The sequence below is a fragment of the Harpia harpyja genome, chromosome 5, assembly GCF_026419915.1.
Source record: "Harpia harpyja isolate bHarHar1 chromosome 5, bHarHar1 primary haplotype, whole genome shotgun sequence".
Classification (NCBI taxonomy): Eukaryota; Metazoa; Chordata; class Aves; order Accipitriformes; family Accipitridae; genus Harpia; species Harpia harpyja.
Window position 1 is genome coordinate 43,953,574 of NC_068944.1, and position 72,089 is coordinate 44,025,662.

A 72,089-nucleotide genomic window follows, 5' to 3' on the forward strand; every position below is an offset into this window, starting at 1 on the left:
GGTGACACTGACTGGCCTGTAGTTCTGCGGGCCTTCCTTTTTCCCCTTTTTAAAAATGTGGGCTATGTTTCCCCTTTTTCAATCAGTGGGAACCTCCCCAGACTGCCATGACTCCTCAAATATGATGGATAGTGTCTTAGCCTCTTCATCTGCCAGTTCCCTCAGGACCCATGGATGCATCCCATCAAGTCCCATGGACTTGTGCGCCTTCAAGTTCCTTAGATGGTCTCGAACCTGATCTTCTCCCACAGTGGGCAGTTCTTCATTCTGCCAGTCCCTACCTTTGCCTTCTGCAACTTGAGCGGTGTGGCAGGAGCACTTGCCAGTGAAGACTGAGGCAAAAAAGTTGTTGAGTACCTCAGCAGTCTCCAAGTCCTGGGAAACCAGGTCTCCTGTTTCCTTCCAGAAAGGGCCCACATTTTCCCTGGTCTTCCTTTTATCACTGACATACCTATAGAAGCTTTTCTTGTTGCCCTTGACATCCCTGGCCAGATTTAATTCTTTCAGGGCTTTAGCTTTCCTAACCTGATCCCTGGCTGCTTGGACAATTTCTCTGTATTCCTCCCAGGCTACCTGTCCTTGCTTCCACCCTCTGTAGGCATCCTTTTTGTGTTTGAGTTTGTCCAGGAGCTCCTTGTTCGTCCGTGCAGGCCTCCTGGCATTCTTGCCTGACTTCCTCCTTGTTGGGATGCATTGCTCCTGAGCTCGGAGGAGGTGATCCTGAAATATTAACCAGCTTTCTTGGGCCCCTCTTCCCTCCAGGGCTGTCTCCCATGGTACTCTACCAAGCAGATCCCTGAAGAGGCCAAAGTCTGCTCTCCTGAAGTCCACGGTAGCGAGCTTGCTGTGCACCCTCCTCGCTGCCCTAAGGATCTTGAACTCCACCATTTCATTGTCACTGCAGCCAAGGCTACCCCTGATCTTCACATTCCCCACCAGCCCCTCCTTGTTGGTGAGAACAAGGTCCAGCATAGCACCTCTCTTCGTTGGCTCCTCCATCACTTAGAGGAAATGCTTTTCCTCTGTAACCCATCATGTCTCCCACCCCTCAGCAGCACCCAAAAGGTGATCCGAAAAGCTGCTCCCGATGACTGATGGTGATGGTTTTCACGCTTGGACACGGGGCGGGGAGGGGCCTGGGGCTCTCCTGGGGCAACCCTGGGAGGGGCCTGGATACAGTGTTCATTCTCACCAGTCTGCAGTTTGGGTTCCTGCCTGCTGTGGTGTCCTGTGCTCCTCTGGGCTTGTGGAGATGGGCCTGTGATGGGACTTTGAGTATCCAGGGCAGGGGATTATTTGGGCTTTCCCTGCCCCATTACTGTCTGTCAGTGTTCCTTTGTGGGTGTGCAAAACAACAGAAGGGCACAGGCTGCAAGAAGGAGTTTGAAAATTACATTAAATTTGTACTTTCCTAGATGAAAAGTTAATTGCATTAGAAGCATCTTCACACATTGTTTTCAGATTGAAGAGACAGTTTTAAAACACTGTCCTCTGCTGCTGCTCACAAGGCAGGCAGAAATGTACTGTTTTAAGGTGCACAAGTATCTTGGACTTTCCAGGTGTTAGGGGTGGAGATAATTTAGATAGATACACAAATTCACCCATAAAGAAATATGATAACTAAAGGAAAGTCAGACAAAACTGAAGTGTTTGTCACAGAACGTAGTGTAGAAATACTGCACTGGTTTGGGGATATTTGCTGAGGCTTAACAGGTCAAAGCAACTACTGTGGCTTTCCAAAGTACATTTTCTATCAAGTCTCCCTCCATTTGAACCATTGCAGTCAGAATCTGCTGGAGGCAAAGAGGACCTGAACAGAATTAATGCCAAAAAAATCAAGTTTGCAGGTTTGTTCCTGCTGTTGTTTCATCACGGTAATTTCGAGCTTTGATATACCTTCCTGCCACCGTTTCTACTGCAAAACCCCACAAACGCATGCTCAATTAAAGATTAATGCATAATGATCTCATTTTTTATGTCTAACTGGTTCATGTCATCACTTATACTAACTCTAACACTTTGAGAATTTTGATTGCTGAGATTGTCAGCAGCCTGATAAAGCTTGTCACAGTTTCGGGCTTGCCGTTATCCTGAAGTACTATCAAGCAATATAGCAAATAACAGCAAATATGCCCAGTCTAAAGAATTCATGTCCTTGAAGTTGTTATTGTAGATACACGTGCAAACATGCATCTGTAAGCTTACTACAACATCAGCTTACAACTATTGCCAAACATTAAGTCTTTTCCAAAGTGCAAATTTAAATCTTACCTTCTACTAATAGAGATGTCCAAATAGATGATCTTTTTTATCTTAAATTATGTATTTTCTTCTCTGTTTGACCTCAGCAAGACTGCCGCAGGTGCATTTAACGTGACCACAGGAGTCAAAGGCAGGAAAGGCCTACCAGTTCATTCATTCTGCTCTTTGATATCATACTGTTCATCCCAGAAGTAAAGTTAAGCTCAAGTTAAAGCCTTTCACCCTTCCGCCATACCTACCAAAAGACTATTTCACCCTCTGTCAAGCCTCAGACAAGAAAACTGTTCTGCCCTTCAGCATTTGCCTTAAATTCATCTCATCGTTGACTACCTACTTTCTCCTTAACATTTTAAAACGTACAGAGGATTGCCTTCTCAGATAGACGCACTCCACACCCCAATTAATTCAGTCACTCTTCATGTTTCATCTTGGGCTTCACTGCCAAGTTGACGCTTCCACTTGTCAGTTTCCAGGTTCTGCAACACTGACATCTTCTCCTTCCCTCCTCCAGCAGCCTTCTCTCTCCAGAATCCATGTGACAACATGCTTCTTACAGGAAGCCCTTCACCTCACACATGCACAAACACCTGTGGTTTGCATTTTAGTCTCGCAGAAACTGGCAGCTCTCACGGCCACCTGCCCCGGGGCAGGACTGTCCTTCAACTTCTCAGCCTCTAACACCAAAAGATATCTGTATTCGCATTGCTACACCAAAGTTTCTCAGGACAGAGCGACAGCAGGGGAAAGCTCTCAAATCACCAGTGGCCAGCGGGGGCACAGCCCAGACCTTCCAGAACATTCCTGTCAGGGGACAGGGTGCCATGGGCCGCTTACACCACGTGGGCCGCGTCACGTCGTTTACTCAGTTCGAGGCAAAGGGGATGCCCTGCAGAAGGACTCCTGCAAGCCGACGAGACAGTGCCAGACACGCTCCTGCCTACGGCCCGCCGTCCCGGGGCCTACCGGCACCAGGCGGGCGCACAACCTCCCCGCTACCCGCCCTCCGGCCGGGCGGCGCATGACGTCACCGCCGCGCCCAGCCCGGGCCCCGCCTATCCCCTTCCTCAGAGGACTGATTGGCGCGGCCCCGCCCACCGGCGGAGGTGACGGCGGCCAGGGCCGGGAGGAGGCGGCCGCGCTGAGTGGCTGCCTTGCGGCAAGGGGCGGGGCTGGGAGAGCGCGAGGCGGGCCGTTGGCGGAGCAGCGCCAGCCAGCAGCCGTTGGCGCGCGGGTTGAAGATGGCCGGAGTGGCCGGCAGCTCTCCGGCAGAGGCAGGTGGCGGCGGCTCCTCCTCCTCCGCCGCCGCTGCCGCCCCACCGGCTGAGGCAGAAGCTGTGGCCGCGGACTGGATGCTGGAGTTCGCCTGCTACTGCCTGTGCCGGCACTTCGGGGAGGGGCGCGCGGCGCCGTTCCGGCGGTGGAGGGCCGTGGCGCAGGGTGAGGGGCGGCGGTTGCCGGGGTTCCGAGGGCGGGGGCGCGCGTGGCTCTCGGCCGCACCGAAGGCAGCGAGCGTGTCCCCGCAGGGCGCGAGGGGCAGCTCTCTCCCGCACGCTGGGGAGGGTGCTAACGCACTCACAGCCCTTCTGCACGCACTTCTTGTTCCCTGCGAGCGCGCTTTAGGCGCGCGTGTTGCCTTCTACCGACCCCGTTTGGGGGGCAGCGTGGTCGCGAGCGTCGAGGAGGTTGTCGGCCCTTTTGAGGACGTCGGGAGATTCCCAGAACACAGGGTGGTCTGTCGGGGCGATCTAATCTTATCGGCAACATTTGCTCACGGTGGAAGTAAAACCGCGCAGGCTGAGTTTTTGTTTGCTTGCTTAACCCACCGGTGTTTGAGTTTAGCATGCAACAGTAGCTCTGCTGGACTATTGTGAGATAATTACAATTTCGGGGAATTTCAATTTTTTGGTTGAAAGAGACCAGGGAGGGAAGCAAGCTGAACTGTTCCAAGAAAACAGTGGTTACTGAGGGGTCGGGCGTGAGGACTTCTAGATGATTCGGTGAATATGAGCATTGCTGTTAACTTATCATCTTGATTCTGTGAAGCTTGAATGTATAACATGGTTGTCTATATACCCTGAGCAGTCACTGAAGTTGAGGCCTCAGATGCTGAGAGTTCAAGGCTACTAAAAAGTTGAAGAGGATTTTGTGAAGAGATGCAAACATGGTAAAAACCAGAGTAGAATTACTTAAATACACTGAGTTCCTTGACTTTATATTCAGGGTTATGGTAGAAGAACTAGAAGTATTTCAAGGAACTATAGTCTAGCAGACAAAGGTGGAGAAGTCTGGTGACTGGATTTTGAATGGAAAAAAATTGTATTTAAAATGAGAAATACTTGAGAATGAGAGTAGTTAACAGCTGGAAGCAAATGTCTTGGTCTCAGATAAATTTGTTGGATTTATGGTGGTTTTTCTGTTAGAAATAATTTTCCTGAACATACCAGGTTAGAGATTTTGGGGATTATTTTTTTGTGTGTGTGTGTTCTTGACTGAGTAAATGTGATTGCGAAAGTTTTAAACAAGTCATACTAAGAACGGAAAGCAACGGCATGCAGAATGATTAGTAAGGAGATTGATATGAGAAATTGTAAGAGGTAAGAAATCTAAAGATAACATAATGAAGTAGAGTGAATGGGGGGCTGCTAGATAAAATTATTAATGGTGCTTCTCTGTGTTTGGCCTTGGGACCGTGGCTCAGTGGGAGAATCGTACTGAAATTTCATGAAGACATAGGTGGGAAGCAGAGACACTGTCAACACAGAAGCAGGTTGGAATATCTCCTGATAAGAACAGGAAAACTTTTGAGGCCTGTATTAGTAGAAACAATTAATTAAAACATACAGAATGTGAGATCACGTGGCACTTTAATAGCAAATTTGGAATTTGCTCCTGCTCTGCTCAGCAACAGAGGAAAGAGTTGGTCATATTGGTGCTGTAAGATTAGAGTCAGAAGCGTAAAAGTCTATGGAAAAAGCTAAGCACAGTCATAAGACTGCATTAGAAAAGCAGGTGTGTTTTTTGTCATAGAAATACAGAACTATTACTCTTGCATATTTCAAAGTGAGACCCTACTGAAATAATGATTGGCTGTCAACAAGGTCGATTTAAACTGAAGCAAGTACAGAAAGGTAGGAAGGCTAAGGGAACAAGACAAGCTATTTTATTAGGAGATAAATAATATTTCTGTATAGCTTGGTACACTGCCAAGTAGAAATAGCTAGGCTACATGGAATTAAGGATTTAAAGACAGCATGGCAAGGTTACATGCCTTGCCTACCTTATCCTGCCTTGACGGGTTATTATGGTCTATATACCTGAACTAGCTTGTGTAAGTGTCTACATGGCAAGGAACTGGATTTCTAGAGTTTCTAATGAAAGGCTGAGAAATACATTTGAGTGGCCATAGGAAGGAAAGCAATTTATGATTGAGGGAGCTATTAACAAACAAATTAATAGAGAAACTGCCTTGGGAGCAGGGAGGGAGAACAGTCTATAAAAGATTACTAAGGCTGTGTCTCTTTCTGTTTGTCCACATTACTTGTGAGTAATTGCTGCTAAGGACCTGGTGTCCACACAGTAAACGTTTCAAAGTTTCTTCTTTTTCAGAATAGTTCTAAAGGAATTCAATTTGTGTACTCAAGACTGCTCCATTGTACAAACCAAGCACAGGAAGTTTGCTTCAAAAACTTAAAGCACTAATGTAAGTGCACCTTAAAAGAATAGAGAAAGCTGAAAGATCTTAAGCTACTTGCCAGGATGACCCCTTTTGTTCTGTGGAAGTGTTCAGCTACAGTATTCTGCCTACTTCCAAAATTTCCAAGCTCTGGCTCCATCTTCAGGGCACGATGATGGTGCTTATCTCTATCATTGAGCTCATCCAAACTTTCTGAAATTGAACTCTGTCTGCTATGGAAGATGTGTGAATTTGTGATTATAATGAGTGGCACTTTACTGCTCTTCTAAGCAATGTTGTCTTTTTTTTTTTTTTTATTTCCTATTTTGGCTATAGGAATTAAAAGCTCTTGTATCACCTGTCCTCACTGAAGCAGCTGTAAATGTGTTCTTCCAAGCCCAAATGACAATATCCTGCTTGATATTGTCTTAGGTAATCATTCAGGGCTATTTAATTACTTTGTAATTTCATGCTTATCCATTGTTCATAGGAGATGATCATACACTAATAAGCAAGTAGGCTGAGTACTTCCCAGTAAAACAACGTGTTATGTGCTCTAGTTGTGTCACTGCAAAACTTGGGGGTCCCATGCCCCAGAATCCTGGCTCTTGCTAGGCTGACACCAAAATGTGTATATAAACACTTCTCAACTAGGGTGTTCAGTCTGCAGCTTCAACAAGTCACTTGCCACATTCTTCACTTTTCATTTTGAATGTTTCTGTATTACGCTGTGAAGACGAATGACTATATTCAGCACATTAAAATATGAAGTTCCCGGTAACCAGCATGATGGAGATAATCTCATGATAGCTCCCATTCTAAAATGTATAATAATCCTTGTGACCTTCCAACCTTGCGAGGAGGATTTCCCTTGTAGATTTACATTTCTGACAAAGCTCTCCTCATAGCTTTTACTGCTTTTGGTCTGTCGGTTGTTGTAGCAATGTGTAAGTGTTACCAGTCTGCATGTGGCTCATATTTTGTGGGCATTCCACTGAAAGACAACTGTCTGCTCCAGAGAACATTTCTTAATAAGCTACTGAGCCAAACAAAACTTCATTATTTATGTAAGATACTGTGGTCTTCTAATTTGATGAAATAAGCCTGTGATGCATCTTACAACTTCTAGGTTATTGTTGTGAACTGCAAGAGGGATAGGTTTTTCTGGTCAAATTCTTAAATATGATTTAAGTTCTTTTAACATGGAAGAATATGAACTAAATGTGCTTCATCAGTTTCCTGATGAATTAGAAATTTAGTAATTATTAAAGTCTGATAACACACTGTCTAGTATATTTCTAGCCACACTGTGGCAGTGCTGGAGCAAGACTGACTTAACATTTCTTTTCCAGCTCTTATTGATGGCCTCTCCAGAATACCTACACATCAGAAAAAAACGGTGTATCTCTGTCAGCTTTTGATAAGAATTGCAGAAGGAAAAAACCTTGGTAAGTACTCTGATTCTTTTTTTTCACTTGTTGTTTAAATAGATTTGTGTGAACTTGCACAAAGATGTATTAGGTATGCTTTCATGTAGCCTTTACTGTATGTGTGTGTATATATATATAAATAAAATGACTAAACTCTTAAATTTTGGTCTCTCTAAATTCCGCATGTGACTGAGCTGTATGCAGGACCAGTGTTATTCTGTGCTAACTAATTTAGCTGCTTTGATTTTGAATGACTATATGCTTCTTAAATTATAGGTCTTTTTTTGTCAGAGTAGTATCAACAAAAGAAATATACTGGAAAAGATTGACTAGCTCTTAGTGAGCAATATTTGCAAGTTTAAAGCACAGAATGTGTGTTTCTTTCTGCATGTGTAATTCTAGAGGATGAAGTAGAACAGACAGTAGGAATAAGAATACAGATGAAAAGTATAACTGCCCTTGTTCCTTACAGAAGGCTGTAAGACTTTCAGCTGGCAGCAGGTCCTTGGGACTCTTATTCGCTACCATGTCTCCTGTTTGGCAGTATTCACAACTTACTGGTTTAGCCAAGCTGATTTTGCTTCCACACTCAAGTTTCTGGAAGACTTAACTTTTTTTGCTGCAAGCTTATCACTGCTTGATAAAACTCATTGGAATTTAAGGACTTCAGAAGCTGCCTTGCTAGCATGAGTATGGAAGAAAAAAGTGCATTCTAGCCTAGCAGTGCCACAAAGGCTTGTTTCTATAAAATGAAATTTCTTGTGTTGCTTGTCGGGTAATAACACTCTTCTTGTTTTAGTTCAACTTGAGAATCACATTCTAATATTTAAAATAGTTCATATAAAAAATTATGAAAATTTTCTGATAATGCTTTAAAACTGTGTTCTTATATATAACACTTGGGAATATGACTTCAACATGTGTTTTTATCCATCAGTGTAGAGAATGACCTGTGTGGTGAGGAAGATTTCATGTGCTTAGTAGGCTTTACATCAGATGTAGTTGCACAATGTACATGGAAGGCTAATATATTGTATGGTAGCTTTCCTAATTCTTTTCCAATTATTAAAATATTTAATCTGTACTGAGCCTTAAAACAGAGTAGGCTGTTTCAGACGCCAGCTCTTCAAGAGCTAAACACTTTGTTTTTACAATATTAAAATAAACTTAATATGAAGTGTCATATTACTTGATTGAAACAATAATTAGAGAAACACAGAAATGTTATTTTTTTTAATGTCTATATATACATATAATACTATTTAAATTTTCAGTGTTTGTCTTTTGCTGTAGTGGGTAGCAAATATTTTTTTTTTTTCAGTATTGCTTAAGTTGTTTACCTTCTGTCTGAAAAATACTTACTGTAAGGAATAAGAAGATATTGAGAGAGATTCTGCTATGATGTCATATAAAATGAAGGAATAAGTGAGACTGTAGTTCAATGAACATCTTGAGCTAAGCTGGCAGTGCCATGGGAGAAAAAAGCAGTCTTGTGCACCTGCCAGGTCCTACTGCATCTGTTCTGTTGTCACACTCACCTGTGCAGATGTGCAGTGGTCAGACTGGGAAACTGTTACTAGAGTAAGTGGATGGTTATGTGGCTCGGCTACATTTCTACCAGAACCGATCACTGGTCCTGCTTGCTGGGAGTTAGCACAAACCTTGGTGTTGGCACAGCGGTACAATGACATGGGAGGTTGCTTTTGCTTTTTCGGTGACACTCCTGTGTTAAGCTGTTTGAATTTCCCTCTCAGTTTAAGCCCTTCAAATATAACAAAAAGTTAAGACATGGGAATAGAGAGATAGACTGAGAAGAAAAACTTAGGATAGTGGTTATATTACAAAATTAACAGTATCAATACCAAATGTTTTGATATCTGATGCCAAGCTTAATGTAAGAGTATTATTAATGCCAGCCCAAATACATGATGCTAAATTAGCACTATTACAAGTGGCATTTTAAGTTAACAATAATTAGCAGATGCATAATCTCCCTTAAAAATGCAACAGTAATGTTATTAGCAAGAGTAGGAAGAAGCAGTCTCTCTGAAAAGAAGACAGTTACTTCAGGTCTCTTAAACACACCTGAAGAGAAAGACTAAAATTTATTTGAGGAAAAAGGAGTTGAAATTAAATATAGTACATATTACTTTATTGTGTATAAATAATGTAATATATTTAGCTTTATCCTTTACATTTTTTTAAATACCACCCCACCCCTTCCCCCAGAATGCCATTTTGAAAATCATGAAAGAATGTCACCTTTGGAATCTGCTCTGTCTTTCTGGACTTTACTTGAAAGGGAAGAAATTAAACTGGAAAAGCTTCATGGAGATATTCGCCGCTTGATTCAAATTCAGGTCTGTGTGACTTACTCAAAATGCTTCAGGATGCTACCTATTCCTTCTGCTAAAACAAGGGTCCTCTTACAAAAAGCTTGGGCTATTAGCAGGCTGAACTGAATCTTTTAAGTTTGTTGTATTTTCAAATACAGAGTAAATAGATCTGTACAGGGGACCTTTTCCTATCTAAATTGGTTCCTGTTTGTCCCAGTTCAAAACTGTTTCAAAAGCTGCCAATCTGAAAAAAATGAGATATCAATTGAGAGATCAATTTAAAAACACTAGTATCTTAAGCTTTAAAATGTATTATAAATAGCTTTTTTTTCTTTTTTCTTAAAATGCTTCTTTGTATTAGAAAACTTTTCATTTCAAAGAGAAATGTAAAACCATGTTGACAGCTACTGGGACAAAGTCTGTCAGGGAAAGATGAAAGCAATACTTAGTAGGTAAGTATGGGATGTTTTGCATCAACGAGGGTCCTTTTAATACCTGATGGAGAGGTTTTAGGCCTTTATACATGAGGTTTAATATTACTTCAGAACTAACTTTTATAACTAGATAACGTGGTGACCCTTAAATATATAATCCTGGATTTTGGAAGTGTTACAAAACTGTAGAAGTGTGACTTCACTTGTTTTTTCTGAATCTCAGGTGAAATGTATTTCAGCACATCTTGTAATTATATTTGTTGTAGATTGTAGCAGTCCATATGGAAAACGGATATTTCAAGGAGGCTGCTGAAGTTCTCGAAAGGCTATTTACAGACTCAGAATCAGATAAGGTAGTAACTTGCTTAACCTGCATTAAGCACTCTCATTTTCAGAGGAGAAGAGGGGAATGGGTTTCCAAAGCTAGCATATGCTACCTGCATAGCTTCATTGTAATTACTGCCTATGCATATCTCTTTTTAAAATAATGGCTAGTGCACACACCTGAGTTTGCTGGGGTGGAGAAAAGAGCAAAAGGAGGACTGCAGGCAGAAAGACAAAGGCAAAAATGCTGCCTCTTATCTTCTTCTGTATATTAGAACACATGTTCTTTGTAAATAGTAGCATGTGTATAATTTATTCTTCAGGTACACTCTTCATTCAGAGGATTCAGGTGTTTGGAAAGTGTAGGCTGTGGTAATAGTATCCAAATTCATAAATAAAAATGCAACCTGCACACAGAAGTTAATTCTGGGCTATATGGGTCTCTGTAAGATTCAGAGTGGTTGGTAGACAAAACGTGAAGTTGCGATTATCAGGATCAATGTGTCCTTAATGCTACTCTACTAAATAGTCCTTTTCCTGAACACTGTAAATGCCTTTCAATGGCAGTCTTCCTGAGGCAGCAAATGAGAAAAGAGACCCCAGTAATGACTGGCCTTTTCTGGGTTTTTTTGCTCCATTGACAGCCCTGCTTTCAGTGTTATTCATAAAGGGAATGAAAATGAGGATCACTGTAAAGTTACACTTAACCATTTCATGAGCACATAAACACCTGGTACTATGCCTAGTTAACTTTAGAACCCTTTCAAACTGTAGCATGAAGTTGTATAGGCATATTCAGAAAACTATATAATCATTGTGTTTAGCTTTGTGTATGTCCTGTTTAGCATAGACACCAAGTTTACAGCTGGATATATTTTTTGTGTTGTATAAAGCTGTGCTTTTCTTAGCCTTTAAGGGTGAAGCTGGCAAGCATAATTAAAAGCAAGGATCCATATGTTCCCCTTCTCCAAACCTTCAGTTACGATCTTTTGACAAGTAAAATCAAGTCTTACATTGAACCTTTCATGAAAAGAACTGAAACTAACTTCTTAATACAGGTATGTCAAAACTATTTTCAAAACTTATTTCAGAAGAGGTACCTGATAAGATTAAATAGGTTTATACTTTCAAGGGAGTTTAGACAATATTCAGTTACTGTATTAGATGCTTTACCTTCCTTTGGATTGTCTTATTAATTAAAAAAAAAAGTTGTATATAACTTTAGGAGAAAGTTAGTAGGAGTAAGGCTCTTCTAAAATATCTTCTGTGAATGTTTTTTTCCACAACTGTTTTAATTAGAAAAGTAGTTAGGAAAAGAGCATAATTAAAATGAGGTCTGTCATTTAGTGTATGTTTAAGAGAAGCAGTTTTGATCTGAGACTCCTTAAAAGATAATGTAATTATATATTAAATATTAATTTTGTTTAAGTCTATATGACTCATATTAAAACTGAAAGATCAACACATGTTAATTTGGCTAAAAGCTTTAGGCATGTCAGAGGAGTTAGGAGATAGGAAAACAACAGTTTTCTGTAAATAAAAAAGCTCCTTATAAACTATCTTGCTCAAAAGTGATTTAAAATTGGCAAGGACAACATTCCTCCTGCAGCTCATCTTCAGGAGGATTGTAAAGAATTTCTCTTATGTTTACTTCCTATAAAAGAATATTGAATTACTCAATTACAAAAGCACAAACATCTAAAGGTAATAAGAAGCGAACTTTAAATAAACAAACCTGAAGTTCCTCTGAGGTTTTCATTTTCTTACTAGAAAGAGAGACCAGAGAACTTATTAAATGCATTCAAAGTATAATACAAGGAATACCTTCTAATGGTTTCACTCGGCTGTCAATTTTCAAGTTTATTTTTCAAGGCTATTTCTTTGAGTCTAAGAGGAGATGGAGGTTTGAAGGTGGTAGAGAAGGCCTGGAACTCCATACTAGCATACCTAGGCCCTCTGTGCTGCACCCCCACTGCCTGCACATCAGTCCTACTCTCTGTACCAGTGCTGCAAATCTTACTTCTGAAATCTTTACTTTGGACTGAGTTACTGTGGGACATGGAGGAGACAACTTTGTAAAGAGTTTGCACTTCTGCCATGCAATACACATAACTGTTTCCCAGCAGTGTACCCTGTGTTCTCTACTGAAAAACGCTCTAGCTGTAACTGTTAAACTCTCTTCTTTTTCTTCTGGTGCTATATGTAGAAATAAAATCGTAGAATCATAGAATAGTTTGGGTTGGAAGGGATCTTTAAAGGTCATGTAGTCCAACCTTCCTGCAATAAGCAGGGACATCTTCAACTAGATCAGGTTGCTCAGAGCCCCGTCCAGCCTGACCTTGAACATTTCCGATGATGGGGCATCTACAGCCTCTCTGGGCAACCTGTTCCAGTGTTTCACCACCCTCACTGTAAAAATTTTCTTCCTTATATCTACTCTGCATCTACCCCCTTCTAGTTTAAAACCATTACGCCTTGTCCTATCACAACAGGCTCTGCTAAAAAGTTTGTCTCCAGCTTTCTTATAGGTCCCCTTTAAGTACTGAAAGGCCACAATAAGGTCTCCCCGGAGCCTTCTCTTCTCCAGGCTGAACAACCCCAACTCTCTCAGCCTGTCCTCATAGGAGAGGTGTTCCAGCCCTCTGATCATTTTTGTGGCCCTCCTCTGGACCCGCTCCAACAGTTTGTCTTTCCTGTGCTGAGGGCTCCAGAGCTGGATGGAGTACTCCAGGTGGGGTCTCGCCACAGCAGAGTAGAGGGGCAGAACCACACTCCTCGACCTGCTGGCCACGCTTCTTTTGATGCAGCCCAGGATACAGCTGGCTTTCTGGGCTGCGAGCACCCATTGCCAGCTCATGTCCAGCTTTTCATCCACCATAAGGTGGTCTACATTGCTAGACTGTTTTGTAGGCTGCTTTTTCTAGATTATTGTCAAGCTTGGAATCTAGAAGATTGCAGCTCCCACTGTTGATGAAGTTCTTGCGCTTCAAGAAACTTATAGATTAGCTGCCCTAAGAACAGTCTGCAGATAATGCATTACAAGGAAAAAAGACCTATACCAAGAAGGCATTGATCTGAATACTTTGTAATTTTTCTTTATAACTTTTATTTCTTTCAAAAGAATTATTTTTGGGGACAAGTACAATTTGAAAGCTACTGTTAACTTTTAAAATACAATATAGTGGATTTAAACTTTTTTTTTTTTAGCTAAATCCTTTCTACCCATTTATCTTCATGGATATGTCCTCACTTTCGCTTGTTTTGCTACTATCAACCACTGTAAAAGAGTCAGTATTTTGAAAACTTGCAGCTGAAAAATGTGCTAGTTTGGGTAGCTGTAAAATTTCTGACATTGAAACATTTTCTTCTCTGATGGAAGTATTCTGTGACCAGAATACCTTCCAGTATTTTCATGGATGAATGAGTGAAATTGAGGGTGGTTTTATATTATCTGACTCCTATAAATGTTGAGAGATTCTGCAAACTACTGTGAAGGACAGGTTAAGGTTTCAAGAAGACTAAAAATTGGATGGGTGAAAGAAAATTAACAGGAGGCAAAAGCAAGCCCTGAAGGAAGAAACAAATGAAAAGTGGGAGCAACTGGCTAAGCAGAAAAAGAATATTGGGCCTGTAGTGACTCTGTCAACTTTGAATCATTTTGATATTTGAGTGTTGCAAAACGGATCACCTCTTGGGATGTATAGACAGTGTCGGATGGAAGATGGTTGGCTGTGCTTAGTAATGATGGTGCACAGCCAGGATTTTTTTTATGGTTTGGGCAGTAACTATACCTTAAGATGCTAGAGAAGAAAGTTGATAGCCAAGTGGCAAGAATGACTTCATGTGGACTAAGTGATTTTTTTTTAAGTTGTTATTTATTATAGCAAGTAAGTGGGAGCAATCTATGGAAAAGTACAAATCTTGCAATCCTCTCGACATTCTATAAAGAATAATGAACTATTCCTTCCTCCTCTTGAGAATGGAGGAGAAATAATCTTAGTTTGTGGCTAAAAGTTTAGGCAGGATGTTACAAAATTCTTTTGCTAATACAGGAACGGTTACATTACAAGCCTAAAGTCTGATTAGACATGTGTCTTTTGCAAGTGTTATAGGTATGCTTGATCCTGCCGTGTGCTACAGAACTGGATGAACTTGTAAGGCCTGCCAGTTTTCAGTTTCTAATCTAGTTATAAAAAACAGACTTTGGAGTACTTTGACAGTATTTGCAGTCTTAGTTAATTTCTGCAATGTATTTCACACATCTATATGTTCTCTTATTATGCAAGTATTCATTGTATTTTTTTGTGTCCATATAAATATCACTTGTGGCTATAACTAAAATTTCTCTGAGTTATTAGCTGATAAAGATTTTGATGGATTTCAACTTGACATGCTACAGTTGTTTTGAAACTACGTATTTTAATAGTAATATCTCTGAAGGGTCTGTGAAATAAGCACTGTTAGTCCTAAAAGAGAGTACATGTATTAATCTTAGTTTAAACTGCTATCTAGGTATTGGCTGGCTTTAATTTTAAAGCATCAATTAAATTTCTTGCAGGCAGCCACAAAACACGTGGAGTCTAAAGGATTGGGAGCAACAGCATTGCAAAACAAAACTGTGAATGAAAACGACAAAAGGAATTTGGAAACAAATCAAAGGTTTGTAGTAAGCATTATACTGCTGAGGGACATGCTTGGACAGTAACTTGAAACTTGTAGAACTAAGTGTAGGTAGAAGGAAGGATGTTAAATTCCAAACTGCTGTCCAATAGAAATTTAACTACAAGCACATTCTCTATTTTTAAGTTTTGGCTTTTCTGTGGTTGTTACCTTTGGCATTTACATCAAATAGCTTGGCATTAAGTTTAAGTACTTGTTGAAGATGCACATTTTTCAGTTTAAACAGCTGTCAGTCTTGTATAACAATAAAAACAATTCACTTTTTTTTTGTTATGCTTGATTGAGCTCCATTTAGTCCTGCCTTCCTAATTTCAGGCTATAGGTTGTCTGGAGAAAAAAAGAGGATGAGGAAAGGGAATTAGTCTTATTACTTCTTCCTTACAGCTAAACACAAGATTCTCTTACTTCGTGATACTAGTGTGATGGGAAATAGTTATGTTGCTTCATGGTTCTGGCAATGTGAACCCTCAAAACAATTACATGCTTTTCTAAGAAAAGCTGGGGGAACTTGAAGCACAGTTCTTTCCCCCCTCCTCTGACTTCATTTTGAAAAATACTAATATTCCAGCCTTATCACCACTTGTTTTTCATGGAGAATAAATTGTAGTCTTTAGTTGGGATAGAACTTGTATTTCTGCAGTTTTATACTTGGAATACTTGGCATTGTTTAGTTAAGGAAATTGACTGATGCAGACAGAGTATATAGGAAGATGAGTCATAAGGTTTGTTTTTTCTTTTTTTAGAAGGGCAGCTCCTGACACAATTACATCTGAGAGGTATGATGACAGACTTGATCAAAAAAACCTACGGAAACAATTCCTAGATTGTGAAGATGTATGAAAAAATAGATGTGCAAAATGCCTCATGTTTTCAACTTAAATGTGTGATGTCTTGTATGTTTCTTCTCCAGGTATAGGGAACCAAGGTTAGGAGGGTTAATGGATTGAAGCAATTAGTGTTTGTATGCCACTGCTTCTGTAGAGAAATCTTGTGGTTTTCTTTCGTTTAAATATTATTGAATCACATAAATGGCAAGTTGCTGCCTAGGAAGTTATTTTTTGGTGTGTGGATTTGTTTTGGTTTTGGGTTTTTTTTTTTTTTAAGATCAATGGAAGAGCAACAGAGTATTACAGATCAGTCACGTGGAGGCATAAAAAAACCCACAGTAAGGTAAAAATTATTTTTTGTTGTTGTTGCTCTTGGTCATGGACATTTCATGAAGTTCTGTGTATTTTTACTGCAGTTCTGTGTTCCTTGCAGGCCTCATCCAGGACGGAAGCCCAGAGTAAGCAGTGTTCTTCAGAGTGAGTATTAGCTTATTTTTACACTTTCAAAATAGTCATGTCAAACACTTCCCCCCCCAAGCCCTGCCCCCCCCCACCCCGCACCCTCCTCGATAAATGGGCTAGTGGTTTGGTAACAGCTATCCAGTGTGATTTAGGTTAATATAAAAATGATTGTGGTGAAAAAAAAACCCCAATTGTTGTCAGTGGTTTCTGCACAAATGCAGATTTGGTGGGGGCCATATTTAGGAAGCTATGAAATGGTTTAAGGTGCTGTGGCAACTCATTTTGCAAAATCATTCACTATTTTCTGATTCACTTGGGTTTTTGTTTGCTTTCCTGGGATTTATGGTATTCTGTGCAAAAGAAAGCTGCCAGAGGAATACTGAAATTTGTCTCTTTCTGACTTAGAACCTAGATAACTTTGGGGGAAAGGAACTAAAGAGGTTGGCTGATTTAGAAAAACAAATTGTAGTGTAAAATGCACAAAGTTAGGATGTCCGTGCATCTTCCTGGTATTACTTTTAAAAAAACTTACAACATGGATTATATATTAAGTAGTTTCTGAAAACTGTTAGCACCCTCCTTCCACAAAGAGATGACATTATAGCTTCTGCACGTGGCCATGTTGTACTTGGAAGGACAAACTCTTAAGGTGCCTTGAATGCTTGCCACAGTTAGAACCTGACACATGTTCTCTGGAAATGATGGAACCTGTATACAAAGTATCATAGCCCTGATTGCTAGTTAGTTTCCATTCTCTCTCTGTGTAAAATGGAAACAGTATGTATAGTAAAAATGTTTTTCCCAAAATGAAATAACAGTGTTTCATTATTATGTACCAATTGTTACCTAATTGTTTAAAATATAATTCTTCTGTGAGTTCTGTTGTGTAGAAAATATAGTGTCTTTTTTCTGAACTATTTTTTGAGTCCTTGGACTAAGGTGAGGTTCATGTGTATACATACATAAAAATATATTCATATATAAACAGACACTGAAATCTTCCCAGTCTGTCAAAGAATATCAAAATAGTGTACATTCTTGTCTCATGTAAATAGTAGAATGCAAAACTGCTGCCTTAAATGTTGACTCCTCGTTGGTCTGGATGTGTATAAACTGTCTTTTAGGTCTGAACAGCTTGCAAAATGTAGAAAAACATGGAGATGCTTTAGCTTGTGGCCGAAGAAGACAGGTTTGTACCCATTCTCTAATCTAAATGGAGATAAAATCAATCTGCACTGCATAGAATTTTTTTCCCAACTTCATTTGAGTCTGTCTCCAAAATGCCTGGGTTTAAGATCCTCCACATTACTCAAGCTGTGCTACAGCTCCTGAAACGTTTTTTTAAGTTCTAATTCCTGCTTTAAAAAAGAAAAGTACCTTTTTTCTTTTTTTGTGCAGTCTCAAATATTGTTGCTAATGCTTATGAGCCTTTAATTTGTTGAAATACCCTGTTACTAAAGCTTAGCCTGAGTCTTTTTAAAACATGTGAAGAAATAAAAAATTCTTTCCAGTGTTTGGATTAAAAAATTCAGGATGTCATTTGCCCATTAGAGTTTTGGGCAAACATCAAAGACCTTCTGTTTTGCCACTTAGAATGTTAAAGATTTAGCAATTTTGTAATTCAATACTTTGTTCATATGAGTGAAAACATATATTTACTTGGGAAACTATTCTAGTTTTTATAAACCAAATAATAGGGTCTTTTTATAATGCTACATTTCAAACAGTCCTTTGCATTCTCTTCCTGGGAAAGCCTGCTTCATTGCATTACTTTAAAATAATTCTACTATGTTCACTAATGCTAGAATTCCCTATTGGTGAGAAGTACTGAAGTGTATGCTTTAATAGAAGTTGATTTGATGTTGGGGTGAACTGTTACAAACTGATTTTTGCACATAGCCAATTTTCTTCAATTGTTATGATAAGATGATAAACGCTTCTGAATGAAATTAATAATAAATAAACATATACCCATTGTTGAATTCCTCTTGAGAATATCTCTTAGGAAGCACTATGGAGTCTTTCTGTTTAGATAACAATGGAAGTTGTCAACATACATGCATTTTGGTGTGAGCTGTTCCATTTTTCTGGTGTTCCTTTTGGCATTTCATTTTTCATATAACAGGGAGGGAGGGGCTTATGTTTTTTCAGACTGTCCTTGAGGACAGTTGTACTTATTCCTAGTTCCTTAAGATTTTTACTAAAGGTGATGTACTGGTTAAATCTTCAGTTATGTGCTATCCTCAAATTGGTTGAGGTCCTAATGATAGCTCATCTGTCCTTGGAGGTTAAACCCCCTGCTACATACAAACAGTTTTTTACTTTCTCACAAATCTTAGGAATAGTTAAATCACTGAGAGCCTCCCTAAAAGCTGCAGATAGAACCAGTGCCCTAAAAATAAATATCAGCACTTACTGGATTTGCTTGTTGCCTTCAAAAACATAATCAATTACTTTATTCCAGCTTATACTTGGATAGGTACCTTGTCAGCCAGTTGCTGGTAGGCATGCACACTTCCACCAATCTTGTTTTCAACATCAAGATTTAAACTAATTGGACCACAGCTGGCACAGAGCTAATGACAGCTTCATATTCACCAATTTTTATGTTGAGGTAGTCTGTTATGGGGTCAGTTACAAGCACTGTATCCAGGTCTAGGGCTTGTACACACATCTCACTAGAAAAAAATAGATGTTGTGCTTAATTCTGTTGTTATAGTTCAACTTTATTTGAAATGTAAAGACTAAATTTATAGAAAACTACATCCAATAGTACTAAAGAATTCATTGAAAATTTTATAAAAACTTGAAGGAAATTAAGATTCAGAACTGTGTTTCTTTAAACACTTAGCAAATGGTGACTTTTCTGTCTGTCTGAAATTTATGCCACATTCCCTGCCAGTGAGACCTCTCATAAATATTGTATAGAAAGCAATGATACGGGCCTTTTAAACAATAAATCTGCTCCTCTGCTTAATAATCTGGGTTATAAAATTGCTTCCATGCATGGAAGAATGCAGTGAATGTCAGAGCTGTTGACTTCTAGAACTTCCCTTTCCATGTAGTCCCTCTTTCAATGTTGGCATTGTTTGCTCTTGTTTTGTAAATGGCATTTCATTGCAATGGTTCAGTGCCCGTTTTCAGCCTTTCATTGCTGTGTTTTCATTTAGCTGCATACAACTATCTGCAGTGCTATTGAAAGGAAGTGTACTTTATTTTCTTGTTCCTAAATTAGGGGATGCAAGTGTCACAGAATTTAGGGAACTGTTTGTACTCAACTTTATATCCTGTATATTTATGGCAAGTCCTGTGAGTTGTCTAAAATTTGACTGACAGTTGCTTAAATTAAAGAATGTGTCTGAAAATCTGGGTTTTCAGAATCTAGTCAGACTTGTGTGGAAAAAAATTTCCATGTATTTAAACTTGGAGGAAAAAAACCAAAACAGAGCAGAGTCCCAGAATGCACAATCAAAGGAAGATGGGTTACTAGAGCAGAACTGACTCTAAGGAGTAACAAGATCCTTACATATGTAAGGATATGTCTACACAGTCTGTCTGGCAAGCTCAAGCTTGCTCTGCCAGCATTCTGAGCTAGCCAGATGTCACATTGCTCTGGACTAGGCACTGTGATTATGTTAGCTCAAGCATAGTACTTCATTATGTCCAGTCTCTCAACCAGTCTTGGTAGCTTGTAATGGTGCAATGCTAGCATCTATGTAACTGCTATCCCAGAGGGCGCAGGCTGTTTGTTAGTGGGGAGAGAGGGGGGCAAGTTACTGCTTTATACAGTTCCTCAGTGAAAAGAAAATGAGTCAGTCTCTTGGTTTACCTGTAAGGCAGGCTCCTCATTTATATGTTAAACTGAAGAAATTTATTTTTTAAAAAAAGCTCAGTATAAGCAATTTAAAAACAAAACAAGCAAAACCCAACCCTTTTAACAGCAAATGTAATTAATCATTACAAGTAACAAGGGTTGTGATTGTCTCTGTTGCTGGAAATATGTGAATTATCTGGTGCTGTAGGTCAAGCATAACTGTGTTACTTGAATAAAGATTTTATTTAGGAAAGTTTTCTGGCATGCTCAGAAATTAGATGAACTAGATGGTTCCAATGGAATCTCTGGCCTTTTAATAATAGTAAAAAAACCACCATTCACTGCTGATGTTGGAAAAGATCTGTGGAACAGGAAGTATTGGGAAAAGCAAGTATTTTTTATAAAGGGTAGACTACTTTAGAGAAGTTTTAGGTTTCTAACTGTTTAGAAACACAGCTGAACTACTACCACTCTTAATTCTTTCACTGCTTAGTGAGGCTTATCAGTGATCATAGTTTCTTGAAGAGGCACTGATAGTTGCATTAAGCTGGAATAAGTGCAGCTTTCAGATGTGAAGTTTGATCTTTGTGTACCTCAGCTTGCACTTTGTGTAGATGCCAAATTTTCTCTTCTTCCAGAATAACCAGAATACAATTTTGATCAGGCTGACTGTTATCTAAGCTCCTTCCCTGCCAGAGACATCCCCCTGCCTTTCAACTCTGAGTGCTGTTGCTGCTTTTAGCAGCTTAAATTCAATGGCACCCAAAATTGTCACCTGGCCCATCCCTGGTGCCTGAATTATTGTTGTTCTTAAGGGTAGAATCTTTTAAGGATTCCCAGAAGGGTTCCAGGTCATTAGGAGAGGAGAAAGTTTTAAAACAAACAAACCCCCCCCCCCCAAAAAACAAAAAAAAAACCAAACAAAACAAACTTTGTCTCAATGGATGGGGGATTTACCTGACTGTCCTTGGACACATAGACCTCTTGTGCCACTGACAATCATACTGGCTGGCCCTAGGTTGTCCTACCCAGCCATCCCTTGTGCATAAGCGGGATGGTATGTATTTGTCTAATGACAGCAGCCATGAGATTTACATTTCCACTGGGTACATTATTTGCAGAGTTAGATGATTGTTCCCTCATAATTCACCAATTTCCTCTGTACCACTAGGTTCTACTACTCACCTTTATCAGGTTTAAATCTCTGTAAGTTGAGACTATTCCTCTGCAACTGTGCATTTCCCTTTCTACCCAATTCTTCACAACTTTGAAAGTTCAAACTGTAGAGAGTTCAGCCATAGCCTGATTCTCTCAGTTTCCCTCCTGCTTTATAGCCAACACTGTTTATCCATTTGATAGTTAGAAGTGACCTGTTACTTACAGGAGGAGGTTTTGTACATACTCTGGTAAACCTCTCTTTTCATCCACACACTACAAATTTGGATCACTAGGCCTTTAGCTTCAGCCATTTACAACTCTTACTGCTCTTCTAATGTTCTACAAACACCTCTTTTCCAATCCGTTTGTTCTAATTAATCCGAGGATTTACTAGCATTGGTCCTGTTTGGGTGCCCCCATAATGCTCTAGAAGTTTGCTTACAAACTTAACACTATGGGCACATTAGCAAAGGATCGGTCTCCCATCACAGAAGGATTATATACATTTAATCTTGGGAATACTCACAACTTAACCAGGCCCTGCTAGCTACAGAACTGTTAAGGGATGTTAGAAGTGGCCGCCTCCTCCAGCAGCCCCCGTCCAGGACCCTCCTGCCTGGCTGCTGGAGCCCAGCCCAGCACCCGGGGACCCAGGGTCCCTGCCCAGGCTGGGGGCTGTGGCTGCTGCTTTCCTCTTTGCAGGTTTGCCCAGTAGTGAAGCTGAGCACAAATCCCAGAGACACACAGACACAGGACACATGCAAAGAGGACACTGACACGTCCAATCACACAGACTGCCATGGACAAGGTGCTGCCCTCAACAGCACCCACACGTGGTACCCGTGAGGGACATAAACACAGCCAGCCAAGTCTCCTCCTCCTCTCTGGCTGGTAGAGGTGTACATTCACTGGTGAAAGCACACACACCCCTCTCTAGGTTCACAGGCATGCAAATGTTTGCATTTGCAGGTCCTTTTGCTTGCTGGCTGGTACAGCTGGATACACTAAACACAAGCACTCACACACTCATCCCATGGGCACTTTGTTCCAGTCATACTCCAGTGTACACTTGCAAGATGTCTCCCTTTCAGGCAAAAGGTGAAATTTTTCACTCATTCAAGGAGATGAGGGAAAGGCAGAGGGTGCCTATGCTGCCTGGGTGTCAGCTCACAGTCACTACTGCTGGGCTGGCATTCCAGCCTGATGATAACTAGAGACTCAAAGGAATACAGGACACACAAGGGCTCCTCCTGGTCACAATGTCTATCCTGGGCCCACTGTGCTGGTCAGGACTGTTAACATCAGGTCCCAAGGAAGCTTGTACAGGAGCTAGAGACAGGGAGGAGGAGGGGATAACTGGTAATCCAGGACCAAACCTCCACCCCTCACCCTTGCAGCTAAGTTAATGCCAATCCCGGCTGGGGCAGCTGCATGTGGCTTCAGCCCTGTCCTGAATCTGGCTTGTTCATACCATGTTAATAGCTGAAACCAACCCAGACTTCCCTGACCAACCTCTCCTAAATTTTACTAGATACCAGAAGTACCTTTTCCAGACTTACCTTGACCAGATCAGTATTACAATTACCCTTCTATCTTAGCTGGCAGTGGGGCACTGGACTGACCTGTATTAAAAGCTGGGACTCAGCAGCCCCCTGCATGCTGCAGGAGCCTACAGATGACCCTTGGCTGAAGCCCCAGCAGGGATTTCAAAAGGTCCTGTACCTTTTCAAGCAGTGGCAGGGAGCAGCCTGCAGTCCTCCCGACCAAAGGACATGTGAATCCCACTCACAGCAACAGATGCTATCATGGAAATAACCTGAATTGCAATTTAGATGAGGTCAGAGCAGAAGCAGTTTATTGCTATGGCTATAGGAGAGGACAGGGAGCAGCAGAGTGACAGCTTCTGCAGATGTGAACTCTGCCCAGCTGGGGCAGCTACAGAGTTCCTGTAACTTTTACAACCCGTTTTTCACCAAAACTGTGTCAGATAAGCAGCATATGGTACATAACAACAGCGAATGAAATTCATCATACAAGGAGGCTCTAGACAGTATGTCCTTTTACAAATAATTCACTCCTTTGTCAGTTAAATCATTCTGACCTGCATGACTGTTAGCTGCAAATGCTTATTAATTTATGAGGCCTGCAAAGGCCTATGAGACATTAACTATTTTGCTTTCACACACTGAACAAGAGTAAGTAATTGCAGTGCTTTTGATCACTTGCCTATGTAAATTTCATGGTGCTCTTATGAACAAAAATGCTGACTTTTTTGCTATTTCAGAGCAACTCCAAAATAAGTAAAACACAGATGATGGTTAAATGCAGAAATAAGAGAGATTCTTGGTTGGATTTTCAGCAGTCATTTGCTAATGACATGCATGTAAACACATGCAGGTTTTGTAAAAGTCCAGTAACTAATGATTTTTAATATGGGATCTGCTGGTGCTCACAGAAATGCCAGCATGAGAGCAGTGAAAATTGACCATTTGTCTCCTTTCATAACTTACTATGGTCCATAAGACCATCAGGAGCAGCAGGACATCTCCAGTGCAAGAAGCAGAAGTGAACACAGATAAATTAAATGGAACAGCTACACAGTACGATTCTCTGTACATCTCAATCTCATTAACATTTTTAAGTTTGCATTTTTTCTGTAAGTTAAGTCTTTTTACATTTCAGATTTTGGGGAATAAATTTAGAAGGAACATGCTAACAATCTGCAGTTTGAAATAAAAATTGATACTTACTTTTTAGAAACGGTTTTCCTACACAGTTGTTTCAACTGGGGATCCTGTCCTGTATTTGCATAGATGATATGCAATTCAGTTTGCCTAAGGAGGTATGCTGGTCGTACATCAGTATGATTAGTTTTATATTAAGCAAGCAAGAATTTGAAGACATTTGCAGAGGATCAGATTCTAGCAGAATAAGTTGCTTTAAAATAATTTCATATTACAGTTGCTAATTGCTATTCCAGAGTGAAAAAAGGACTGTATGTAATACACCTGTATTAAAAATGCAGTGGTTAAAAATAGGTATGATCGGATATATAGGATTTGTAAACTTTATTTTATATATGCACATTTCTATAAAGCTACAATAAAAGAAAGTTGATACTCAGTTCTCCCTCACACTTTATTTTAAAGGTAAGTTTTTAAAAATCAAGTATTTGATTTTTAAAACATTAAGTTTTCTTTCACTCTGTGTGCAGTCTTAAAATTGTTTGTATGGAGATATTTGTATCGAGAAGCAACTAAGGAAGAACTGGTCTGGAGAACTTCATTGGAAGGGATTGCTTGCAGATGTATAACTGCAAGTAATTTTCTCTCCTTTTATGAGAGAAATGTCATCCCCTAAAGATTAAAAAGCTTGTAGGTCATGACAATGAGAATTAAGTAGTGGGTTCAACAAATGGTCAAAAGCAAATGCATAGCTGTTACCTGAGGATTTGGCTGATCTCACTTTCAAATGCAATATGTATCATTTTACTTCTATCAGCATTTTAAATATTGGGATTTGTTTTTTCTAAGCACACTGAAATTCCTTTGTTGGTAAATGGTGTCTCTCTTGATTTCTCTTTTGTGAGGCATACTAGGATCAGTCAAGGTTTGTCTTGGCTCAATTAGCTAATAAAGTACAATTTTGGAAAGCACATTTTGAATGAAGCAAAACTTTGTCCAATGTCTTCTTCCTTCTCTTTTCCTCCTGTAACTTATGAATGCTGAAGCATGTGGTTCTTGTTCCAGGTGATGTCTGCTACTGTGTTGTAATGCTTGACTTGGTAACCTTTGTTGTTGTATTTCGTGTCAAGTTGTGGTGCTCAGAAGAAATCAAAATGACCTTACTGACCCTCAGATATCTGTACTCTGTAATAACTAGAGAGATGTATAAAAACTTGCTTTTATATTTGCTATAAGCTTAGATTTTACATTAGTACCTTTCTCTGTTCACGTATCCAATATTTTTCTCTGTTCTTCCCCTAGCGATGGACTTACAAAGAAGACATGGAACTGAAATCAGGAATAAGGGAGTTTGGAGTGGGTAACTGGGCTAAAATTTTGGTCCACGGTGACTTCAACAACCGAACTAGTGTCATGTTAAAAGACCGGTGGAGAACACTCTGCAGGATCGAACAAGGCTAATTTGGACTGCAGGAATCAGCTCGACCTTTCCCTAAATAAGGACCTAGTCTAGCTTTTCAGAATAATAACTTATTTTAGTCTCAGAGTGTCCAGCAGTGTTGCTGTCCTAAAACATGAAACAGAATAGTGATAGGTGTAAAACGTTCATGTAAGCTCACTTGCTTGGGTAATGATGACTTAAATGCAAAGCTTGGCCTTTTATCTACACACAAGACCTAATTTCTGAAATGTGAAAATGCTTGCAGTGATTTAAGAAAGGTCAGTTATGTACATAAGGGCACTAAATGACTGGCAACATGTTTAGCTTGATAGAGGCTAATAGAGAGTCAAGTGTTCTGTATTTTAAAAGGGTTTTATCTCTAGTCAGATTGAGCTTTTTATCATTTTATCTCCTGCCATATAACCCATTCTAATCTGATTTGCTTCACTTTGAAATTTTGGTCAGATTTGTCATCTCTGTCAGTAAGTTACACCAAAAAATATGTATGTATTGGTATTACTAATTTTACAAACTGATTCCTTTTTTTGCAGTTAAAAATGTGATAATTTATGTAATTTTATATTTATAAGTAGTAAAGGTGTTGCTTTTTTTTTTTGTTAAAGAATTAAGCTTAAGTTCTAAGTGGAAGATTATTTTGAACTTAGGTATATTAGCATAATAACACTTTTTATCTCACAGAAGAGATGGAAAACATATGAAAAGTAACAGTATGATACTAGCTCTTAACATCTCTTGATTATCTTGTGCCACATAACTTGTCTTGAGAAGTGGCTTCTTCTAGACCAGCAGGAAAGGGAAAGCTCAGGGCTCAATAATGAGTCTATACTGACACTGGTAGCACAGCTCAGGAGACATGGTTCATCTATGCCCTCCACTGTCTGCAGTGACAGCAAGCAAAGATACACTCTGATACGGGTAACTAACTATCAAGGTGTCAGTTGGTCACTGTAAATGTCCTGCTTATGAGAGACTGTAATGCATGATGGTACTACGCTGTCCCTCTTGATTCAGGTTGTGTGGAAAAGAGTTCCACAACCTCAGAAAACCCACACTTTCCACTGTCATACTGGTGTGAATCTAGTGACTTGAACTAACTTATCACAGCATTCTTTTAAAAGAGAAATCTCTTCAATTCAGATATTTTCTGTACCTTTATCCTTGAATAAGGTTTTTATTTTACAAGAACCTTACAAGGAAAAGCATCTGTCCAAAGTGGTCATAATAAAATAAACCTCTCGGATATTTTTCCTGGCTACAAAGGAAGAGATATATTCTTGAAGGCTGAAATGTTCAGGAAGCATTAAGATAATCTCTTTGCTTTCTGTTTTGGAGGCCTGCTTCCATTACGATAAAATGGTAAAGTACAGTTACAAAGGTTTGTTTCACACTCTTATTGTGGACAGGACCTCAGCCAGATCTCCTTCCTCATTCTTGCCACCAGATGCTACGGTTCCTTCTTGCAGCTCCTAGAAACAGCGGCAAGCAGTAGTCTTTAGGTTCCACAGAGATGCTGCATGTCTTAACAGTAAATTTTCTCAACCTTAAGGCATAATTTCTTTTTAGCAAACATTGTGAATTTCAGGATCTTGATAAAATTACAGGCTTTGTCCTTCAGCAAGGAATGCTAGAGCAGCTGTAAGCCAACAATTCAAAAAGTCATAGCAGGTATCTGACAAGTGAGAAAGTGCAGTATGCAGCCTCTTTAATGCTGTTAACAATAATTGAAGGTAAGTTATAGGTAACAAAACAAGGATTTGAGCTACCTGCATAGCAGTCTTGCCAGTGCTCTAATATTGCAGGTTTCTATGTTGATCATTGTACATGAGCAGTTTTAACTAGTATTTTTTTTTTTTTTAATGTTAACCAAGGTTTAGTCACAAAGTCTTGTTTAGGTTCATCTGCCATAAAGTTCACACTGTGTATTAGTGACATGAAGTTCTGAGCAAGACTACTTCCTTAACAATGCTGACTAGTCATATCTTTTTATGAAGGTGGCTGAACATGAAAAATGCAATGTAGAGCAGGAATACTTACCCACTTGTAGTATAAACAACTGTCTAGATGATATTGGGAAGGAACAAAGGATCTAAACTGAAATCTGGTTTTAGCTCTCAAATTTTCATTTTTATTCACCCTTGCTATTTAACGGTGACAGTAAATATTCTCAGACTTGAGAATGTTTAGCTGGCTCATTACTGAGTAGGAGCAGTGCCTGTAGACAGGACTGTGGCCAGTAAAGAATGAGAACTTTAGGAAAAGCAGCTACTACAATTAGAAACATCAGCTCTTTAATTACAAAAGACAAACATGGAAAAATGCTTCTAGTGTTCTAATACAAAGATCAGTCTTAGCGTTTTGTATTAAGGCAGAGAGAGTTTCCCGAAATGTTTCTTCCTAAGTTCTGACTCCTTTAAAGTTTTTTTTAGGTTCCAGAAAATGCAGCAGAAACATGCAGGTTTCTTGGCATCGGTGTTAATTTTCTTAATCTTTTTGTTGTTGCTGTTTTAAAGGTCTTTTAAACTTTTATGTAAAAATAAAGCTATGGACAAGGGGACATGAACAGTGCTCCAGTTGCCGAATCTTCTTCCAGGTTCCTTGGCACTGAGAGTTGCCAACTGCTTCCCAGTGTAAGATTTTACTTCTGAAATATGACAGTAAATGAGGAATTAATACACTGAAAACTGTATTTTTCATGTTGCTAGGTTGTGTTGTAGAACATAGATTTGCTTAATAATGTAAGACTTTAATTCGCTCATCTAGCACTTAAAATGCTTTCTGCAGCAGGCACTGTATTCCTAAGTATAGTATACAGGATGGTGGATTGAGTAGCTGGTTGTACAGGTATTAAGTAGTATGCATATTAATAAATGTATGGATCAAATAAAAATCTATTCCAAATATTAAACATCTACTTTCAAAACTACTGTTCTAGAAACCAGGTGTATTTGTTTGAGAGTAGTATTGATCCACCACTGTTAAACCTGAAATCAGATTTGGATTGTGGCAGGAAATACCATTTTTAAGTAAAAGTCCCCATAACTGTAAAAAGATCTCTTGCACTACAGAAGTTGCATCATTCCTTCACAACAGCAAATAAAGCATTCAAAGCACTGAACTCTTATATTGAAATTATTTCCCAATTTTATCTAGGTTTTAAAAGCAATTTCTGTCAGAGCTGAAAGGGTAAATCTGAGCTCTACAAGTGATATGAGCCATTTCATTTTTTAGGTATACTAAATGCAGCTTTTAATGACACCTTGAGAAGTCTTAACTTCTGTACTGGGTTTTGCTACAGAAGACACAGCAGAAAAATGGCTTTCTTTACCTATCTGCATTATGGCCATCTCCAGAACAACGATGCGTGTCAGTATTCATGGCTGGAGGCTGGCAAGCTACACACACAATATGTCCTTCTCGTAGGTACTGCATCCATCGAGCGTACGGCCGATTCTCCAAAGCACAGTGGTGTGAAAGTGATTCTGTTTTAAATTCCACACAGTATCTGCTCAGAGGGAAAAGTACTAAATTAGTTATGATAGATAAAGCACAAGCTAGGTATACACTTCAAATGTACTTACATATCATATGGGTGGTATTTGTGAAGTGCAAGTTAGACATCATTGCTAGCAAGTCTGTTTCTGACCCTAACCTAATTAAGGGATTCTTAAAAATATTATGCAAACTTTCCATTCCATGCCCCAGTCCAGTGCTTACGTATAATCTCACTTTCTGGTTGTGTTCTGTATTCTTAAATTATGTTGAAAAATAGATCTCAGTAACCCATGTTTTTACTTCTATGCTGCTAAAAGAGAAAATGGAACAGAGGCTTTAAGAATACCGATGGGCTTTATTGTTCTGGAGAGTGCAGCATAGGGCAAAGCAGTATGAGCATTACAGGCCCGGTAATAGCCTAATTTGAACTTCATAACCATCTCTACTGGTAACCAAACAAAATTTTTTACTGCCTGTGTCAATTAATTTAAAAAAAAGGTCTCTTGAGACCCCTCACATGCAGCCCATTTTGTTTGTTCAGAGACCTATATCTAATTTCTCAGACTTATGCTTACGGATACATTCGGCTTTGGTTTAGCATTATTTACTGTTTGCTTTCAAAAGCAGCTATCCTCAGACTTGCCATGACCCCGATGTCTAATTCAGGACAATTAGCAAGTAATAAAAAACAACATCTAGAACATGCAAATGAACTGCAGGAGAGAAAAACAGTACAAGCTATAGCTTATTCTTTAATTATTGCAAATTTAATTACTTTTTTCCCTGTAGCCAGCTATTTTCTGTTGAACAAGATGACCCACATGCATATGATAAATAGATTACCCAGCTTCTTCTTTGTCTGAAGGCCAGAGAGAAGATGCTGCTCGCCGTTTTCTTTCTTTACCATATTCAGAGGTAGTTATGAAAGCAGGGACTAAGGAAGAAAGTTACGGTAAGGCAGCAAGACACAGTTGAGTCATATTTCAATTACTGTAACAGTGGGTGAATGAATCAGGAGCTTGTGGATGGTGATGCTGACTGACTTCACTGAAAAAGTGATAAAATGTTGGCAACCTCAGACTTCAACCCCATTCCCTACAGCTAAGCTCTCCTTATTCAGAAGAAATATATCTAGACATCTAGGCATGCCATCTAGTCTGTGAGGAAACAAGATGAGCTGGAATCCTACAAGGAGCTCTGTTTCCTGTTCTGTACTGAATTTGTGTTCTAACTTTGCACAGAGATAATTTGATACTTTCTGAGGGGCTTAAATCAAACTGAAGGAATGCACGCAGCTTAGTTGTTTACTTAATAGAAATTAAGAAAAGCCTGAGTAGGAAAAAAAATATAAGAATTTAATAAAGAGCAATATGACAGTAGAAGGTAAGGTTTTAAACTGTATTTTTAACTAGCTAGCTGCAGAGAGATGCTTTTTTTTTCTGTTCATTGACATCAGTAAAATTTATGAAGGCCCTGATGGGCACAATGTACAGATAAATCAAAAAGAGAATACCATGTTCACGGCCACAGTCCTCTCCCTGGTAAGTCAGGTATTCCAGGCAGCCAGCCTTCTCCTCTAGAGCAGGACAAGGTTCCCCACCATTTTTAGGTTCCTGTTGTACATAGCGCCTACGTATCCGCAGGTCAGGTTGACATTGTTCTGCACAGCCACTCCAATGACTCCACTCCCCCACAACACATGGAAGAGCTGCAAAGCAGTATTAAAATATCATGAGTAGTCAAGACTTCTGTTTCATCCTAACTGCTCTCAAAAGCTTGAGTAATAACACTGTGTCTGTTTTTTTCTTGCATACCTTTCTTTATAGGGTTTTAAATGCTCTTCTAGGAGTTTGCATCTTCAAATTTAACATTCAAACCTGCCTGCAGTGCTTGGCTCCCTATTCCATCCCTTGTCCAGAAAGAAACAGCTCCTCAGGGAAACCTTTCACTACAGCTGTGGGGTTCTTCTGTACCCTCTTCTGAAGCATACAGCATTAGCCCCAAAGCAGACCAGCTCATGGGTTATCTAGACCAGTGAGTGGTCTGATCTACCTTGGCAGTTCCTACACCACCAGATTTTGTTTAAAGGCTGGAGCATGAAGTAGCAGAATTAAGGAAAACTTTCAGCCTTCTTGATTCCCCTCAGATTGATTTCTAACCCCTTTTCCTCAACACTGAAATAAGTTCTACTGCCACAGCTTTGTTGCTGTTTTAACACAGGGTGTCCTGCTCCACAGTCCTTGCTGCAAAGACAATTTTTGGTGATAATTTTGGTTTTGTTTAGTCTCAGAACAATGCAGGGACATGTGTGGAGTTGTCTTTCTGTGTCTGTATAGCTACTGATATAGACAGAGCTGTGCAACAATGCAGATATTTAAACATACTAAATAAAACATGTAAAAATGTGATTTTAAGGTCTTCTTTTGCTATTTCCCAACTATAGAATAGTCCGCTGGATATCTGAATTTTAGTTCTTATGGATCACAAACTTCCTCTGAACTTGACCAAAACATTGAGGAAAGCACCATTATTTTGCAAGTAAACTTTGAATCATAAGAAACTGCATATCCCTCAGGCAGAGCATCCATAGTACAGGTACAATACACTTGTACCTTTGGTCTCTCCTAACCCAGCCTAACAGTCAGAGGTACAAAGAACTTCTCTCTTCATCTGTTAAATTCACATATATTAGGTGAGCTCACTGAAGGTCTCAGATGAAGAAAGAAAGAAAAATGCTTTGTTTTGTATTCTGTGGTATTTTTCTGGCAACTGTTGAAACCTTTAGCCCAGTTTATGGCCTTTGACACCTTTTTGATTAAATAACACGCAGGTTCTTTAGAAAAAAACTAAATCATCGTATTACGTAAAGAATGAGCCCTTATTTCATGTTTGTCACTTTTTGTAACCTTTCCAGGAGAGATGTAGATAGACTAAGCATCTCTTAGTTTCAGTTGTCTTGAAACTGAGAAATGCTCAGATCTATCATATCTGTTACCTACTAGCCATTTCCTTCCTTATTTTATTCTCTGCAGTACATCTAATAAAGATGGCATGTTCCTTGTAGTTCTCATTTATATTAAGCGTCATACTCATTTTTCTGATCTATAACTCTCCCTTCTCTTGCATTTCTCATTTATATTCTGGCAAAAGAGTAGCTCTGTGTCAACCTTGCTAATGTAAGCATGGACAATATGCCAGATATCTTCCAGGTGTATACAAATAATCTACTCTGGAAGAAAAGGTTTTGCAGCCTGATTCCCAGAATACAGAAACAGGTGATGGACACATTATTCCTGAGTAAGAAGCTGCATAACACACAAGTCTTCACTTTATTTGTCCATTAACACAGTACACAACAGTAAAAAACACACAGCCATTTCACAGGTTTCCATGAAACTGAACTTTCCTTAGCCTCACCTCCATGAACACGAAGCCCCTGGTTTTAAAAACTGTATGGCTTAACAATTTCACTTTTAGCAGTCAAAATGAATACTACAACTCTTCAAAACTGTACTGAGCATTGACCCCTGAAGGGCTGGATGAGGATGATCTCTGGGTGCTTACGGATGGAACAAACACAACCCCTCCAACAAGGAACTTCAAGTCTACACAGCCTTGGCAGTGAAAGAAAGGGTAAGAAAAATGTCTTGCACATGGGCGTCCATCAAGAGGAAGAATCCTCTGAGAATAAGCAGCCAGTTCCCTACATGAGTAGTCCTCAACTTGTGGCCTACGAGGACATTTAATCTGACCCGTGGTCCATTCCCAGTAGCCCCTTTTCCGGGAGGCCACCTGGTAGGTGCTCCAGGTTGGTCAGCCGCATTCCTCCAGGCTGCTTCCCCTCTCGTCAGTGTGTGTGTCCAGAGGGAATGTCCTCTGCCTGGACACCAGCAGCAGCAGCAGCTTTCCTGTGCATGCACGGTACGCTGCTGGGCAAGCAGGGAACGGCCATGTCTGCAGCTTTCCTTAACCGTGAAATGAGACAAACAGTCAAAACGCTGCAGCACTCTGTACTCGTCCATGCTGCTTTCCCTAATAGCATTAGCTGCTTTTTGTCCTCTGATGGGCTTGCTTTTTCAATAAAGTTATAATTAATGTCATGTAATTGAAATACTAGCACATAGTGTCTTATAAAAACCTAAAGGTGCCTATGTTAATATTAGAGTTTCTTATTGATATGGAAATTCCCCAATTCTTCAAAGACTTGTTTTCACTGCACATTGCAAATAAGCTTAAAATTATTTTCCATGTAGTGTGAATCACATTTTACTCTGCTTTTCCACTCCTTTATAAAGGCGGGTCTTCAACATGATGCTTAGAGAATGGTACAAAATATATGTTATAATGAATGGCTGGGCTATCTCTAAATTGGTTCTGAATTGTTTTGGGTCATGCCTCTCATTAACTATCTAGTTAAATTAAGCTTTTTCTTTTCCCATGTATGCTGTTTCCCATTAGCTTGTAATGGAACATATCACATGTTTTCGATCTTTTCTTTTGTATTTCCTGATTACAATTTAAATCCCCAAGAAGTTTTACAGCTGTCCTGGTTTTGGCTGGGATAGAGTTAATTTTCTTCTTAGTAGCTGGTACAGTGCGTTTTGGATTTAGTGTGAGAATAACGTTGATAACACACTGATGTTTCAGTTGTTGCTAAGTAGCGCTTATCTGAAGTTAAGGATTTTTCCGTTTCCCATGCTCTGCCAGCAAGCAGGTATACAAGAAGCTGGGAGGAAGCATGGCCAAGACAGCTGACCCAAACTAGCCAAAGGGATATTCCAAACCATAGAACGCCATGCTCAGTATATAAACTGGGGTGAGTTGGCCAGGAAGGGCGGATCACTGCTCGGGCATTGGTCAGTGGGTGGTGAGCAATTGCATTGTGCATCACTTGTCTTTTCTTGGGTTTTATTTCTCTTCTTTTTTTTATGTTCCTTTTCATTACTATTACTATTACCATTACCATTATTACTATTACCATTATTACTACTACCATTATTATTATTATCAATATCATTATTATTATTATATTGTTGTTATTATTATGTTTTATTTTACTTTAGTTATTCAAATGTTCTTATCTCAACCCACGAGTTTTGCTATTTTTTCCAATTCTCCTCCCCATCCTACTGGATGGGGGGGAAGTGAGCAAGCAGCTGCGTGGTGCTTAGTTGCTGGCGGGGGTTAAACCACAACAACAGCTTAACCACTAGTTATGTACTTGTGTCAGTGTTGCAGGAAAATGATGGGACCAAACTACTCTTTCAGGAAAATATTTTATGCCCTCTGGGATTCTGCCAGTACAAGACTTTGGGAAAAAAGAGTAAAATGTGGTAACTTCTTTGGTGTTTGTGACTCTTTTCATAAGACACTGAAACTGCTGGGTTTGCTCTGTCACTACATCTCTAATTTCTTGGAGCGCTACAGACATCATAAAGCAGACAAAACCCCTGACAGAGACTACCCGGCAGGTGTCCATACTGCACTATTACAACTCCCCTCCTTTCCTCTCACTGCACACCTGTTCTGACCGAACTTGCCCACTTTTGAGTGGCCCAGCAGCGCCAGGCGTACAAGTGGCCAAGGATGCTGCATCCCGTGCTCTAAGGAACTGGCACAGAACCACAGAGCAACCCTGGGCACTGAGGCACCAGCCATCCATCCTGCTTAACCATTAGCATTCTCTGGCATTTTCTTCTACTTACTGATAAACACCTTCCCAGACAGCTTCTGGGTAGGATTTGTAGAACAGCACTGGAAAATAACATGGGAAAAGCATATGGCTCCCTTTGCCAGGTGCAGATACCTGGCACTGCACCACCAGGCACTGCCCTCGGACACATCTAGGTACCCCAAGGCACAGGGCACAGTCTCTGTGGCTGTGAAGGCGCTGCTCTACCGTGGTGCAGTACAACCCTCAGACATTTGTTTCAAGCATTTTGAACTAGAAAAAAAAGAAAACCAGTGATAGTAAAAATGTCTTAGACCCTGCCATGGGCTAGCCAGGACAAGTGCTAAATGTAGTATGGACACCACAGTCTTTGCCACCTGGCCGCAGGGCCAGAAAACAGTCCTGGCCCCACTTTATTTAATAATACAAGCATAGACTTCAATGCCTGATCACACGTCTTAGTTCTACCTAGAGTACCCAAAGGACAGTAAATGTCGTGTAGCCCAGTTTCCTTATCTGTTGACTCTCTTCCAAGCTGGCTGTATGAATAACCTGCAGAAGTAAGAATTTCCACATAATTTAAATCTCCTATTAGCACCTTGATATGCAGATAGCATCAGGTCTAACATCACATTTTCCATGCAGAAAATTTCCCAAGGGACTGAGTAGCTGCATAACAAATAAAGTGATGACTTCACATCTTACTGGAACTAAACCAAGCTGACAGTTAAATATTGGTCATCTGCAGCAATACATGGCAATTTTAGGGTCATCAACATTTAGAACAAGAAGTATGAATTGCCTTAGTCATGTGGAATAATAAGAATATTGGGTTGCTAGAAGGGAATTTAGCCAGTGGGATAATAATGTCGCTCTTGCAGTCAGTACCCATCAACTATTAAGGGACAGTACATCAGTTTTGTGCCTATTGGAAAGATGTCAAATTCCCTAGCATGACAGAGAACGGGTCCCGGAACTGACATAAAAGGAATGGCGCCATCTCTTGAAATACAAAAAGAAGTATCAGGGAGCCATAGCTACATCTTTGTGGTCTCTGTCTATGTCACTATTGGTCCAGCTTACTTAACACAATGATGGTAGATGATGATTTATTGAAACAATGAGAAGGATGCAAGCCAAAGGAACCCGAAGGACAGGATTTGTGCTCAGGTACCTACCAAAATATAAAAACTAATAAGACACTTGGAAGTTCAAAAATACACAGAAAAATTATATTGCTATCATATGAAACACAGCTTGAGTGGTCAGGACTTTTTTTCCCCCCCCACTTACAGCACTGTGAATCATAGATTTTTTTCTGAGTCACACTCAATTTAATTTTTACCCATCTCTGGAAAAAAGAGGATTACAGTATCTTCACTGAATCACTGCAAACCGTATGTTGTAGCACACAAGGATTTGTGGATTTTCTCAGAGTAACCACTTCCATTCAAATGACGAGGTCATTCCTTTTTCAGGCTTTCTCATTGTACAGTAGTTTCTATTTAAAATGCTTTCTATGTACAAAAATACTCTTTCTTCATTGTTAGAGCTATAAGGAAATTTATTTTAAAAGACCTGTAAGAAAATTTATTTTAAAACCCTTGGACCTAGGTTCAGCAGCCCATGGACTTCTGCTGAGGCATCTATTTATAAAGTACCAGACCTATGACAATGTTTAGGCGTGACAGAATTTAACCATAGCATTGGCAGCTTTAGGACGCCTCTCCTTTCAGTAGTTTCTATTCTTTTGGAGCATTGTTTTCATATTATTTGTAACACATTTCTTCATTACATACACTTGAGGCACTTTACACTTTCCCCAAATACTTCGTCCTGTTAAATACTTGCAAAAGGGTGAAATGTCATTTCAGCCAGTGCTGAAATCATGAGTGGCGAACAGGCTGACAAACAAGCTGTAGCACAAGAACCATTGGTCACCTTTCTTTCACATTTCTGTTTTAAATTTTTGAACTCTACGTTCAAAACAATATTTCAGAATGAATTATGCCAATAAACCCCCTCGGTGTCATTAAACACATGGACAGAATTTAGAAAAACTCAATGGTGAGACCTCAACATCCAACAGGAACAAAAACGACTTTAAAATTTCTGACCATGCTCGTCTAAGCTGATACAAACTCCCACTGGAAGTATTTGGAATTTCTGTTTATACAAAACATAACTTACTGGCTGCTTGCAATAGAAAGTATATATGACCATTTGCCTTCAAAAGAATGACTTCTTGTGATCAGTTCTGTAGTTTTGGGATGTATGAGGTACAGGACCACCTCGCCAGGCTGCCAAAGTCCTGTCCTCCCATGCTACACCCATGAAAATGTCCTCCCTTTGCTTGCACTAGCATTGGTGCTCGCACAACCCGGCAGCGAGGCAGGGCAGGGAGTCAATCCAGCCAGAAATGGGCAATAGAGAAAACAGAAATAGTTTCCTGCGGGTTTAGCTCCCTGAACTGGGCCACCAGAGACTGGCAAATTCCAGCTCTGGTGCAGGGGACAGAGAGAGACAGAGAGACTTCACTGAGACTCCATCTTCCTGCCTGGATCTAGAGCAGCCCCTGTCCACGCAGGGTACAAAAGAGAGGCAGCACAAACACATCATGCCTTTTGAGGCAATCACCACTGAGCTTGAGACAAAGAGTACCATCTTGATAACAACAAGGCATCATCAGGTGCCAGAAGTCATGGTAAGAGAAGTGTCTAAACTAGAACTTTTCAAGCGCAAGGTTGAGCTTCTTTTTGAAAAGCATAGAAATTTTTGTCGGATTGCAGCTCCCTTTTAATGCTAACACTACGCACCTTTATTAGCTCTCTCCTGTTATACTTGAATGTTAAAAAACATTTGATTTACTGAAAAGATGCAATATGCTGTGACTATATGACAAGCAAGCATCTTGTCAGTTCTCCCCCTACTGATTTTCCTGAACAAAAGATCAATATATAAAACAATGCTAATTTTAAAGATGCTACCTTCTGTCAGACCACATGGTGCATGGTTTTTTTGCTTCTGTTATTCTGGAGAGATTATTTAGCGGTGAGAGAACTGACCCTGTTTCCTCTGGAGACCTGGGGTCAGAGTTCTGCTCTGCCGAGTCTTTCTGTGCAGCTTTACATCACCTAGGACGGGTCTATGCCGTCCGAGAGTCGTACTCCCCTTCCCAAACCTATGTGGCTATGTCAGCAGGGTGCTGAGCCTGCTAAATACACCCTAATTAGCCAGACTGTGCAGTGAAGACTGGTGACTTTTTGGCTGTAGGCTGGCGTGTGTCCAGCCAGCTGGGAAGAGACGTTAGGCTGAACACTAGTGCTGCACCTGTAAAGCGAGGGCTGTGTCCCTCATCGCAGATGGAGGGAGGGAGGACAAACTGTGAGGACTGCGAAGGGTAGAAATACCACGGAAAAAGGGGGTATAAATACCTACAAGGCTGCTGGGTCCAGTTTGGTAGAACTGGGCAACTTTCTCCTCCTTGCCACTGCTCCCCTGGGAGCCAGGCCTTCCCCCACTGCCTGGCGGAGGACCCTCTCACTCATTCCCCTATGCTCATTTTGAAGTCCTTGCCTTGACGGTGGATCCTTGCTGATTCCTGCCCCTAAAAACGAGGACAAAACCTCACCCTGGGGATATCCCCAATTATTTCATTGGTAATTAGTTTGGCAAGACATGAAGAATCACCTCAGAGACACAGACGGTGCTAAATAAATCTCCCTGTCGTCTCTGTAATCCCACACCCCCGCTGTAACCGATGTGTACTTGGGATGAGTGTGAGTGAAAAGTAAGTAACATCACATTTCAGAGGGAAAATAACTCCAGACTGGCAAACCCCAGGCACTGTACCACAGCTGATCCAGAAACCTTGCAAATGTCCAGGGTGGGAAAAGTCTCTCTTCCCATTTCTGCGCCTGCTGCTGCCCTCGCACAGCCCCAGCCTGGTCCCTGCTCGTGCCCTCGCCCCGAGGCTGGTGACACCGGGGAGAAATTTGGCCTTGCAGAGCCCCCTCACAGCTGAGACCCTTACCGCACGCACAACCCGGCTCCAAACCCCGGGAAAACCTCCAGCCCGCAAAGCACCGGCAGGCAACGAGCTAACTATACCTGGAGAAAGAGACGGCGCTGCCCGGGGGATCGCCGCTTCCCCCTCCGCCCACCCCCCCCGCCTCGGTGGGCTCGCTCCGGGCTGCACCCAGCCCGACCCCCCCCTCCCCCGCCCCGCTTCCCCAGGGCCGGGGTGGGGGGGGCCAGGCCGGGGCCGGGGGGCGGACGCACCTACCCGGGCACGCCTGGCCGTGGTCGTGGCAGCAGTCGCCGGCTCGCCGGCATCCTCCGTCGCAGTAGCAGGTCCCGTAGCCGCCCCCCTCCCTCCAGCCCTGGCCGACGCAGGCGGCGTCCCGGCCCTCGCAGCACTTTCCCGAGCAGCTCCCCCCGGCCCCGCTCCCGGCCCACAGCAGCCCCAGCCACAGCGCTCCCGACAGCGCCGCGCCGCCCATCACCGTGCCGCCCCGACGGGAGGACCCTGCCACCGCTACGCGCTCCGGCCGCCACCGGCGGAGCGGGGCGGGCCCGGCGGGCAGGGAGCGGGGGCGGGGGGCGGCCGGCGCGGTCCTGCCCGGCCCTGCCCGGCCCTCCCTGCCCGGTCGGGCAGGGAGGGCCGGGCAGGGCCGGGCAGGACCGCGCCGGCCGCCGCCCCCGCTCCCTGCCCCGAGGGGCCCCGGGCAGCGGCGGAGGTGGGGGGGGGGGGGGAGCGGGAGGTGGGGAGGGTGCGTGTCCCCGGGGGTGTCCTGCAAGGCGGTGTCCCGCACGTGGATGTACCCGGCAGGATCTGCGTGGCAGTGACCCACCCCGTGATGTCCCGTGCAGGGACGTCCTGCACTGCCATGCCCCACACAGCCATGTCCCATGCAATGACGTCTCATCCAGCAGTGACCCACACAGCCGTGTCCCACACAGTAGTGTCCCTCACTGCAGGGACCCACACAGTGGTGACCTGCGATGTCCCCTCCAGCAGTGTCTCCTACAGCGATGGCCCTCACAGCAACGTCCCACGTGGTGATGACCCTCACAGCAACGTCCCACAGAGCAGTGTCCCACGCTCCAGTGACCCTCCACAGCAATGTCCCGCACAGTGATGTCCCTCCCACACGACGAAGTCCTGCACAGCAGTGTCACAGCAGTGGTAAGCCACAGAAAAACGTCCTGCACGGCAGTGTCACACAGCCGTGTCCTGCACAGCAGTGGCCCTCACAGGACTGATCTGCATGGCGGTGTCCCCCCAGCGGCGCCCTGCACGACAGTGACCCACACAGCTGTGAACTGCACAGCCGTACCCTGTACAGCAGTGACTCACGTAGCAGTGACCCCCAGAGCTGTCCCAGAGTGTCCCCATCCACCTCCACACAGCCCAGCAGGTGGTGACGACCTGGGGCCACCGGATGTGGTTTATTGGTACAGGCGCTTTCTCATTTCAGGGCGCATCCCACACAGCCAGGAGCGTTTGCTTGTGTTATGTTTTTCATTTTCTTTCTTCTTTTTTTTTTTAAAGCTCTGTTTCCAGGACAAACAAAAGAAGCTGTACTTGCAGGTGCACGAGGAAAGCGGGATGGATCCCCAAGTAACTTCCTAAAACACAAAGATTTGGATTCTGGTTTTCAGTTATCTCCAGTCCTAAGAGGTTTTCGGGATTAACGGACCTGATCATTTTAGCCAAAAATCAAATCCCAAAAGTAAGTGGTGAGGTGACTGCAAAAATATGTTAGCTTTGCACACTTCAGTTTGCAGATACTAAGGCAAGAGACATCTGGTCTTACAAAGCTGCCTACAGATGGGAGGTAACAGTCTACTATATTATCTGCTACATGTGGGTACTTGGACCCCCTGAGATAGCTCGGGCCAGCCAGAGTTTAATTTCTTTTAGCCATCACAACGTTGCTGTTAACATGTTTAAATCCCAGAGGACTGGGTCTGCACTGTTATCCAATGTGCCACTAATGAACTCACTGGCATGTTGCCAGCCTAAAACTTGAACCCGTGAATAGCGAACGTTGGGGGAGTTCCTGTGGTGGGTGAGAGGAGAACAAGACTTGCAGCCTGCCTTGGTAAAAGGCAGTGTGAGAGCAGGAATGCCTCTTTATGTTTTCCTTTCCTTTATTGGATTCCTGTGGTTCACCTGAAAGGCAAAATATTAGCAAATCAATGTAGAAACTACATTTATAAGTGGGTAAATCATGTGCGGATGACTTACGCTAAAGGGATAAGTCAGTAAAACTTGAATGAGTTTGGAACAGATTAAAGAGAGGTTTTGTCTTAGTGGATATGTTTACAGAAAAACAAGAAACTATGTCTGCAATGGTCTAGTAAAAGAAAACAGAATACAAATGAAAAATGTTAAAATTTCTACTAGATGCAGTAAAGCAGATTCTTCAGAGCAACCAGAAAAAAGAATCTTAATTAAAGGAGAGAAGAAGCTCGCCCAGTTTTTTCCAGCAAATACTTTGGTTTTTCCCTTTTAGTTTAGTTCCTCACTATTAGGAGTAGCACTAGGTAACTTGTGAGTAAGAAGGACAGAGAAACACAGCAATGTGTCCCTGGGCAATGAAGCAGCATTGAAACCCTTACAGGCAATTCCAGCAAAATAGGCAGAGATTTCTTTCTAGTTTGACATGAGATGGTCCACAGAAAGTAGGTGTTGCTCATGCCCTGCTTTTGGTTATCTTTTTGTCATGCAGATAACTTTGCAAGGAAAAGCAGTTTTGGGCAAGGCTGATAAAAAAAAGGCATGTGTAGGTAAGCTTAGGGAATGGGCAGAGCCCTTGCTCTCTCTTCCTCATAAGCCACGGAGGAGCATTGCATGGAACAGAGGTCATCAGTCATCTGTTGCACATGTGCCCTAGGTGCCGAAATACTACTTCTTAATCCCAGAGGTGAGGGGAAATATCAGGACTGTATGGTAGTCCTTCCAAAAGCAGGTGTTGCTGCTGGCTCTGAGATTTTGAAAACCATGGTCTAGCTCAAGCTGCCAGTCATTTTTGTGCTTTTCTGCCATTTCTGTTCTATTTTAGTTTTGGGTACTCAAAACTCAAATTCCCAAACTAAAACATAACTGCAGTATTATAAGGTAAGAGGGGAAAAGAAACCAAGACTGTGAAACATGTTTTTCAACTAATTTCTTGAACAAGTAAATGGTTCCAATAGTCTTGTTCCATTGTTTTCTTATTTCCAACCAAAGTGTCCCCACTGCCCTACATGGAGTTCTCCTTGGTTTGTAATACCACAAAGACAACACCGAGCCAAGAGAAAGAGAAAGCCAAAGAGAACTAGCCTGTATTATTTACCGTGCTTACCAACTCTATTATTCACCATGGTTATTTATGCTCTCTCTGTATAAAGCACGTAAAGCAGAGCCAAACTCTTACTCTCTGTCCATTCCTACGGTACATGTCTACCCATAATATTAGGCAGAAGACTGAAAACACCTGCAACTGGGAAAAGCTTCAGGCTGGAAGCAAAATACATGTTTGATAGTAAAATACCTCTCTTTTATTTTTCAAGTTTAACTTACATCCGCAGTGACTTTGAGGACCTGATATAAGGACTATTCAGCTCAACTTCAAAGTCTTTTTCAAATACATTATCTGTCAGCCTGCAGCATTCCACATGCCCACACCTCCTCACGAGCAAACTCTCTGGAAGGTCCTAACTTGCACAAATAGAGATCATTTTTCTTTGCTGCTAGGAGGTTAATCCAATGGCAACAAAATGAGAAGACTTCAAAGATCCTGCAGGGCATTTCTTTTTCTTTTAGACCCATGTTTGCACACAGCTCTATTTATTTTGCAGAAATATCCTTCTGAAAGCAACCTGCTTACATTTTGTATTGAGACAACACGGTGACTGATGTGACTACAAAGGCTACAGGCTGTCTCCATCCTGCTACGCAGTATCAGGCTTCCCGGGAGCACCACAGTCAGCTACAACTTGAGTTTGCCATAAGAGGCCCTTGTTCCCCTTGTTCTGAAAAAGTAGACTTTCTCCTGATAAGAAATAATCCCTACTAAGGTGACTAACCAAACCATGGTGTTTGCTAGTGTAGCTGACAGCTTAAAGCAACAGCAACATTCTGTATGTAAGAAAAATTAGGAGTAATTTGTCTTCACTAACAATCAGCCTGTAGAAGAACACAGTAGATGATACATAAAAGAAGGTTTCTATAGTTTCATAGCCCATGCTGTTACACAGAAAGCACAGTGCTGTTTCAATGACTAGCTCGAGCTGTTCTATATCGAATCACTCATACAAGAGCATGCGGAGTATCTGGCTATATTTGAGAGAGGTCATCTGCTGTGCAAACAGCCTTCCCCTTCTACCCGCTTTGCCCTGGCAGTCCTGTCGGTGCAGCCCTGCCGTGGGAGACACAATGGTTTGCTGCGTCTCAATTATAGCCAGTGATTTTGGTTGGGGTTGGTAACGATGCATGAAATTGCTTGAATTCTAGAGTTTAGTGGGAATATAGCAGAGCTATCTATCAGGATATTTTTAGCTGATTTTTAAAGGCCTTCACCCTTCCTGTAAGTTACTGAAGAAATGTCCAAGTACTCAGATGAACACAGAGCTGCTGTCGAGCTTCCATGCAGAAAAAGTCAGGCAAATCTGTATGCCCAACCCAAGTGCATCAGGGCTGGAAAACATCCTTTTCCTGTTTTTTTCCATGAGTTTCTCTTTTTACAGGTTCAGGGAGCTGGAGCTGAACTGAAATGAAGCACCTGAGCCAACATGAGGAAGTGGAGGTAGCCCAGGGCAGGGCGGGCAGAGGGCAGCAGCACTGCCTCCACCAGCAGCAATTAACGATGAGACGGGCTCACCTAGTGCACGTGGTAGAACATCCCCCTTATTCTGTCAGGCTACAACTACATATTCTGTCTGAATAAACAGCCTATGGCTTATGGAATTATAGAATCGCAGTCATAAGTACATTTTCTCATGTTAGTTCTTATTTTATCTTAATTCTAAATGCTATTATAATCTAGAAGCATCATCATGATGTAATTCCAATTTTCATTTGTCTTAGTGACATTGAGAACAATATTCCCCAGGGATCACTCACAAGGGAGCATGCCGAGTACCTGGCTGTGTTTGAAGAAGAGCATTTGCAGCATAACCGGTGATGCATAAAGTGATGAGCTTTCTAACTCCTGGTCCTGGAAAGTCAGCCTGTTATTCAGACAGCCTGTCCTGGTTCTTCAGGCCAAATAGGACACTCATGCTTTCAAAGGCTTTGCTCAGATATGAAGGCATCTATTCATGATGTGTGAGGAGCACGATCCACTTGACTCGTGTTTGTTAGCTATCTTCCTGCAGGGTTTACCAGGTAGTTTTTAAATGCACATGATCAGCCAGAGTAAGAGAAGGTGGCAGTTTAAGATAAGCACTTTCCAAAACAGAGCTGCCTCTTATAAAATAAGCATCCCAGGATACTATTCCACATACTTCCCTGTTTCTCATGCTTTTAGGTTATTTTGTTTGGTAGTTATAGACTCCCTCTTTTCTGTAATTATGACTAAATCAATTACTTCCCTTCCTGATGGGGGAATCATTATTACCATTTTAAAGGTAGGAGAAAATGATACTGAGTGATTAGGGCCCCTATCCAGCAAAACACTTAAGCACTTGCATAACTTGAGGCACATAATAACCCCACTGTAGGACTGTTCACTTGTTCCAAGTTATGCAATCTTGGAGGATTTACTGAACTGGGGCCTCCTGGTGTGCCCAAGGGGCTCCCTGAGAAGCAACTCCCTCACCCTCAGCTGCACACTGCAGCCACCGGCCTCTCCTTGCACGGCCTCAGAGCATCCACACTGTTCTGCCAGATGTAGGGCAAACGTTAGTCCTGATTTAGGCCCAGTCAGCTCCTTTTTCATCAGGATATAAAGCTGAAGACATGAACAGCTTATCCTCAAATTTGTTATTGAAATTTATGCAAAAAGTGGCTAAGACTGTTTATTTCTCGTTAACTCCAGATCAGATTTGCCCTGCTGTTTTAAACTATAACCAGTATCAGCATAGTCCAAAACTCAATCTGTTTATTTCTTTCTCAGTTATCACATCCAGCAGCAAAGATTCAGTATCTTGGAGTTAGTGGATTATTTTGATGATGGCGTGTTTTGCAGAGAAGAATGCAACTCCCCCTCCTGCAGCTGATGAGTGTGCTCTGCTAGCAGGAATAAACACACTTTTTTTTGTCAATGAAGAAAGCAGGAATAACAATGAGTTTATGAAATTAGGGCACTGAACTGTTGAGAAAGAGAGTAATTTTTGTGATCGTAATCCCATTTTTAAAAACCTCTGCCAATCTTTCCGCTGGTCTGATGAAAAGGTGGATTTTGCTGACTTGAATAATTTGAAAGTAAATGATGATTCTGGTGTACACTGGCAGGCAGAGGAAACTGTTTATATAATTCTGGGCTTGCTAATAACCTTCTTCATAGCTAGAAAGCTGCTGGCTATGTAAAAATGCTTTCCCATTTCCTTGCCTTTATTGTTTTCTGTCACAGCTTGTTGGTTGTTTTAATTAGTTCATGAACTATTTTTAGTGTCTGTAGACAAAAATGTATTGTTCGAGCTAAAATGAGGCCAGGTACCATGAAAACGTATTCAGGGAAAAACATTTGGAGCCAGAGCTTGTCTTTGGCTATGTGCAGTGAAAGTTTGCGTGCTTAGTCCAATTAGTTACAGCCATGTCACTTCACATAAGTGAGTGTAATTCTGTCACTGTACAGGGCAGATTTTGGCTCTCAGGCTGCAGAGAAATATTCTGAACCACACACATCTAGCGTCTGCAGCATCTAGAATATTCTGGATTGTTTTGTCCATCCAAATTCCATTCATATCTTGCTGTTTAAGAGCAGAACAGTGAACAAAGCTTTTCAGTCAGATGAAGGACTTAGGCAAATGTGATTTTTGATAAGGCACCTCTTTGTAACTCATATAATCAACTCTGAGAGACCTTAGAGTCCCTGCATTGTAGGCAGACCATACAGTACCCAGACTTCTACCCATGTGTGCACACCATGCAGGTAAAGGTGCAGTGAGATTTTGTGAGCCCTAACTCAATCTGAAGGAAATAGAAAAAGCTTTTCCATATGTAACAGTCTCAGCTGAGAGGCAAGATGTGGAGCCCTGTCATTATCAGTTTCCTGCAGAATTTCAAACCAAGCTCAGAGTCTTGATCCTTTTCTTCATGGTTGCCCAAAGCCCAGTCCCACACTATGCCTTTACTCTAGTCAACTGTTAAATTACTCTAATGCGATGAAGGCTCCATTACCAAGGGAGAGATAATCTGTGTGGAAGTAGTATCCATAATGGGAACCGTGGAGGAATCCACCAGAAATGAAGAGCTCTCCCAAGAACCAAGCACCTTCTGTATGTCAAGTACTACTTCATTCTTTGATCTTGCCTAAATAAAAAGAAGCATATATGTTTACCAAAAAAGACGCCCAAAATCTACCAAAATAAATCACTACAATGTGCACACTTTCCCTGTAAAAAAGAAAAAAAACAACAAACCAACAAAACACAAATATTGCTCATGCCATTAAATAGACATGTGGAAGTTTATCCAATACTATGGTAACCAGAAAAGCAAGACATGTCAAGTTTAGGATCAGTCCTAGCTGCATACATGAAATGGGTCCTGATATTATTTTCAGTAAAAGAAACCAAGTATTTCAGAAAGAGAGAAAAAAATATTACTCCAGTCATCTGTCATCTGTGCAATGCAGGCTTTTAACACTTCACCAGATAATTCCCATGCAGAGACAGATGACTTACAGTTAAAGTAGCTCTACTTTAAAGTAACAGGCATTTTCAACCTTTTTCACGTTATGGGTCCCTAAAATATTCCATTAGATGCAGAGACCTCTGCAGAAAACTCACAATATCTACTGTACAAAAATTTACCTTTCTTAATCAGCTTAGAAGCAGCCCATAGAAGAGCCACACAGGTCACAAGCTGATAACCACCGAAGCAGAGAATTGCTTTCAGGAAGAAACTGGGCATTGGTTTAGAGACTGGAAATAATGGAGAAGTTGCCGGATCCTACAATAATCCAAATAGCTGTGTTTTTGTATGTGTTCAGCCATGTTTTCAGCCTCCCACGCCTGGATCCTGCCAGCAGCGTAACTACCAGACCTGCTGTAATCCGCTAGTGACCTTCAGCTGGAGTGGGACAGGGCTGGATGACAAAGAGAAGAGAGGGTGAGGGGATGAGCCCCGGTGCTTGGCTTGGTTAGAGGGTCTGCTTTAGGCCCACCATGGCGCATTCTGGTCTTTCAACACAACGGGATTTGAGTATATTCTTCTACCTTCAAGTACAAGGGTCAGGACCTGAACGCCTTCAGGGGATGTGTAGGTACCTCTGCAGGGGAGGGAAGCTCAGAAGTATGCAGTTAGTCCAGTTGTTACCACTTTCTTCCTGTGTTCCAATCTGTCTTTATAGCAATATACTTTGACTAAGCTACCACAGAACCACAATACGTGCATATGGTAGAAAATGAGCCTCGTCATATAAAGCCAAGAAACCAATTAACCTGGCAGACTTAGATCAAGTGGAGGATCTAGTCTAGGAAGTTCCCTCCATTGCCACCGTGACCTTCAAGGCTTCTCTCAGGAGCTTCTCTTCAGGTGTCCTCAGGATTGCATCACCCACTAAACATGACTTGTTTCTCCCTCCTACCACCTTCTCCACTTTGCTGCTTCTGCCTGCGGCATGGCCAGGTGCTGCCCAGTGGTCCTTTGCACTCACTGCACTTGCAGGACATGACAGGTTTGTGACATGTGGGCGGAGGCAGCCAGGTGAATTGGGAGAAATTTTCCGCAGAGACCCTGAATGACTTATCTATCACATGGTACACTCCCATCTCCAGCTTTCAATGTTTTCCTTGCGGAGGTATGTGGCCTCTCCAGACTCGCAGAGGAGTGCATGTGAAGGGCCTGGGAACGCGCTGATGTTTTCTTAGCACTTACCTCGCTGGGAGGACTATTACACACTTCCTTTTTTGGGCTACCAGTAATGGATACTTCCTTATTTATAAAAACGCTAACTAGAAGTGCAGGCAGGAGCGGCGATCACAGTATCAAAAGGCCCTCTTGCTGCAATGTAAATATTCTTGAGTGCTTTGCAGTTCCACTTACAAAACCTGTGTATTGTTTTAAAGATAAATAATATAAACTTTAAAGAAGAGGTCAATCCCCAGTCTCAGCTGGCATCACTCCACATGACTTATGTGGAAATATGCTATTTTACACAGAGATCTGCCCTTCCATGTTTTGCCTAGTTCAAGTACTCAGAAATTTTCTGAGAGCTCTGCACTTCATAAAATGGCCCTGAATTAATTTGGGGTTCTTCCTGGTGTTCTTCCTGACGTGTAATACACGCATTTCCTCTCCCTTTTTCAAAAGGCATTTTCAAATATTATTAAGGAGGCTTGGAGGAGCCTTCTTCCCAGACAGCAGCTGCAACCAGTGAAGGAGTGAGAGTGACAACTGGGGACAAACAGCAAGAAATAATCTTTTCTGCAGAGGTGTTGAGTTTGCCTCCAGTTCAGACTCTGGACACAGGATGGATGCATCTCTTTTTACTGCTACTTCGGTAGTAACAGCACCAAGCCTGGCCTGGTGTACATGTAGCCTGGGAACCTCTTTCTCACCTAAAATGGAGATCACCCAGAGGGTACAGAAGGTTCATAAAGTACTGAATAGTGCTAAACAGCACAAACAGTTTATGCAGCCTGAGGCAAATTCTCTCCAACACAAATTTACTATTGTGCCATTTTTAAAACTTTTGTTCTTAATATCACACAACTGCAGATTGTAATTTGGATACGAATGGGTGACACTTCATTTCCTTCAAGGATACTTCAGATGGGTTGTAAGACGGTAGTAACTAACTCCTAGACTCTCCCAGTACATTTGCTTTCCATTCCCACCCAGGTTTCCATGATGATTTGGAGAGGCTGGATAATCTCCTTGAATAACTACAGGTATTTAGGGGCCATTTGAATGAGCTAAACCTTTAGATTACTCTTAAGAATTAATTAACAATTTACTACCACTGCATGGTTAGAAGAAGAAAGAGGCGATAAATGTGGCTAGGCTTTACATTCTGTTGGGATGGATGTATGGCAAAGGCAGACACAACCCTGAACTCAACAGCAGCCAGCTCAGCTTTGCCTGCAGCAAATGAAGCAGAACAGCCGTCTCATCAGCCAGTGCCAACAAATGTGAGGGCTTTTCCCACCCAGGAAACCCACTTACCCATGGGCCTGAATTCATCTCAGTATCTCTGCATTTAAATGTATGTATTATATGTGTAACTGCATAATATTAAAGAGAGAATTAATTTTATGACTACATTGTGTCTTGATTTGTTTATATCTTTCTCTTAAATGCCTTGTTTTGCAATCTAACTTGAAGATGTGAGTACTTCAGCTGTATTTCTGTCTCTCTCTGGATTCCCATATTGGCTTAGTTACAAAGCAGATGTCTCCAGGGCAGAGGATACCCACAGAGGATACCCACAGTTAGGCCTCTCTGTATGAAACATGTTTATCAATTCCTCGTGCAATTATCTGCACATTAATTTGATTGTAGACCAGCACAGCATGCCTACAAGTTTGATGTTGAAATTCTTTACATCAGCTTTGTGTTCAGCTAGAGATATTACATATCCATGGAGAGCAAAGCTAGATATACTGCACTTAGTGCATGGAGAAGCTTATATTACAGAAAGGAGAACAATTACTTTTCTCATGGGATCACATTCTGGTTTTATACACAACTCGTGAAACTCACAGAACTGTCCTCCTGCTTCACTGAATGTATATCAATGCAGAATGGGCCGCCTGCAGTCTGACAGTGGATTTAAATTAAATTGAAGCATTAAAATTTGTAAGTTTTTATACACTTTAACTACATTAGCTCCAACAAGAATACACTGTAGAGACTGTTTGGTGTGACTTTCAAAGATCCTGAACACCTACATTAACCAGGCCACCCGTTCATAACTATGCTTTCTGGCTGACACCATCAGTCTTGGAGAGATTTTTTTGTTCATCCAAAGCAATCAAAAATACAGCAGTCACTCATATGGAAAAAAAAAACCCAACCCCTACACCCATTTTGGATGCCTTCAGATTTACAGCATTAGGAAAAGGTTTGACAGCACCAAGTGTTTAATCTGCAAAGGGATTATAGTTATCTTCACAGCACGCACACATCATTAATGTTAATGGGAACTGCACCTCCAAGACTCGCCCTAAAATGCTGGCTGTAAATAGCATCCCAGTAGGATAATTAAAAGTCTGGTAGAAATACAGCAAGTTCCAACAAACATTTTCTCCCAGGGTAGGTGACCAGAGAATCTGGAATTGAAAAAAATAATCAGCAGTTTGCCTGAGATGGGTAGTGCACTAGTTTTACAAACAAGGTCATACACAAAAGCTTTTTCCAACTTAGGCATAATTTTAGTTGGTATATTTTGTTCTATGTTTCTTAGCCTACTTGTTTTTTTCCTTCATTTCTGTAATCCTACTTGACCTGAAGTTCAATGCTGGGCTATGTTTGCAATCATTATTGTATCAGGATTGCCAATTCCTATTTCTATTTCTCCCATGCTAACTACTGGGAAAGAAATATCAAAACTGTTAGCAGAATTACATCTTTTTTTCTCTCTTATTTATTTCTGCTCAGGCTTAACAGAAATCCACGTTTCATCACTGGAGTGCAATTCCTGGAAAAGAGTATGTCTTCTGCCAAAACTCTATCTTCTAGTATTATGGGGGCACCAACAGATAAGTACAACAAAACTGATCCGTCTCATTTTCTTATTTTGCAAAGATTTATGATGTAGGTAAAGCTAGGAATGAAATGAAAATTATCATCTAATACCCCGTGAGGACCAAACTACACTGTCAGAAGGAAATAACCTCTAGACTTTTAATGTCCCATAAGTTATCCGATTTTGAGATGACAATGTTTGCCCAAGGGGCAAAGTAAGCCATGGGAATGGTTTTCCTAATCCACAGAGGTTTTTAAGTTTCTAGGTAACATTATAGACCTTGACACATTCTCAGTTGATCTAAGATGTTCACATAGAGGCTCAGAGCTTATCCAGTAACCTTTGAAACTCCATCACTGACAGCAAGAGACTTCAGACTTGTTCTCCACCATTTCCTTGTCTTGGCCTCAGAGAAAAAAAATCTCCCAGCATATTCCTGAGTGTGCATGTTTAAATGTGTGCATGAGATGAGTGCCTTAGCACAGGATGTAGAAGACTTCAAACAAAATGGACTTGATTATTTATGGGGAAAGGAAAACAGCTTTGGAAGTGATGCCACAGGCAGCAGCTGATTGTGCTGCAAAACACAAGATTTTAAGCAGATTTTTCTACAGTTTTTCTAGAGGAAAAAACAGTTTCTTAAAATAGAGATTTTCAGCCTAGCATGCATAAAATTGCCTCTATCCTCTTTTCTGCAAACACTTAAGGGGAAAAAAAAGAATGTTTCTTTGTTGTGTTTCTTGGTTTCTTGACCTCCTTACAAATCAACTCCCATCCTCTCTGGAAGTGTCTTAGTAAAACAAGTAGTGAACGCTTTCCTTAAATGGGTTTTCATTTGTCTACAGAATAGGACTTACTGTACACAAAAAGCAGATTAATCACTTGTACGACTCCACTGAAATCAATGGGTCCTCTCCATTAGGAATTGGATCAAAAAAAATGGCAAAAATGGGGTTCTACTTCTTTATACATCATCAGATTTAAAAGTGTAAGATCAGTACTGCCCTGCACAGCTCAGTTAAAGCAGCAGGACTAAAACTGATCCCCTGAATGAGTAGCATATGACTCTGCGGTACACACAGAGAAAACGTAGCACAAGGCAGTCGTAACTTCTGGTTGTGCTCTAAGGAAACAATGTAGTACAGATAGCATGTTTGTTAATAGGACTGAATTATTATTGGTGGTAAAAACCAAGCAGCTAACAAGCAGAGAGCCTCAGGCCTATAATGCTGCTGCTGCATCAGTGTCAGGAATGAATCTCTGCGACAACTGATGTTGTGTTGGAGAGCCTGAAGTCTGACCATAAGCAAGAAATACAGCTCCCCAGAGCCATTTGGCAAGCCACATCACACTTTGGGTGGCTCTGCAGGATCACTAATTCCCAGTAATCTCTCCCAGGCTAGGGAAGATACTGTAAATGGCCTTTTTCTGTCAGTCAACCCAAGTTTGTAATGGGTTTTATAAAGGTTGCAACTGGCTATGCAAACTCTTTACACAACCCTCATTACGGTGTGAGCTACAAAAAGTGCTTGAATACCATCTTGACCTCAAGACGAAGTGGCCTTAAATAGAAGATCTTCACCTTCAAAAGAACAGAAACAAAAACTTCCAGCATTACTCTATTACTCTTGGATCCAGACATCATCCTTCAGCCCTGCACAGCACTAGCGTTCCCACAGCTACCACCAAGCATGTCACCTAAATGACCTCACAGTCTGGGAGCCATCTTCTCCATGCCTCTGGTGCCACCTGCCCCTCCAGCATCTGCCTAGCTCACGTGCTGCCCCTCTTCTTCGGCTCTAATGCTTGCTCTGATCCCCTCACCCACGTTGTTCCTTCAGTCTGCACACTGTATGAAGAGAAACAAGCAAAACAGAGAGACAGGATCCTGCCATAAAATGAAAAAGGACAGAAACTGCAGATGCCTAGTAAACATGGAAAGAAAATATGGTCTAAGTATAAGCTTAGCAAAGGATTTGTCTTAGAAGGGATTTTAATTGCTCAATTAGTTATCAAGTATATAATTGCTTTCTGATGAGGGAAAAAAAAGCTGTTTTCCCAACAACAGTGAGTCTAGTAATTCTGAACTGCTGTGTGTTCGATTGCTCACATCAAACAGCTAGTTGTGTATCTGGACTTGGCAAGACACTTACACACAGTAAACAGTTATTTTTGACTTCACTGCCCCCATTTTGTTCCTTTACAGTGGCAAAGTAAAAGACACAGCAGTACTCATTAGGCGTTTGCCCACACTAATAGATCAATGCACTTTCTGTTCCACAAAAGAGTTTCATGTTATATTGTAGAAAGACTTAATTTTCTTCTTCCTTAATTTTTCAAGCACTGATTTTTTGCTTACTGTCAAGGAAGGCAATGGGGAATTTGCTTTGTGACATAGAAACTCTTTAAGCAGTGGCTTGAGATTTTCAGTGAAGTGTATACAACTCTCTGCTACAGTAAGTAACAAAACCTTGTGTTGGTAGCTATTTCAGCCTGTTAATTTGATTCCTATCAAGATTTGTCTTTAATATAAAATTAATTTGATTTAGGCAGGTGGAAATAAAATAAAGCAAAGACTAAATGAACACCTTAAATATCTGTAGAAACAAATGAATATTTAATGATGTTCTGCATTCTGGTAGCATCAAGAAGCTAATGCTGAGCTAGATACTGTCATGACTTGCAAACAATTTTTTACTATGATTACATTCATTTTTACTACAGTAGTACAAAGCAGTCTTAAGGAAGAAAAATGAATGCAGCCCTTGGGCTTTCTGCTTGGCACCTGGTGGAGGGATTTACACCTGCAGGAAGCAGATAGAAAGCACTGCCAAGAGAGAGCTGTCAGTTCATCTGCTCTGTTTTTTCAGCCTAGTTTGCACAGGTTGGAAGGGTTTCCTAAAGTGCAAGGTGGTGGAAAGGCAGCACAGTTAGAACCAGACAAACTTTGTTACCCAGACAAAATTGTAATGTCAAGGTCCAGTTTAAAGAATAGCTTAAGCTTTTTTTAAGACCATGCTTCTGCAAAAAAGGTAGTCCTACCTTTCCACTGCCACTGCATACGTATTTCTGCTACCACTCATGTCTGATACTTGGGACGAACAGAGAGCCAGGTCAGCTTACTGATTCAGTTAAATGTTAACCTTTTTTTTCTTCTTTTTTTTTTTTCTTTTTTTCCATGGGCTGATTTTCAGGCAGCTGTGCAAGCAGATCCAACAGCTCGGAGATTGCATAATTGCCAGTGCTAATGAGAAAGACGTGGTGGGCACACACAACTGGAGCACAGATGATTGCACAGGCATTTTTGATGGCAACATGACCTTGCGTTGGATTAAGACACCACCTGTAGAAAGCATATTGTGATGCTGAATATAACTTGGCACTAGAATTGCCATCATGTTTTAAAGATAATGAGTATACAGCTTTATATGCTATTCATCATGGTGCCATATTTACCCTTAAACCTACACTATTTTAACTTATCTCATCGTATTAAGTCTGTACCCCTTACCCAATAAACTCACTTTCTTGAATAAATTGCAAAAATTTAATTTAGCTTGCTAACTCCAACTTCTTTTAAACATTTAATTTAGCTTGATAAATTCAGCTTCTCTTAAACATAAACAGAAACACAGTATTCAGTATAACTTCTGAATATTTCAAAGCAAAGCCAGTAGCAGAAGTTCATCTTGGTAAGGAGGCAATAAGAAAAAGTTTTGTCTATGCCAGCCAGCTTCTAAAGATCTACAGGCTTATCCAGTCTGAGAATATCCAAACTTCATTTTGGTAGAAGAGTACCCTCTCTTCCCTTGAACAACCCCATAAATGAGCACCCTATTTTAATGTTGGAGACAGCGAGAGCCGATTTTGCAATTTGACTTCATGGGAACTCTGAGCAGACCTTTTACAAGATACTTGTCTTTCATTTCAGGGAAAAAGCTGACTGGGCAAGACTGTTTCCTGCTGGTTTATCACTTTTTGCACCAGAAGTATGGTTTTGGCATTTTTCCTTTCAACTTCAATGGAAATGAAGAACAAGCTTGATTGAGGTGTTGCCAGCTCTCACAATTTCATCACAAATCTCACTACTTCTGTTTTTTCTTAAAGCCTCAAGATTCTGGCTGACAGAAAGCTAAAACTTTCCTATTTCATAAGAATCTCCCCTTGCATTAAAAGCAAAGCTTCTGTCTTTTTTACTTGCAGACAAAGTATGAAGAATGTGAGACAATTATAGTTTCAGGGCTGAAAAGTCCCACGTCAGATGTGAATAACCCACCTTTCTTTTTTTCTTCATGACTTTTACAGCATTCCAAGGCTATGGGGAATATATTCTTGTTTTCTTTAAGTTTGTGGTTGGCAGCACTGCAAATGTAGCAGGAAAAAACATAAGCATCTTTTATCAGTTTTCAGTGTGACCTATCAAACTGAAAAAAGTAGGACTGGGATTTGCAGAGCTGCCTCCAAGATTTGGATAGCTAATAAAAATGGAAGGAAATGGTGCAGATGAATGAAATTGCTTTTGTGTCAAGGGAAGCATGATGTTTAAGTAATACCCAAGCTGTTGATATTTTTAGTTTATTTCAGCTTAGTATTTTTTTAACCCTAGGCCATCAAGGTTGGTAATCTGTAAGTAATACAAAGGAGTTTTTTGAAACTGCCAGCTTTCCGAAAGTTAAATGTTGCTGTTTGTTCTGTCAAAGATATTTCACCTGATATAGTAAAATTCCCATATTCAGTGAATCATCGGGGAATATCATATGTAATGATGTAGATAAATAAAAGAAAATCTTACCCTACCTGTGGAAAATACAGCCGTTGAAATGTTAATATTGGAAAAAAACCCCTCTGAAATTATTTTATCATATTATGATGTTAGCAGAGACAATGTACAGTTCACATTCTCTTTAGCATTCAGGTTTTAAAAACCGGTTCGTGCACAAAACAGACATAAGCACAAGCCAGAAGGGAAAAACTGGTATTTTGAACATTCTCCACTGTTATTTTCCCCATCAATTTGACCTGCTTATAGACAGACCCACAGACTGGCAGAGAATAAAAGTTTATTTATTTCCTGTCTTTAGGTATTTCCCATAAGTTATGCAGCACAAAAACCCAAGGAGCAATTTGCTTATCCAGTAAATGGAGAAACTCTGTTGTCAGAGTGTTTTACGTGGCTGTCATGAGACATACTTCTTCTCTGCTATTTAATTTATACTAAATGAACACAAAGAAAATTAACGACACAGTTATGCAACCAAGCTAAAACTTATTAATCAAATGCAAATACTTATTTTTATATTTCTACAAAGTAAAAATTGCTACAAAAGTAGAACACATTCATGGTTCCATATTATTTATTTAATTCAGGGTCTGTAACTCAGCCATAAATATGAAACCTGACACATGTACCATCAGCCCAAAAGCAAACTGGATTATGAAACTGAAGACATTCATTTAAATTAAAACCTGACAAATGCGATTCTGTTGGGATTTCAGATTTTTAGCCTTTAAAAATCAAAAATTGAAAATGTGGGTCACTCAGGTTTGATTCTTCCTGCTTTGTTGTGCCATGGTTTGAATCTATAAAAAAAGTGAATTTTCAGGTGAATCAAATGGCCTAGTTCTCTCAGACAGAAAATGGCATAAGCGAGCTCCGAGGGAGGCAGTTCTGCCCTCTTCATGGCCCCAGCAGCTGCTTTCACTTTCTGCATTGTCCCCACCTCTATGCAACCTCAAAATGTCTTGAAATTACAGTATCAAGGCCTGATTCCACTGCCCAAGCCCATCGATAACAACCCACAATGTGCATTGGTGATCCACCATGTTGAAAGGATCGTTTCCACTTGAAAGTCAGGGGTTATGGAAACTTTGGTCCAGAACCTATGAGGAATTTGTTAATTTGTAAATGAAACACAGTGGGACTTCCGGTCAATCGTAAATGAAGTCTGGAGCAGTAGGGGTGGAGGGGAGGAATGATAGGAAAGCTGGCTTCAGCCAGTCTTCATGTTCATCCCGCTGGGGCTTCTTCTGGCCCCAGGCTGATGTCCTGGCGGGACTCTCAAGCAGCAAGGCTGGCCGTGGCTCCCTGCTTGCAGAGGCATTGCCACCCCGATGCCCAGCCAGCCTTCAAGCTGGCAACAAGCCTCCTCCTCTGCCTCTCTCTCTTCCAGCTGGTTTTGCCCTCTGCAGAGATCTATGAGCACAGGGAGAGCAGTGAGCACATCCCCCTGGGGCTCTTCTGCTGGCTCTCTAGCCCAGCTGTGTTTCTGTCCCTCCCTTGACGAGGTGAAATGGTCCTCGACCCTACCCTTTTCCTTCCTCCGTCCTCTTCCTTTGGCCACACATGCCACCCAAGTGGGGAGGTACAGGAGGACAGCTGGGCATTTCGTGTGAGGGAGAGAGTTCTTGGGAAGATGGGAGATGAAAAAAGAAACCTTGTTCCTGTAGTTTCTCAAGAAATATTTTCCCACTTGCAGTGCCTGAAACCTCTTCTTGTCCCTATCCCCACCTAAAGCTTCGTTAGGTCCACCAGCTCCAGAAACATCATGGGCCTGCTTCAGCATCCCAACTCCACCTTCCCCTCATCTCACTAAACCTCCTCTGCTCTTGCTTCCAAGCCAGGCTGTGCTTCACCCAAGGCAAGCATTAAGTCTGCAAAGCCAAGGGCAGTGTCCTGCTGGGCCAGGATCAGGGGAACTCTCCCCCTGCTGACCAGAAGGCCTTTTCTGGCCTTGTGTGTTGACACAGCGTTTCAGAACATGTTCCCCTCCTTTTGGCTTCTTATAGCTTTCCTAAAGGGGATAAACTGAATCGGATTCCCTCCTACAGGAGGATCAATTGAACATGCATTTTTAAGCACTCTGGAGGCAGCAAAACTGGAGTGTGCATAGCACAAAATTTTGCTTGCTTTCCTAGGGGGGCAATATCCTGTTTCCACAGGCTGGGCCTGTCTCTGAGATGAACGGGATTTGTGCCCTGTCCTGCTGGATGTGCAATACCTTCCTGTCCAACACAGCCTGTACTTTATTTTTATTGAAGATCAAAATGGGATTCATGTAAATAAACTATATCTCACTTGGCCTTCTTGGAACAGGTTCTCATGAAAGGAGTAGAGGTTTTCATAACATTTACTTGGAATATTTATTTAAACTTTGGAGGCCTTCAGCACGTACAGTTTTACTGTTAACATTTCCCAGACATTATCTGCAGATCGCCTACACTAATTTTATCAGTTCACACCATATGTGGTATGATGCTGGGGCTTTTACAGGCCATTGCCCATTTTTATGTATTTTCCTCACTGGTAAAGTAAAGCCATTTTAGTTGTATGGTTGCCTCCACTGTAAGGTTTGTTTTTTTATTAATTGTTTTGTCCGTACAAGGAAATGTTGAAGGCTTTAACTCTGAGACCAAAAATAGAGGGAAGGAAAAAGGGTTGCCAATGTTGTGACCCACTTTTTCCTTCACTTCATTTATATTGCAATCCTCTTAAATACATGAGAAGAGCTATGCAGCTCTTTTGATTAAGCTCTATAAACCTGATTCGGAAGGCTGCGGAGTTAACTCTAGGCTTGGAATTTGGAACTGAGAGTTCGTGTTGTATTTAACATACATCCTTCATATGAAGAAAAAATCCAGCATGATCCCTGCTCACAAAGAAAGAAATGGCATTCAAATAGGCTGCAAATGAGATTCCAGACCACCTCTTGAAATATGTTTTCCTGTGCCAATAATGTCACTTTTTCTCTGCTGGATAGCAATTAACATCCTTTCTTTAACCTTATTCCGCATATTTTTTGTGCCAAAGTGTCCTGGACCCAGTTGATATGCATGAATGCTCTTAGCCCAGAGGCAAATACCTTCCAGAAACAGTGAATGGTTCCTGCAAGGATTAGAAATGGGCAAAACATTGCCACTGCATTTGATTCTAGTGGTGCAGCAGACCTTTGGAAAGAAGTGCTCAGTCCAGCTGAGTGGACTTAGCAATAGCCCACTTTCTTCTCATCAGGTTCCTGACAGGTTTTCCATAGCCCTACTCCTTCCCGGTGCAGGATAGGGGACCAATATCTTCTTTCCTCTCAAGATATGTCCATTTTGGTATTGCTTTGCCAGCAGCAGAAGGCTCCCCCTAATATCTGGAAAATCAGCTTGGAAAGTTTACTGGAAAGCTGGCAGAGCAAACTTCTTAATTTAATGTTTGAAAATGACAAAGACTCACTGAGGATTTTCCAGCTGCAGTTCTGGACTAAGTTTTATGGGGCAGTCCTGCAGGACTTTGGCCAGGCTGAAGCTGACATAATCACAAGACTGTGGCCAAAGATGTTAGCAAAGAATTTTGTTGTCACAAATTCTTGAACACCTTGCATTGACACTGCATTTAATTTTAATTAACTTTTTTACATTGAACAGTAGGAATATGTTTGTGCCAGTTTTGATTTGGAAATAAAAAGTGGGCTGAAGTCTTCCAAATGTTTCAGACAGAGGTGTTAAATGTTGAAATGCGTTTTCCTGCGTTACATAGTAACACAAATAACTGAGGAAAACATTTCTGACAAATTCAAGGTATATTTTGGTAAGACAGTTTAAACATGTGGCATTAGAACTTCGGAGAAATATTCATGCAGTCTCCTGTAGGGGTGGGTATTTTTTGCCAGTCTTTGCAAGGAAGCAAGACTTACACACCCTCCCTCTCCGTCTCTTGTATTTTTTTTCGTTGTTTTGACAAAGGGGTGGAGATTTTACATATATTTGAAAAAAGAATAGAGACCTTAAGTATGTTTGACAGAGAGAGAGAGAAACCTTCAATACATTTAGTCCCTGTAAGCTTTAGGAAAATTAGAAGGTGTATAGAAAGACCAAAGTAGTTCCCCTACCAAGGAAAGGCAATTTTAACATAGCTGTGTTTCTACTCTATGGTGCAGCATCCATTTGGCCAATGCACCCTGCTACTTCTTGTTCAGTCAAACAGAAAGCAGATAGCAAAGGAGCTGATTATACCGCAGTGAGGAGAAGGGACTGAGTAAATGAAGGCATGTAACACACAAATCCATAGGAAACTAGACTTCATTTGTTCAGCTACTCATGAAATAATTTTTGTTTGGAATATATTAGGGTACTTAATTGCACAGATACATTTAATGATTCCTTTCTCATTTACTTGTTGAAGTGTGTTGAGGGATTTATTCAGTGCTAATAAAAATACCACAACAGAACATTAACCGCCAAAATGCTTATCTGAAAAGGACTTCCCAGTTGTTTTCAGGTAGAGTATGGGTCAGCAAAGATAAAGGTTTAGCTATTTTCTAGTAAAATGGTGCTTGAAACTTATCCTGAAATACAAAGTTTGTTTAATGTCCAAGAAGAGTAGACAACTGATAGGCCAAAAACAGAATTACTGAGAGATGGCTGCGACGAAGCAGTCTGAATTGAGAGGGAAGAGAAAAAAAAACAGTTAGATATAAAAGGTATTGAAACGTGTTTGGATTTTTAATTATGTTGTTATTGCTCAGATAAACCTTTTTGAATGCATTCAAACAAATATATATTTACATCTTGTATTCAAAATTGTTTACAATTAAGCAAATACTTTTGACTTTGGGTAGAGCAAGAGTTGGTCTAGTTCACCAATGGCCTTAAGCCTCTTTGTGTGGAACACTGCAAGCAATGAAAGATCAGAGCTACAGGAAGGAGTAGGAGGCCACAGTGGTGTTTTGAGAGGAGGTTAAATGCTGCTGAACTGAGGTGCCTTCATTCCATATATATTAAACAGGAGTTCCTTGCTGTCCAATTATACAGCCATTTGGTTCACATTACATGAAGAATGCAGATAAAGGATGCAGAAGAAACATTTGGTTTGACAAAGTCACATAAGTTGAACAAGCTATGAGAATAGCATGCTTTGTAAACAGATGTTGCCTTAAAAAGGATTTGGTTCAGAACTGGAGGTACCAGGAGGGATGAGATTAGTCCCTAAGGTCTCAAAGCTTGTTCATGTGGTAAATGATAGTCATCATTCAACTTTTTTCTCAGCCTTACAGAAATGCAACAGAAAGAATGTCTGCACAATCATTTGAGGACAGGCATGAGCTCACACTGCCTACTGACCAAGAATTATGTGGCTATGCTAAATGCATCCCTAAGCCAACACTAAAATACCCTGTCTGTTAACTGGGGTTCAGTGCCACAATAAATAGCCAAGAGATTTATGCCCGGTGAGAGGACAGGGAGAAAGAGCTCATACTTATTGACAAAATACTTTGTAGACACTGGTAGCTACACATAGCTATTGTCACAGTAAGAGACACAAACCATCAGTTTTGGCATCCTTTCTCCAGACTACACTCCAGGAATATGACCTAATATATGTTTAATAATTTTCCAGTCAGATCACAAAATGCAAATGTGTCAAACATTGCATGTTGTCTTTTGGTGAAATGATTGTAGTTAACATTTAGGAAAAATATAACACTCAGATCAGGTTGTAATTTATGCAGTTCCATAGGCAAAAGGTCTGAAAGTAACTGGAACGAAACGAGTTTGACCATGAAGAAGAGAGATGAATGCACAATGCCAAGTTACATAATTACCTTTGAGTACAATAATGGGTGCTGACAGTTCTAAACACTAGTAGTCATTGTATCCTAAATAAGCAAGATCATTGCAAAGGGAAGACTCTGTTTTTAGGTAAAACTACTTGCAGGAATAAACATATGCTCACTTAGTCTCTACAGTTCACCAGCTTCAGCTGCCCACTGTGCTGTCTGGTGGCTAAGTCACTGGGGAGTGGAGCCAGACTGCTGTCCTGAGCACTTGGACGCTCCTTCCATTTTCACGTGGAGAACACCCACAAGTGTCCTTTATCTTTCAGATTGCAGTCTCTGGTCTTTGAAGAATTACCCATCTTGACCTATCTTTTACTTCAGTGGTATTGCTCTTTCTTGGTCTTATCAATGGCATCACTTTTTCTTAATCCTATTAACAACATCAATCCTGTGTGAGACCAGCTGTCTCCTGAAGCTCTTCCTCTTATCTTATGCTGAGGGTTGGACCAGCTGGACCTTCACAAGACCATTGTTCTTCAGCCAGATCCCACAGATTGTAGCTCTTTAATACCATGCACAAACATTATCCTTGCATTCTGCAAGCACAGCGCACATATATTCTTACTGACTTTATGGTGGTTCTAACAGGCCAAACAATTTACAGGGAGCCACAGTATTGCTTAGGTAAGAAATAATGATTGAGTAGTCAGGGAAGTTCCTTTGCTAGTGTACTATTTTTCTACTGAGAAACAGTTCAGCATTTTTTCTTTATAACCATGGGTAGTCACAAGTTCATTAAACCATGTTATACCATATGAAGTATCTGGATGTATGTTATATACACTGGGGAGAGGGAATACTGTCTTTAAAAGCCAAAAACACATGAACAATGCCTTTGTGGGAGTTTTGCTGCATTCACCCATAGAGGTGAGCTGGGCCCTAAGACCTAGAGTCATCTGTAGTTTTGAATATTTCTCTACAGGCAGTTGATCTGAAGTCAATTCTTTGTACATTTTCACCAGTTCTTTTTCTTTAGTTACATCATTTGTCATTTCGGTAGATACTGACAGTGGTTCCCCAGTTCCTCTGAGGATGTATATCCCAGCTGGGTGGAGCTACAGAGGATGACTTTTAATAAGATGACATAGCATTTTTTATAAGAGTATACCTTTTTATAAGATAAAGTCCAGTCAAAGGATTCTTCTGGCTGAGTAATTTAAACTGAAAAGCTTAGGGAAGCAAGCCTTCCTTCTGCAAAGTATTTCCCGTAAGCAGGCTATATCCTCAGGAAATATGAATCAACATGGTACTGCAAGAAGTCTGTAAGGTAATATACCAGCTGAGAACCTGTCTTGTAGTCTTTAAGTGCTGTTCATGTGGTATATATAAAAAGTCTTGGAATGTGTCTCTGTCACTTATTAAACAATGCAGAAGAAGCAGTAAACATAAAAGTAAAGATACCATGAGATCATCAAAGCCCTTGAGCACTGGGAGGCATGTATTTCAGCCAAAGGGCTCTGGTCTCCAAGAGAGTGATTACCTTATGATAATGGAGCTCCCTCAGCCTTTCTTTCCAGGGAGAGCATTTGCACTTTGATGGTGAAAAATAAATAATGGCATTGGCATTTTAGAGTGGTTAATCCTTTGTTTGGACTCAGCATTTCATACAGTGAGCCTAATATCTATTCAAGATACAATTCAAGAGCATAATATCCATTCCAGTCCATCAGAGTGCTCCCTCTGTTCATACATACAGTCTGTGTTTAGAAAAAAATGTAATGCTTCTGACAGCTGGTTTTGTGGCAGGCAGCAGATGGATATACTCACCCATCACACTTCGGAGTCACCCGGCAAGTAGGGCAGAGAAATTTAGGCAGATCCTCACTGGAAGGTGAACTTCTTGTGTGACTAAGCTCTTCGGCTTCCATACAGATGCAGGGACAGACAGTATAAAATACTAACCTCCCCAAACACCTTAAGGTTTGAGAATGTGGTTAGCTTGAGGCAATTCTAGAATCCATTGTGGCTATATTGCTGCAGTGACTTCATTTTTTTATGAAACTGATCTTGATCCATGACACTCCCTGGAAATTTGACTTCCAGAGAAGTAAGAAAACAAGGATGTTCATGATAAAACACCTGTTTGTTGTTAATTTAGTAAGGACCTTTGGATCACAGCCTGGTATGATTCTGTCTTTCTGGTTCTCCTTAAAGTCTCCAGTAAATAATGGAGTTAAAAGTAATTTTTCAAGTGCCTTTCATACCACCCTTTTGAATATAGTTCTGGTGCAAAAACCTAAGTCTTCCTTTCTGAGATTTTTGTCAGGTGGAACATAAGCCAGACACTAGGCCTTCAAGTCTTTAACTGACTGGTCCATGGTAGAATAAAGAGCCCTTGGAAAAAATTTTCTGTAATGTAGTAACAAAACTTGAGTGACCCCATCACATATTTTCCTTTCTTCATTTTTCTTTGACAAATAATAAACTCCTGAAATATTTTCATTGCCTGATACTGCTTGCATGCACAAGTAATTTGCAGACTGACATCTAAGTACTAGTTTGAATTCAATGCCAACTCATAATTGTCTTCTGTTGAGGAATGAACTTTCCTCACATTCATGACAGAAACACAGTCTCACTATTTGTGAGACTAACTGCTCCACGGCAGCATCATATGCAATTTGGTTATCCGCTCTTCCTCTCCTATCCTTTGTTTGGGTCACATTTCAGAGAACATTACCTATTTGTAATTTGTATTATGCAGTTATGCCAAAAGTGACATCACCTATCATCAGACATGTTTCGTATTCTCATTTGTAAGCATTAGTATTGTTCCAGTTTTCAGACTCAGGTTCAATAATATTCAAAGATGTTCTTGATCCATGCTACAATAAAACATATTTAATAAATGTTTTTCTCTCTAAATTCTCTCTAAATAGAGAGCTGAAATGTTGAACAGTAAATATTTTCTGATTTCTTCTTGGCATTCAGAATGTAGTTCTGAATTAATTCTTTCCAGAAAATAATGCAAAGAGAAGTTTTACATCCAGGATTGTTGGAGTTTCTACCCAGGGCTGAGCCTATTCAAAGATCTAATTGGACACAAACTTTCTAAATGCTAGGGCTAAAGAAATTATTTTGACGGGAATAATTTATTCCACAAATTTCATCTCTTCTTTCTAAATGCGTAGTCTGCACAAGCAGCTGGCTTGTTTTCTTATTCTTTTAATTACACAGGTAATTTTATACCTGCAATTTGCTATAGAAATGATGACATTTGAAATGTGTTCTTTAGATATCACTAGTCAGATAAATGCCCAAGTACTGCTCAGACTTCTCAACTTGTGATTTTTTTAAGACTACTGCAGTCAATGTTCATGGAAAGTGGGTTTAATTCTTGGGAGAGTATAGATCAGTAAAATACTACTGGACAGGAAAAGGGCAAGGCAGTACTGTAATGGTTTCTGATTGCCCTGTGGTTCTTCCAAAGGAGGCAGGCACATTTGTATCTGAGCAAATCATCAAAGGAAAGATGGAAAACATAATTATTCTTATCTGGGGTGAACTCTCCTAAAAGAGGGCGCCATACGTTGTTAGTTGGTTACTGCATGAATGTTTGCCCTCCAAATTCCTAGGGAAAAAAATTCCTAATTAAATGTAATTCAACATTTCTTCTTTCTAAAACAGCTATTAAGGAAGACTGTTGCCAAAAGAAAATAGTTTGTATTCCCTTTTACTACATCACACTGAATATGGAAAAGTTCAAACAGTTGGAAGAAAATCTGCATCATAGGAGGTATTCATGCCAGCCAGCCAGGGGACCTTACCAGGGTGCCTAAAAGAAGAGGTGAACCTTTGAGTTTCAGCAGAGTCAGGAAGAGGTACAGACCCTGTGGGGAGCCATCCTGGCAAGGGTCTGGCTTAAGCAGTCTGAACCTCTGAAGGTCCTGTCTTTCTCCATTGGGTAAAGAAAGAGTGTAATGAAATTAGCTGCCTAAAGGTTGGTAGGCGTATGCTCCCTAGGCTCCTCGTTCATTCCAGAGTGATGGTCTTTTTTCTGAACTGGACCTTGGTCCATAGAAGCCTGTACTACGATAACACAAGATTTCCATAGCTAGTCTGTTCCTCACTACAGTTTGTGTTGCTGTTTCATTCCAGAGACATCTATTTTGGTGGGGTGGACAAATGTGATCCTAGGCAGGTTTGTGAGACTACACCTCTAGTTTCTGTATCCTGTGAAACAGAAACATAGTATTATTACTACTAATGCTGCTGCCATTGCATTATCTATAACTATACCAAAATCCACTATAAAGGAGCATCCACAATAGGCCCTATATTACACAAATTGTTTAAGATAATGACCGTAATCTGTACAGGATTTCGTCTTCTTTATATATACAAAAAGGGTTGTGAACTTTGGCAGGATCTTACGAATGCCAAAAAGTGTGAGAATTAAAATGATGTTCAACAAGTTTATAAAGTTTAAATTTGATCACAAATAATGAGTGGATTCCAGTTACTTCCCTCTCCTGTGACAATAAGCGTTCATAACACTGTACTTCAGAGTCCCTGCACGCAAGGGAAACATTCCTACGCCGAGGGCGTATAATGAACTGCAGTCCTAGATCATCACACAGGTAAAAAAATCCAAATGTAAAACACACGAGGCAAATAATGGGCTTTTTAATACTCGTTCTGAAGAGACAGGCGTTATCAACAATACTTTTAATGGTGTTCTGGTTCACTGGGAAGGCTCTGAAGGCACATACCATTGGATTACCTCCTCTTGTGGCTGAATGGCACATGCTCAGCTGTGCTGTATCATATTTGGATCAGCTATGGGTCCAAATAGCACCTAAAAGCCAAATGCCAAAAGCCTAGAGGAGAGGTTAGATTCACATCTAAGGATCAAAACTTCACTCCAACCTTTTGAGTCTGGGCCAAGCACAAACTAGAAAAAATGAATTTGCCAGACTTTTTCCAGATCCAGCCCAAGGAAGCAGAAACCGCACAAGACCTGAATAACCAGCAAGATTTTCACCATTTGGATGCAGAAAGTTCATCCATGAATCAATCCTAGATTCACCGTGGATTTGAACTTTGAAAGACAACCAAACATGGCTGGATTGTACATTTGTTTCCCTGCCTTCCACATTTCAACATGCAATGCACTCCATTTCACCCCCCCCAAATTTAAGCCAATTGCTGTTCTTTGTGTTTGTATCTGAGTTTTGCATCTAAATCTCTGAAAACAAAACTAAGCTTAGCTACCAGTCTGCCTGGGCTGATGTAAAAGCCCACAAAATCACATCTGGTTTCTCTCGATCGGAGCTTACTTCTATCTCCACTGAAATTGAGGTGAAGCTTCACTAAGCAGTGGCTGAGCCCTTGCCCAGGCTGGAGGGGGTCGGCGGCAAAATTTCCATCTGATGGTGATTTATTTCTTTGCACCATCTGGTGGTTCTTTAGACTAAGTGCAGCAGCTGTTCCCCAAAACTGTCTCACTCAGTGTTGCAGCGGTGGGCGCAGAGGCTCACAGCCTACCTTGCAAATCATCTTGGGATAATGCAGAAGACAGCACCTGTCACCAGAGTAGCTAATAATCTAGAATGACACAAATCCCTCTGGTATGGCAGAAATCCTGCTTTTTGCTTCAGGTTGCTACTCCATCATCCTGATCACAGGCCTCTTCGCAAAAGCATGTGGAGAGTAAAAAATTAAATCTGACAAAACTGTATTTATAAGAGGAAAAAGAATTCAGTCAAGGCTTAACAAGTGCTTTAATCAGGATATTCTATAAAGCTTGCCAGAGGTATGTGCCAACTAATAGCAACTTTTGACCCTGATTTTTGGCTTCATTGACTCTTGGCACTCAAACAACGTGCTGGCTCAGCACTCCAACAAAGCCGACCAATTGGATCAGATTATAAATATAATGTTTTTGGAGGAGGACAGCCATCATCGTTAGATGATTAAAAGATCTTAGGCTCAGAAGTGGTGTAACAAATGCATGTCAAACTATTTGACTATAGAGCACAGGTCATAGGATAGCTTCAGGAATTGAGGAAAAAACCAGAAAGACATATATTTCCCCCTGGGAATGCATGACATTATAAAACTAGTGATGTCTTCACTCCCTGCTTATGAACCCTGGAGCTGGTGACTGCGGTGAAATGGTTTAAGGTCTCAGCTGTTGAAAACAGCAAATCCTAGTGGATCTGATTAGACAAGTTCTGCAAACCCTGCCAGATGCTGAACGCTGCTCACTTAAAACCTGGACTAATTCCACCAAAGCCAGTGGAGAAATTAGGAGCTAACAGAGTTCCTTCAGCCCAGAGTCACGTCCTTCTTGTATTTTATGTTATATTGAAATAGCGAGATAGTATGTCTGGATGCTTTGGAAAACTTACTTTTTATGACTTGAGTCATTTCTGCACACTCTGATAGTCTCTGGAGATGTGGAAGTGGGCCATAATACTACTGAGACCTGTCCTTGAAGAATATTCCCTGTGCAAAGGGCACAGTTCTCAGAATGGTGGCCTATGGCTAGTGTTCCTGATAAAAGAGCTGCCTCAGGTAAGGCAACCGGTGAGACTAGTGACGCTGTTAGACTGCTCTGACTGTGATGGGGATAAACAATACCCCCCAGACAGCCCAAAGCTGCAAGAAAGTTCAGAACAGGTGGAAAATCCTCCACTTCTCCTTGTCCTCTGCTCTCTTCTCCACACCCACATCCAAATGCCCACAATGAGTGAAGGCTTGCACTCTTTCCCTCCCAGATCAACTACATTTTTGACTAGAGGCAAAACAATATTTAAACTTTCCAGTGTGGAAGGAAAATCTCTATCTCCCTGTTTTGCTGGGTCATATCATTCCAGTATTAACTGCCAAGCCTATTCCCCACCTGGACATCTGTGAGAAGGACCTCACACAATCGGGTTGCTCTCTCATTTGAAAGGTTTTCTGGTCAGACACACCCTTTTTGAACTACGTGGGAAACAGTAAAGGTTTTTTGGAAAGTATTTCCTCTCTCCCTGCTTCTGACTTGGATAGTTGTGATTTCATTGACCTGCCAGCCACTGAGCCCTGTTCTGTGGAAAATGCTGTATGGATATAGCCTGCTGGAAGAAATAATCGAGCTGTTAAAAAACCCGAAGTAACAGACTGGAAAACAGATTTGTTTTTAAATAAAGACCTCAGTGGTAATGGGTGTTTCTATCTGATCTATCAATCAGATATCTTTCTATTCAGTACTGATATTCTTACTGCAGAAACACTCCCATGAACTCACTTTCATGAAAAATGCAGAATATCCCACTGTTCCTAAAATAGTAGGGAGTTTTTCTGGTTTTTTGAACCTTATATAGACCTGTATCTTTTTAGCCTTATTTTTTAAGTTGATCCAGTACATAGATGCAGGGCATTATATGCCATGAATCCACCTTTAAAACACCTTTACTCACACTTATATTTGTGAGCAGTCAGCTTTCAAAACAGATTCATTTATCAAGCTTGCATCTACATCTGAATTCAGGATAAGGGTTTGGCTCTGACAAGAGCACAATTTCTGCTATAACAGTCCTGCCTACACTGGGAAGGACTTTCTTTGATCTGTTATAAACTGATGAAGGCTTAGTAGTCATCTGAGAAAGTCTTGGTTCATAACTCATTTTTACAGCTATCTGATTTCTTTTTATTTGTTTTGGGTTTATCTTGGGTATGAGGCCCCTGAAACAATTTTAAACTTCTCTACAAAACTATGAAAGCAAAAATTTCTGTGAAGCAATCCAGTTTCTCTGTTACCATGATTAATCAGATTGTGATTCCCCAGCAAGGCCATCCCAAGGCCAGTGCAATTAAGAAACCTGCATCCTTTTGTGGTTCCTGTTTTGTATTTATTTTTATATACTCTCAGTAACTACCTAGTAATTTCAGTTTAATCACTGCAGTTCTTTAGTACCCTTCCCTCCACCTCCAAAATGGAATTCTTCATGAACTTTTTGTCCCCATGCACTAATCTCTTTTCGTGACCTGAACAGCATTTATCCCCTGGTCATAAACAAAATCTGTATTTCATCACATTCATCACTGTTCCGTGCTACAGCCAAATAGCTGCACTCCTACAGCTTCAAATGATGGCACAGAAGAGAATTGTTAGATATGCACATTCCAGCTATTCCACATCTGCCAGGTCTGTTGTGGGCAAAAATGAGGAAACCAGAGCCAAAAAAACAACCCTGCTTTGTGTGTATGTTTTATTTTAAACCATTCTGAAGCCAAGAATGTGAAGATCAACCAAATGCTGACATGCTAGTAATATTTTGTTTTACACAGATCTATAAATATACTTATCACTGTTTAAACTAAGACTGAATATACTGTAGTCATAAGAAACACACATGTTCTAGAGGACAGATAGAAATAATTATATGAAACAAAGACTGGAAACAGTTTCTTTTTCTGGGTGGGGTTAGACTTCCTATAAAACTTGATTTGGGATAATCTTCCATTCCTTGTGCAGGTGAGCTTAATGGGAGTTTTCTCTAGGATTGGGCCCAAACACAAATATTTTTTTGTGCCTTTGGTTTTCAACTTTTCTGCAAACTTCTTTCATTCTGGAGCTCCTTCTAAGCTGTCTGTAGCTATGGATAGCAAAACTGTTATCGGTAAGTCCAAATTCACTATATAGGAACACCCCCACTGGAAAAAATGTAGGCTCCCATAAATGAAAAAAAAAAATGTTCAAAAGAAACACAGAATTTCCTCAGCTAAGGATCAGCCATGATTAATCTAGCCTGCCCTGCTGTCTCTGTCAAAGACCAGCACCAGACACAGGACTAGAAAACTGGTGTGGAAGGATATAGCAGGATCGGGAAGAAAAGGATGGAAAAAGGGAGTAAAAGTTACCTGTTGTATGGACAGAATGTACATACTGATTTTCTGAACTTTCCATATGCTGAAGCTCAAGGAGAAGGAAGAGGCAGGCTTCACTGACTGTCTTTGGTGAAGACAAAGGGGAAAAAAGAAAAACGGTAGTGATAATGAAGGGTTGTAAGCAAGGAGGGGAGAGACCTCCGGTTCTTCTGTCTTAGAACAGACAGGGCGGGCAGGAGCAGAGGTCAGCTCATGTAACAGTAAGTGTAGGATGTCCAGAGAAGTTGCACTGGATCTACTCCTACCCAGGAAAGGAAATGCATTTACCTGCGTGCTCCTGGGGAGGGCAATAGAGTAGGTCACTGGCAGACTGACAAGTGAGAACAACCGCATTGGTAAAGTGAAAGATGTTAGATGGCGACCAGATTTTGAGTAACAGGAAGAATTAAAGGTGGAAGGTAAATTGCTGAAAATGGCCACAAACACTGACATCTACTACGGAGCTTGGACTTTGAAAGACAGCATTTAATCAGGAAATGAAGGTGGAAAGAAATGGCAATTACTGAAAGAGACTAAAGACCAAATTGCCCCATAGGGGAGAAGATAAGAAGCTTACCTACCTTTACTAATAAAATCACATTCACAAAATCATATGTGTTTGTTTTAAGAAATACAAGCAAATAAACCCACAAAGAATCTATTACAATTGGGAAATTAAGAACCTACCGACTTCCAAATCTATGAAACAAGCCGAGTGAAAATGAAATTTTAAAAAACAAAAAACAAAACCCAGAAAACTTTAGCATCTAGGACTGGATAAAAAGTTTCTTTTGATAAACTAAGGGTTAAAATATCTGACTCTTTAGGGATTAGATAGAACTTGTGACTTGATCAGTAAAAGATTAAGCCATCTCTGTTGTGAGATTGGTACAATACATAACTGTTAATAGTACAGTTGACAGAAAATAACTGATTGATTGATTGATTGATTGATACAGAGACTCAAGTTTGTTAAATGCTTCTTTGCCAGAGACCTGCCATTATGCCAGCAAGTATCAGCTGAGATTTGTCAAATTTTATAGGACTGCCTGTCTCTATATCAGTGACTGGGGAGCATTTCTGTTTCAGAAAAAGAAAACACAATTTTCTGAGTCAGTGCCTGAGTTGGCAGAGCATTTCTAGATTGAAGAGATCTGAATTCAGAAGAGTTCCTCTCACCAAGTACCATACATCCTCCCGGGTGGGAGGACACCTTTGTGAATCAATCTGGTGCAGCGTTAGTAGCTCCTGGCTCTGAAACCAGACCTGCATTCACATGCAGCAGGAGATGCATTTCAAAGCCCATCCCTTTCTTCATTCGTGCAGCACAAGTGGCTCGGCATATATACACCGCTCACAAGCACAACAAGAGGCAGCTTGAGAGAGAGAACCAAAAAGCTCTTCTCTGCTTGCTTTTCAGAAGAGGCAGCGGACCAGAGGGAAGCATGCAGTTACCGAGATCTGACTTGTGTGCTGGCAGTCAGACCACACTGGTTTTGCATATGGTATATAAAATGAGCAAACATAAAAACGGGTATTGATGAAGTGCGATTTCACCCTTAAAATGCAGCTGAATTCACTGCATCAGTCCAGACAAGTGCCAAAAATGTGAGGGAGCTGCAACAGTATCACATAATCTGCACAGTGATTAAACTTAGAGTTGAACGGACCTCACAGCATGAATGTAGAGACTATGCACATCCAGTGTGAGAAAGTCTCATAGTGTAAGTAAGATTCAGAGATAATTCCTGCAGGAACAGCAACAAATGGGATACTTAAAGAAATTTCAGGCCTGTGCAAAAACTATCATCACTACCACTTAATGGCAGTAGCAGAGGGGTATTGAGTTCAGCAGTTTGTAGATAGCCATGGGTAAGCCAATAACCAACCTGTGTGCTTAGTTTCTGCACATTTAAATGGCTCAGTCCTTGGACATTTGGCATCTTTGTATGGTTCTATTTACTCACTTGGCCCTAGGAAAAAAGTTGGTTAGGAGGGAATGAGTAACTTTTTTTTGCCTTGCTTTTTTTCCCCAAGAAAGGAGAAGAATAATCACTTTTTTTTTTCATTGTTTTCTG

The 72,089-nt window shown here is 40.9% G+C and overlaps 2 protein-coding genes across 2 annotated transcripts; one reads left to right on the forward strand and one right to left on the reverse strand.

Annotated features, from left to right (window-relative positions):
• The first annotated feature begins 3,500 nt into the window (after window positions 1-3,500).
• On the forward strand, window positions 3,501-28,661 carry TERF1 (telomeric repeat binding factor 1). Its single transcript, XM_052787534.1, has 11 exons — window positions 3,501-3,699; window positions 7,288-7,383; window positions 9,595-9,725; window positions 10,402-10,488; window positions 11,368-11,517; window positions 15,018-15,118; window positions 15,883-15,915; window positions 16,244-16,309; window positions 16,400-16,443; window positions 17,553-17,617; window positions 25,387-28,661. The coding sequence occupies exons 1-11, from the start codon at window positions 3,501-3,503 to the stop codon at window positions 25,543-25,545; spliced, it is 1,131 nt and encodes a 376-aa protein (XP_052643494.1). The 3' UTR covers window positions 25,546-28,661.
• Window positions 27,649-39,298, reverse strand: SBSPON (somatomedin B and thrombospondin type 1 domain containing). The gene is made up of 5 exons (XM_052787535.1): window positions 38,995-39,298; window positions 30,552-30,746; window positions 29,882-29,972; window positions 28,872-29,048; window positions 27,649-28,187 (listed from the first exon to the last, which is right to left on the reverse strand). The coding sequence occupies exons 1-5, from the start codon at window positions 39,209-39,211 to the stop codon at window positions 28,070-28,072; spliced, it is 798 nt and encodes a 265-aa protein (XP_052643495.1). The 5' UTR covers window positions 39,212-39,298; the 3' UTR covers window positions 27,649-28,069.
• Between the last annotated feature and the right edge of the window lie 32,791 nt (window positions 39,299-72,089).

Coding starts and splice junctions, on each gene's coding strand:
- TERF1 (XM_052787534.1), top strand. CDS start 3,501: ATGGCCGGAGTGGCCGGCAGCTCTCCGGCAGAGGCAGGTGGCGGCGGC. Junction 3,700..7,287: donor GTGGAGGGCCGTGGCGCAGG/GTGAGGGGCGGC, acceptor TTTCTTTTCCAG/CTCTTATTGATGGCCTCTCC. Junction 11,518..15,017: donor AAACTAACTTCTTAATACAG/GTATGTCAAAAC, acceptor AATTTCTTGCAG/GCAGCCACAAAACACGTGGA.
- SBSPON (XM_052787535.1), bottom strand. CDS start 39,211: ATGGGCGGCGCGGCGCTGTCGGGAGCGCTGTGGCTGGGGCTGCTGTGG. Junction 30,747..38,994: donor CCACGGCCAGGCGTGCCCGG/GTAGGTGCGTCC, acceptor ACTGCTTTGCAG/CTCTTCCATGTGTTGTGGGG. Junction 28,188..28,871: donor GATGGCCATAATGCAGATAG/GTAAAGAAAGCC, acceptor GTCATATTTCAG/AAGTAAAATCTTACACTGGG.